The sequence below is a fragment of the Cimex lectularius genome, unplaced genomic scaffold, assembly GCF_000648675.2.
Source record: "Cimex lectularius strain Harlan isolate CLEC.00 unplaced genomic scaffold, Clec_2.1 scaffold326, whole genome shotgun sequence".
Taxonomy (NCBI): Eukaryota; Metazoa; Arthropoda; class Insecta; order Hemiptera; family Cimicidae; genus Cimex; species Cimex lectularius.
The window spans coordinates 82327-154415 of record NW_019392931.1 but is presented as its reverse complement, the minus strand read 5'-3'; positions in this window follow the sequence as shown (position 1 = coordinate 154415).

Genomic DNA, 72089 nt, shown 5'->3' with positions numbered 1-72089 from the left:
TTGAAATCTTCATTGGTTAGTCTGCTAAATTTTTCAATTCACTCTGACAATGGTTCAAACTAGTCAGGTACACAAATCCTTCAAGTGCTAGCCTTATCAAGGTGAATTTAAGATATTTTGATATAACAGTTACGAGCTTTTCGCGTATAACCATTATGTTTTATGTTTAACGTTAGGTTTTTATTTTATTTTTAAAGTTATATTTTACGATGTAACTAAAATTTCTCTTACGGTTAACATAGTGGCCAAATTTGTCACTTGTACTATACCATTCTGAGTTCTTTCAATCACTTCCTGCCCCCTTAGATTCTAGAGTTACATTCGCAAATATGGCCGCCGAGTGAGAAATTTAACAAGTTTTTTTGGATTATAGATTCTGACCGTTTAAAAGGGGCCACGTGGCTTTCCCACGTTGAAAAGTGGAAGCCCCTGAGAAGAATATCTAATGAAGTTTGCTAACGACTTGGCAAGGATTAGAGAGCATGTGAACATTCAGCTTTAATATGACTTGTTATATTTCGAGGCAAGTGCCCTAGCAACATTTTAATGGGACATTACCCTCCGACAACTAATCCAAACTAATCCGCAGTTTATCGGCACATTCTAACTACCAACTCTAATGTCAATGAATTGCCCCCCCTCCTTTCTTAATAATTGCCGCATACCTCGCTCGACAAATTCAAAGCCGTTTTAAGGTTAACCATCGGATAAGATTTTAAAGGAGTTGCCGCCATGCTCCCCTTCAATTACACACCTATTAGCACAATTATTAAAAGAGAGCGAAAATGCGGGCCACCCCGGAAACTTTTGTCTCGTCTTGGATTTTGTAATGGAAATGACATATCGATTTTACTTTTCCCTTAAATAAGCTATCGCCTTGGATTCATTACAAATAAGACCCTTGTTAAAAAAATAAAATAATATANATATTCTGAGAAAATTGTCTTCATGAATTTTAATAAATAAATATCTTACTTTCTCTTGCCTTGTCGCATTATCTAGTTGTTTAATTTAAAGAAATTTGAACATCTACTTACAATACGTTTACCATAAACTCAGAAATTCACTATGTTTGGCATCGTAACTTAAAACTATCTTCACTATTCCAACACCATCCTCTTCCCAAAACCTGGTAAACCAGTTCAAAAAGCCTGATCACATCGTCCTGTTAAATTTCGTTGATTAAAAAAAATGTAAATAAACAATCGTCTTTATCATCCCAGAATTCAAGAAAAAATTAGGTCTGAAGCCATATATAAAAATTAAATTAAAAAGAATAGTTAAGAAAGGAAAGAACTTGAGATTGTATAGTCCAGTTATACAGACTACAATAGATTGTAATATGTTACGAAAAGTTGTATATTGTTTTGTCCAAAGGTTATCCAAACTATATAGATTGTAATATGTTACATTCAAATAAATACAAACATATTTACATTCTATCGTCCAGTGGTGTCATTTAAACATAATATATCTTAACATTCCAAAGTGTTAAGTTTGTAAGCTTTTTAAATTTTACTAAAAAAACAATGTTTAATTATTTTGTTATTATTGATGTAAAATTTGAAAACTTAAATGGTATAAGGGACTTAAGGGTATTTTTTGATTTTGGGTTGTCATTTAATAAACATATAGCTATTGCACAAGTTTAGCTATTAAATGTTGTTAAAAAAGAAGTTAAGTTGTTGTATAATTTTTGGGATGCAATCCTGTGAATAAAATAAATCCAAAAGAAATGTTAGCAGTTTGGGTGCAACATACCCGTGTTTAATTTTTTTGTTACCTTGAGTAAATAGAAAGCAATAGTACATTAATTAACATATTTTTAAAAACAATTGACAATCTATCACATATTTAAAATATACAACTCAAACTTGTAAAAGACAAAAATCTCACATCACTGGCAAACAAAAATTATTCAAATTTGCTACCTTGTACCTCAACATTATCATCAAAAAAAACAAATATAAGAAAATTATTTTTTTAATTTTTTAATAATTATGAATAAGGAAAATTTATTTAAAAAATATATACATAAGAGTAAAAATATATATACATAAGAGTTAATAAAATAATTATAATTGAATTATATCAGTCCTCGTATACCGCCCATAATATAATACACAAGAGAAGTTCATTATGTAAGACTTAAACTTTTTAGCCTTACACCATCTTAACAGAGGTTACACTGACAATAACGTCCTCATAAGGTCTGATTGACAAGCATCTATTAAAGAATTAGAATGTAAAACAATCACATCAAACTTAGTCAGTGAATGCATCCAAATTCTCCAAACCTGGGGAAACACAAAAACCTGAGGATATCTTAGGTCCAGGACACAAAAGATTTTTCGATAACGAAAAGGCCGTCATACTGGCCAGAGGAGGATCATGCAGGATCTGCAAGATCATACATAGACCCGGAACCTATTCTTGGAATAACTAAAATGAACTTAGAATCCGCTATCTAGAAACAGACCGAAGGAAAAGTAGATAAACTTTAGAGGTGCTAGACACAGTATGCTTATGTTAAAACAACCCTCACCAAGACTGGCAATCTGGGCTAAACTTAGAGGAGTGATAGCACTATATACGGGTCACTAGGATCTGGGGACAACACGTACTTAATGTAATTATGTTCAACCGATGACCACATTGGTAGGTTATGCAATAAGTAGGAAGAAACTAATTAGTGAGGTGAAAGATGCTCATTGGTATGTACGTTACATAAACAAAGATCTCGATACTGAAGACACTACGCTTTCAAAGCCAGCCGAACACCGGCTACACCATAACACTAAAGAAGACTAAGCCGTTTGACTTTCTTCTTTAAAAGTTACTAAGTTGACTCAGCTAGATACATAATAAAACTAATGAGAGGTATTTTTTACATTTATGTTGACTGGTCAGGGGAAAATCGGTCAGGGAATGGTCGCATTTCAGTTTTTTAAATGAAATTTCATCCAATTATTTCATTCCCACCATGTCTAAAGTATTTGAAAATTAAACTCAACTAGCCATTTTCCGCCATCATCAGTTTGGCTTTAGTTCTTGCCATTCAACAGTCCAGCGTTTACAGCGATGCGGCACATTTTCAAGCGCTTGAGGCACAAGATTCTCCTGTACAAATTATATCGTCCAAATATTCCCTACTCAGTTCTATTATCTTATTTATGACAACTGTTCTGTTGGTAAAAATATCAGATTTCGTCGACTTCTCCGACCGCGGGAGTATTGCAGGTGTGCATGTTTGGACCAATCCGATTTATCTTTATATACTTTCACCATTGCACAGCAGTATTCTCCAACGATCTGCAGAGACACGTGTAACAGATTGATGTAGACAATTGAAAATGAAAATATTAATAAATTAATTAAGATTAATGAATGTCGTTAATAAATGAAAACAATCCATGTCATGCATGACCAAAATCCGAATGTTTCGTTCCCTTGGGCTCCATCTAGATTATGGACAATCAACAAGGTATAACCATATACCATTGACGACAAGACATAAACAGACACTAAACTCTACTTCCAAATTTATGGATCGACAATTCAAGCTATCGACTAAAAACTAACTTAAAATCAATAATATTTCAACCTATTAGAATTGAATTGGCAAACCCCTAAATTTTCCAATATGCAACGTCTCGAATCCTTTCAATCTAATGTCCTTAGATCCATTATAAAATATCCTTATTATGTGTCCATTATTGCTGTCCGAAATTACCTTAAAATCTCATTTGTCCAAAAATTAATTTTTCTGAAGTTCCACAAAAACTAGAGAAGAAAATTTTCCTATCACACCAATAACCAATACGCCTTGTCCAGCAGTTCCCGTCACTGCAATCTCATATAGAGTTTCAAGTGGAAATAGCCTTTCGACCTTGTTTCTTATGAATATGTCGTAAAGTTTAATTAGTGAAGTGAAGTGCAATTGGAGAATATTATATTGATTCTTCCCTCAATGCGACCATGTAAATATTTCGATTTTGAAATCCTGGTGATGGAGTAGGGACATATTCCCTGAAATCTTCACGTAGGACTGGGTGATATTTTTTCTTCTAAATTAGTCTTATATCTTTTGAATACAAAATGCCAATTATACATTGATAAACTGTATTGTAAGAATTCATCGAAACGGGTGAGGTTTTTGTGAGGAGCACACAGAAACTTCCTTCATCGTATATTTCAAGCGGCAGGTCTTTCCCTGAATCCCGGCGTTATTTTAAAGATTAGCAAGGGTAAATCCCCAAAGAGTACAAAACTTGATGCACAAGGAAATACCTGAAGATAAGGGAAATGGTGGTTGAGGGGGTGGCTCTTTGGACGAGGGGGTAGGAATCGCGGCGAAGGAGTGAGGGGAGTCTTTCTGCGGCTGTTGATAATATAAGGAAAATAAACTGGAACGATTATTATGAACGGTGGCTTAGGAATTGCAAATGGAAATCAACAATGCAAATGTTTGCCAATGGGAGTGCTCGTGTAGGGCCGAGGTAATTTGCAATCTTAAGAAGACGGATAAATGGACTCCAAAATACGAATGGGCGTCTTGAAGTATTGGAGGGAAGTATTCGGATCTTTAATCAGATTATCCCCAGGCCAAGTTGGGGCATAAATGAATACATCAATGAATTATTTCTCACCGTTCCTCCCTCTGTAATTAGTTCTTTCAGATACAAATTACCGACTTGTTTTTCTGAGTTTTCACGGAGTTTAAAAACATTTTTCTTCGGGCTGGAAGGGGGGCTAAAATATATAATAATTTCATCAGACGAGAGATTCAATGCTACTTTTAGAGTTTAACTCGGTCCAACTTTTTTTTCTTCTTTAATGTTGAAATAATTACATTTTCAATTCCCTTTCAATACAGCCCCCTTCCCAAACCCCGCTTCTTAATTCTCTCATGATTTACTTTAGAGAAGGTTTTTTTCACTGTTAATAATTAAGTAATATGTTAAACAAATAACTGGTAAATCCACTCTGTATAAACAAATTAAATACTGAAATTTTCATTACATTCTTTTTTTATTTAACGTTTCTAAAACAATACATTTTTAACAATTTTATAATACTGAAATAACTATATTATTTAATATCATTTATTACTTCATGAATTTGACAAAACATAAACATTTTTCATAATCACGTCATTGTTTAGAAATAATATATTTGCCCAACATTGAGGAAATTATCATTAATATTTTTTTATTATTACGTTTCACGGAGAGACATAGAAACAATTGAGTTGGCTTTATGGAATTTGTTTTACAAGGATAAAGGGTGGAGAATTAACCCATTATACTAGAATTATACTACTACCACACTATTTAATTTACTCACGAGGAGGGTGTATTACCTTAGGCTGTATGTCGTCCTTATGATCAAGTGTTCTGGATGCCTAGGTACTCAGGACATCATAGTCACTAATTAAAAATTGAAGGAACTGCCTCCAACTGACTCTGTATTAACACCCTATGTAAACCCGCGTTTTTCGTCTACCTCGTTCTGGTTAGCCTCGGACGTTAGTCATTCGTCCAGCGAGTCTCAACACGATCAGACTTTGTAATCTCCTCTTGCACATCAAATTAAAAAGATCTTCGTTTTTAAACGGACTTTACTATTTTGAACTTCTGAACCACTGACACCCACCAAGGAATGGAAAATCCTGACACATTCACACTTAAATTCCTGGCCGGTGATTTTTGGATTGATTGATGATATAGTTAATATACCGGTTTATATAGTTATTGATCACTATCTCTAATATACAGGGTGAATTGCTACTCGTGCTACAAACTTCTCCAGTAGATTCTTCACCCTAAAATGAACAAAAAAGTTCATATTGTCCATGGTCCGATTCTCAACCATTTCAGAGTAATTTCGCTTTTTATCGATTTTGAAAGATATCACGTCCTGGCGTCGGAAAATCGTGATATCTTTTAATCTAAACATTTCTCTTAAAATCTATAAGCACCGTTGAAATCCCCGTTAATTTTTAGAGAGAATCAAAATCATAATTCCATTGAAATTTTTTAATTTAATTTAATGCCCATTTAGTATGTAATGCTTAAGAAGTTTACAAACAGCTAGAAGGTCAAGGAAGAAAGACCCAAACGTTTTGCCACCTTCATCTTCTTATTGAAAAATTAACGGGGATTTCAACGGTGCTTATAGATTTTAAGAGAAATGTTTAGATTAAAAGATATCACGATTTTCCGACGCCAGGACGTGATATCTTTCAAAATCGATAAAAAGCGAAATTACTCTGAAATGGTTGAGAATCGGACCATGGTCAATATGAACTTTTTTGTTCATTTTAGGGTCAAGAATCTACTGGTGAAGTTTGTAGCACGAGTAGCAAGTCACTCTCAAACATTAGCAATCCTTGAACCACCATTTTTTCTCTTTTTGTCATCAACATCTTGGTCTCACAACCACTAAATAAGAAAATGACGAGTGCGTTGGAAGCGTTATTAAATCAGGTAGTTTTCCTCAAATTTGCTGCCTTCTGAGACTAAAATTAGAAACTCTGGATTACTTTATACACTTTCCGATTTACACAATTTTCCACTCTTTTTGTAGTTCTGGCTGAAATAAAACACAAAAAATTAGCCCAAACATTTTGCCACCGTCATCTTCTTATTGAAAAATTAACGGGAATTTCAACGGTGCTATTAGATTTTCAGAGAAATGTTTAGATTAAAAGATATCACGATTTTCCGACGCCAGGACGTGATATCTTTCAAAATCGATAAAAAGCGAAATTACTCTGAAATGGTTGAGAATCGGACCATGGACAATATGAACTTTTTTGTTCATTTTAGGGTGAAGAATCTACTGGAGAAGTTTGTAGCACGAGTAGCAATTCACCCTGTATATATATATAAGTTACATACGAGTATAATTATTTTATTAAATAAAAAAGATGATGACAATGCTAGGATGCATGTGTTGCTCCTAGAATTGTCATCAGTTCTCTCTCCCACTCCAGAGATTTTATAAGCATTTTTATTAACCAACAACGTAGTCTTAAGTTACAATTTTTCCAAGTTTTTTAATTATTTCCCAAAGGCCTATCGGAGAAATTTGATTTAGGATAGTAAATTAAGAAACTGAATGTATATAGTACATCACAAATAGAGTAAAATGCAACCAACCGAACTGTTCTATCTCAATCCGGTCGGAAGTTGTGAATTTTTACGTGTTTTTTAAAAAATCTTAACTTAAGCCAAAAATTGCCATTTTTTCAAAAAGTAGAGCATCTGTTCCGATTTTTAAGCGCGTTTTTTAATTCTGCGTTAAATTTATTATAATCAGGAGTTACTTTTGATCTTATTAGACGCCGATGTGTGCTTATTAGTTTAACCTAATGAAGAATTAAAAAAAAAAAGAGAGAAACTTTTGATAAACTAAATATAACTGCTTTTCAACAAGCATATTTGTAGGGGTGTCGAACATCATAAAAAATTTTTCATTTAATATGCTTTTTAATGGAGTACTCAAAGTTCCAAAAACGCCAATCCTTCAACGGTATCATCAACAATGCTAATTAAAATGTTTGAAATGTATGTATGGTATGTACTATAACCCAATTTTTTCAGGTTTATGCTATATATATATATATATATACATATATCAGGTCATGATTTCTACAGTTCTTTTAAGTTGAACGTGCTGTTACCCCGTCTCTTTTCAAACAATCTTGCCTAACCCCGTCCCCCTTTCCACGACGGGGTTATTACATATTTCAATGCATATGTAATTTCTGGTTAATATTAATTTATTCAGGTCCGCTCTGAGAAGAATATAACGAGAATTTACAAACGCAATAGCGTATAGTTTGTCCCCCCCCCCAAATTGAAGCGCAATTATTGAGTTCGCCAAAGTCACGAGAGTGTGGAATAGCGTATTTACAAATATTCCAGAGCTATCGGAGTGTTGGAGTGGAAAGGTTAAGCCTTAAATGATTAATGATTCTCGAAGGAGAACCAAGTAGAAATGTTTTTGTTACACAAATGTTAAATTCTTCAATCGGTTTATTCCTCTTGGCGATTTTCATTTTCGTAGAAATCAACAAAAAATAGTTTCATAGCTCTAGCATTTTAATAAAATTAGAAAATCCATTATAAATTAATCAGTATTGTTGCATATCCATTACAGTTCGTGGTCCGATTGACGAATTAACTTTTTTCAATTAACTAATATTGAAAGGTATTGGTTGAGATAAAAAATAAATTCGAGAGGTAAAGTTGAGATGGGAAGTTAGTGTCCGAGCGGATCGAAGTCACGATAGCTCAAGTGGTAGAGTAGCGGCGCGGCGTAGATAGCTGAAGGTCGTCGGTTCGAGTCCCGCTCGTGACACTGACTTTTTTATCTCAACCAATACCTTTCATAAATATTAATTGATTGTTGCATATAATGAAAAATTGGGGGTATTGATTCTTGTTGGCACACCTGCAAGCGCTTCTTTCATCTCAGAAGCCTCCGATCCCTGGTTTACTGCAAAAAATCTCTTCTAAGGTATGATTATAAAATAAGATAATAGGCCTGGTGTAAAAATAGTTTTAATTTGTATAGTAGGCCCCTGCATTGTCGAAGGCCATTCCAGTCGCTTACAGTTTTTGCTCGAGACATGAAGTTATAAAATCTGTAACTTTGTGAAGTTAATGAGTAGAGGAATGACGGGTGCGAACACGAAATTGATAGTCTGGTAAGGTGTTTTAAGTAGCAATAGAGGTAATCATTTAATAAATTATCCCATATAGTTAAAAAATTAAAAATCCACTGCAACTCAGCCTTTGACTCTGATTTATCCAGCTTACAACCTCTAATAAAACACGCTGGACAACCACTAGAAGCATATTCCATATTTTTTTCTTCGTCGAGACGATGATTCATGGGCCAAGACTGGCCAAGCAAAACTTGATACATTTGCTCGACATTTCCTTGAAACCCTCACTCCTCATACAGAGTATGACAATGTTCCAATCCAAACATACATTATTGAATACCTTATGTCTTCTCTCCCTATGTCCATCCCTCCGAAAGCCGCCATCCCAGAGATCACATATACCCTGTCTCGCTTCCTGAACCACAAAGCTCCTGGTTTTCACCTAATTCCTTCCTAAATTCTCCGAAAACTCCCTCAAAAAGCTATTGTATTCCTCACATACCTTTACAATTGTATTCCACTGCACATTTTCTCTTATTCTGGAAATATTCGAACATCATCCTTTTCCCGAAACCTGGCAAACCAGTCCATAATGCCCTATTATATCGCCCAATTATCTTAGTTCTCATCATGTTCAAATTATTTGAAAAAAAAAGAATCATAAAAATACTGTTGCCAAAACTAAACTTTTTTAACTTTCTAGCAGACCGTTAGTTTGACTTCCGACCCTATCACTCCACAGTTCAGAAAGTGTTTCGCGTTGTAGATGATATATCCTCCTTTCTTGGGTGCAAGGAATATTGTATGGGAACCTTTCTTGACGTGACACAAGCCTTTGACCGTGTGTGTCTCAAGGGTTTCTGTATAAATTAAAGTGTGCCCTACCAAATACCCTCTACTTAATCTTCCGCTCTTATTTAACATAGCGTTTATTTCGAGTCCGACAAGGATCAGATTACTCCGAATACTCTCTGGCCGCGGGAGTACCAAAGGGCAGTGTGCTCGGACCAATCATCTATATCTTTTATACTGCAGATGCTCCTACTAAATTGACCACACTTTTTGCATTTTTTGCCGATAAACAGCTGTACTATCCTCTAACCCCTATCCTGCGGTTGCTTCGGAAAATCTGCAGAGACATATTACATGTGTAGCAGATTGGTGTGGACGATGGAAGATGAAGATTAATGAAAGCAATAGCGTCCATTTCACATTTAAACTCCGAAGCAAATCTCTTCTCACAATATAATACAACAATGTTAATATCCCTGAATCCGTCTACTCAAGCCTAACGTAGAATCAGCACATACCACTGAAACGACAGACCTAACAGACGTTACAGACTACTCTACAAACTTATAGGACAACAATTCAAGCTATCAAAGAAAAACAACTTACAATTTACAAAAAGCTACTACAACTGATTTGGACCTACGGAATAGAAACATGGGAAATCGCTAAACCTTCCAAAATCGAACATCTCCAATACTTTCAATCTACAATCTTTAGATCACTTATAAACGCTCCGTATTATGTCTCCAATGCTACCCACCACAATGGCCTCTCAAAAACTTCCTAAAGTTCACAAAAATCTGCCCTATCACCCCAATAGTCTCGCCTAAACCCTGACCAACATCCCTACATTCCCATACGGCGACTCCAGAAGAAATGGACCTGCGACCTCCTTTCTGAGAAGTAGACAGTGAAGCCTATTTAGTAAGTGGGAGAATAATATTATATATATTTATTAATATATTGTATATATAATTAATAATTGTATATATAATCAAAATTGAAGATTGTAATAAAATATAAAAAATTTAACAAAACTTATCGGAATTATAACTTTTTTGTATCAAAATGTGTCGAGAGACTTTCATAATTTTTCTACTGAAAACCTATTCTAATTTCTCGCTCTGACCGGCCAGCTCGTATGGCTTAAGGGAAAAGTGCGCAAATTTTATTTTATATCAATTTAGGTAACGCAATTTGGTCGTTGCTGATCATTTTTTTCTAGCTTGGTTGGTCTGTCGGGTTTTCGCGATCTTCAGCGTTGCAATGATCCTTTTGGCCTCTCATATAATCCATTATCGTTCAATTATCGTTAAATACTCAGAGCCAGCACACCAAGCCAGCAGGGACAGGCGGACCCAGCTAATAATCAGTACAGAACAAATTACAGGTTCGTCAAGTCACAAAGCAGGAGAAAATCTCATAATTAAAATTATTCATCTATATGTTATCATGTGATAACTACTTTTATCTGATCAATATTTTTTTAATATACTGTCCACTTTTAAATTGTATTTTACGATATTTAACAGAGTTTTCAAGAAAACGCTTTTTTTCGTTTTTCTAAATTTCTGCCGGATTCCATCGTTTTATGTCCTACTTAATCAAGGAAAACATGCGATCGGTGTATACGACCAAATAAAAATTTCGCGATGCAAAATGTGTAAAATATGATTTATGTTTTACATCTGTCGGAAGAAGAGGTAGGAAAGTAGGAAGACGTGCTTAGGGCAAATCTCATACAGAAACACGCCCTTGGGCTCAACTCTAATTTGATTTCAGTTCAGGAGGAAATATATACGTGATTGATCATTATAACTTTGTGTTGGAGGAAACGATATATCTTAGAATAGGAAGAGCGCGCCTTAGGAACCTAATCAAACTTCTGAAGGAACAATGTATACTCAGTGTATTGAAACCGAAAATTGCTGTTTGATCTGGATGGAGAGTCGGGGATGAGACAACTGACGTATTATCAGGTGCTACCAGTTGCTCCCTTCTCTTATAATTAACTTCTTTTGAATTGGCCTTTATAGCCTCCCTCCCATAAAAAGCTTTTCTGCCTTGTAATCACTGCTCCAGAGCGGATTCCTCTCCTATCCCTTCTTTATGAAATATTATATAGCTTCATATAATTATTGATAATTATCCAAATTTGCAGAAACTCACTTTTATTGTATATTTTTATATAAAAAATTATTTATAATAATAGGGGCCGTGGAAGAACGAATTTTCGTCAAAAGAAATTTTGTTGCTTCGGACTGGTGGAGAATCGTCTTCCGGTCCATCAATTTGGTTTGTACTAAATTGTAAGTTCACAAAATACTATGTAAATATGGGAAAAAACAAAACAACCTGATTATAAAATAAATTTTTCTGAAAGAATATGTTTTGCAACAAAGTGAAGAACGTGTAATATTTAATGGACTTTCATTTTATGTTTTGTTTACATTATACTGCATCATTTATGTGATCAGGGCAATTTAAATTGTGAAATTTCTCTGTGCGGTCTGCGGAGTGATGAACCTCTAATTTTGTAGTTACAGACAATTTTATTCTGCCTATCTCGCTGGGTGTACGTGATGACTCTCTCTCTCTCTCTCTCTCTCTCTCTCTCTCTCTCTCTCTCTCTCTCTCTCTCTCTCTCTCTGTCTCTCTCCCTATCTCGCTCTCTCGGCAGACCAGCCGAGCTAGACCAAAATAACCAGTAACGACCAAATTGTATTACCTAAAGTGGTAAACACCACTATTTTTCAAACAATTTTATTTTGCTAAATGATTTTTGAATATTTTGAACCTAAACTGTTTGATACATTTGGTTGGTTTATTTTTTCTCATTATTTCATTATGAAAACCATGAAAAAGAACCGAGAAAAAAAAAAGCTTTATCAAAAACCGCTATTTTTATCCACACACTTCTTCTTGTTTTCTTCTCAGAGGAATTAAAATTTTTCATGTTTGTCTGTTTTAAAAGTGTAAGTAAACAGCACAAAATAATTTTAGGTTTGGCTAGCTTTATCAGTTTCTGACGATAAAAGGACAAATGTCTAAAAAAGTATTTTTTTTTATGTGTTGGGGTTTAAAAAAAATTCAAAGAAAAACTCCAAAACACGCTATGAACACTATAAATTCTTTAAACATGTCATGTTTTCGTAATATGAAAACCTTCAAGAAATTTGAAACATAAGTATATTAATAAGCCACCTTTGATGGGTGAAAAATTACATTATAAAAATTTAATGGTTAATTAATCTCTATTTTTCATTGGATTTGTTTGTAATAAATTTACATAGAACACATTCCTTTAAGTTTCAGGGGAGGTGGCGGGGCACTATTACATCCTGTTACCAAAAGTGATCAATTTGATCGCTAGTCTAAATATAGAAGATTAATCTCTAAACCGTTATTTCATATATTTGCTTTGTTGTATACGTTTTAATAAAGTTGTATGATATTTACTGGAATAGAAAAGAATCATATGATGTGTCAAATGGATAAGAAATCAGTCTAACTTTAAATACTATATTTAAAAAAACATCATGTTTTTTGTTCCTTTTAACTAGGAACCTGTACTTCTCATCTGTTCGTTGTAAAGGAATGTGTGTCAATATGTCAACACTCTCCCTCTCATTCTTCTACCACAACCGTTCACTCGCTCTACGTTTCTCATTCTCACCCCCTTTCGATCGTTTTTCCTGGCTAATCACATTCACGTGCCTTATTCATTGAAACATTTGCGAAATTTATTATAGTTACAAATCTTTTATTATAGTTATTATATTCTTCCCACAAATATAATGAAAGCAGAACAGCATATTACATTAATATGTAAATGTCTCTCTGCCCTGCGCCTTACTCCCTTTCCCTTTCTCTCTTTATCTTTTTAACTCTTTCATTTTTTCTTTCTTTCTCTCTCTCTCTCTCTCTCTCTCTCTCTCTCTCTCTCTCTCTCTCTCTCTTTCTCTATGTTTCTTTTTATCTATTTAAAAATATTATTTTGCTTTAGGTCGATTTGGATTAAAGTCAACAAGAAATATAAATTCTTAAATGATAATCTTGGAATCGATTATTCGTATCGATTTCCGAGGAAGGGTGATTGATGATGAGTGACCCAATTCTGAGCAGCATCCTAGCCCCTTAATCCTCCTAGGAGTATAACGGTTTAATACAGGAGTATTGTATAGATCGGATACGTTCATTATAGAGGTGCGGAAGGGGCTACAAAGTATATTTACTGGCGAATTGCCTGGGTGCAGAGCATGTGAGAGCCACCCTTTAATTAATGAATTAATTGAACGGATACAAATAGTCATAAAGGGTGGCTAAGATACGCTGAAACATTTACTAATTAACTCACGGTATATAAGGAGAGGTTCTCCCCTGGGGAGGGGGTGTCTCCCTCTTCTCCCTAATTCTAGCTCGGAATAACTTACCCCATAGATTTTTATTCCCTCATCTTCGGAGGGTCCCGAATTAAAACTTTTTCGGAGCATTTATATTTTTTTACGACCGACGAGGGCGATAACTTTTCAAATGTGTTCTTTCCTAATGATAATCATATTTAAGGGATATTAACCCCGGCAATATGCTCGAATTGCATTGGATCAGCCGAGGAGGAATCGTAACTTTTATTAACTGGGAAGAGGGGTCGAAAAGTTTGGACAGCTAACGATTCGGTGACAGTTAATGGTCACCGTCACAATGGCCAGTCGTTCGCTCGTTCGTTTATAAACTTTTATATTCGTCCCGTTTGTCAAACTTTATAATTGCTCCCACATCGCTTTTTTCCGGCCTCAGGAATCAATCAAATTTACGTATAACTAATGGCGTTCCCGAATCCTGAGAATGCTTTCACCCCGAAGGAAACTCTGGCGCTCTAGTTAACGTGCACTACGGTTTGTTAACTCTACAGAAAATGGAAACGATTAAAACCAACTAAGCGTTCAAGAAGATTAAATTAAACGTTACATTGTTAACTGAAATATCAAAGTGTATCTAAAAGAAACCACCTTTATCTTAACGGAATGTCCACTAATTTTCCACACAAATTTCACGTCGAACCTGCTATGCAATTTAACAATTTCGATTAAATGTTTTATACACTTGCCCTCAATACAAAGCACTATATTTTTTTGGTTAAAATGATTATTCGAAAATTAGATTGTGAACTTTTTTATGGCCTTTTGATTTTCCTTGTTAACCAGAAAACTTCACGATGCTTTTGGGGAAAGGGAAGTGTAAAAAACATTTCTATGGAAGACGGTAGGAATCGAACCCATGACATTCTAACAGATGAGCGTATGGCATGCAACTACTCAGCTACCACGACGATAAATTTTGAAAATATTTTATTAAAAAATTTGAATTTAGTCATTATCTTTTCGCCAATAATATTATTTCTATCCTACGATAATACCGAAATGGATACACCGAGCTCATACTGCTACCATGACAAAAAGACAAAAGTATATTAGTCTCTCTGTTTTCGTTTTTTAATTTTTTTTTAAATTTATTTTATTTATTTATTATTTTATTTTTTTATTATTATTTTTTTTAGAAACTTGAAAGAGGTTGTTTATTATGAGTTCATTCCAGACGTACTAACCGAGGTACAGTCCTATCTAACAAACTGCCGCATTTCAAGTACAAAATACCGGCAAAGGAATAAAGTGGGTTGAAACTGGAGGATTTCAGACAGATCACACCATTAAAATGACTGGAATTGATTTAATTCTGAACAAACTTTTAATGGAACAAAACTAAATATTTAAAAAAAAAATAGAAGCAATTTTTAATTTTTTATATATTTCAGAACTTTAACTAGGTGATGTTTGAATATTCGGTTGTCCTTGATCATGGTCGGGCTGTGGGCAGGAAGTATAAGGCAGAATTGAGCAGGCTGTGCTTTTATGCTTTGTAATAATAGCTTTTCAAAAGAAATCAAATAGAGAATCTTCTAGTTAATTATATAATGCATCCCCACATATACAGAAGTAACTTGGACAACATGTAGCAAATTATTTTTGAGAATTCGGCCAGTAGAAATAAACTTTTAGTGCCTTAAAAAGTCAAGGGTCGACCGAATAACATATGAAGAAATCAGGAAGGACACGGAAATATACAAATTAACTTGATCATTAGGAAAAATTAAGGTAGGTGTCCAAAGTGAGTCCCTTCCTAAGGTCCTAGGAGCAGGTAAAGAGGGCCGAACAGTGCTAAAATGGGAGGCGGAACTTGAGGAAGAAAGGGAAGAAACAGTCAGGAAAACGATTGAAAAGACCAAAAATTATGGCGCGAATTGCCATGATAAAAACTAGATAGGTAAAGTAAGAAAAACTGATAAGTCCAAGTGCGTTTATTTATTCCACCCACTTCTGCATTCCCAGTGTTTGACCTGTGTGGTTTATGTGAGTCGTGTCCTTTCTGCTCATTATTCTTGTGAAAAAATAATGGGGTGCTTTGGAACCGTGTCGTTTTTATAGATTTTTCGTTTGGTTATTGTATGCGTTGTTTTGTCATGTTTTATGTTGTAAAAATTTGTTTATTGTTCATTGCATGTTATTTTCAATGTGAAAACATATCGCATCGTTTGAAATATTCCGGGTTTACGTAGTTTTTTTTTAAATCAGTGCAAAGAAGGGGAAGAAAAAGGGTATTTTGAGTGTAAAATACAGCAGTGTAAAAATATCAGCTGAGATAAAGCTCATAACGCTAAGGCAGGGCTTGATAAGTTTTTTATATATTTTTTAAGGAAAAGGAGGGGTTGATACAAGCCGTAGGGATGATTAAGTCGGAGAGATCGAAGTAACAATTAAACCGCGCCGGCACCAGGGGGAGGTGTTGATATTGAAAAAGGTTGTGCCTCTTTTACCTCCAAGGGGTCGTTTGTGAAAATTAAATAGGAAAATTAATTGGTAGGAGATTCGAGGCGATGGTATGGTGATTGGGCGGCGACCACTAATGAAGTCAGTATAATAAGATGAGGTAGCCTTAGGTGACGCTGTTAATAACTAACCATCTCCTGCCCTAACTCCATCATCCCGAGCGACCCTTCCTGATTTAACCTCAACTTTTATCCATCGCCTTGGTTTAAGATTGATTCAAACATTAAAAACTTTTTCTCGAAACATCCCTTTAGAGAAAATTAACGCATCCTTAAAAGACACATTTCATCAAACAGGTTGTTTTATATATATTTGATCCTTTAAAATCCATATATAGTTTTTGTTAAATTCTCGTTAAATTAGTTGTATTGTTATGTGCAGTTCGTACATTACTACGTTTTTTTGTAATAATTCTATCACTTTTAAACATTTTACAGCATAAAAATGCCCTCTCATGCGTAAACTAACGCCCAAAAATAATGAAGTGTGATAACTGTAATATTAACAGAAGACATCAAAAATGGTAAATAGGCACACTCAGAACAAGAAAATTAAGCTCATGCAGTAGTACACTTGTGAATATGAAATATCTTTTTTTATTTTTTAACCTAAAAAAATTCTAATGTACCAATTTCAAGATATACAATGCAAAAATAATTTAATAATAGCCAATTATAATAAATATTTTGAGAATAGCTTACAAGTAAAATGAAGCAAACAGACAAGATTTACAATTATCTCCAAGGAGATTAACCACATAAAGTTTAATTAAATTCACTCGTGATTCCTCTGCTCATGAGGGACGATATTAGATCTATGGATAAAGTACTTACTTGGAATAGGTGTAATCCTCATTATAGATTGAATAATGAACCCAATATGTTGACACACATTTTGATACACATATTGAATGGTTATTTATGTGTATTTTCGTCAAGTAGTTTAATTATGATACAATTTAACTTTTTTTTTAACAGTAACCAGGACTGATGATATTTTTGTTTATTTTTTTAACACTTCATATTTCTTTGAGCAGTATTAGATAATATATAACAGAAGGTTTTCTAAAATAGCACAGGCGTTTTTGAGGGCACTTTTGCCACTCAATACGTTAAAAAATATAACTATATCAAAAATACGATTTAAAAAAAAAAACACGTTAAATCAGGTACTCTAAGAAAAACAAATCGCCAGTATTTTTAAGTAAAAAAGCCATTTTTTGTGTTAGTTTTAGTCGTTTGTTTTTACTAATTAATCCATGTAGAAATAATTTTCTCATAGGGTTATTTAAAATATAAAATTAATGAAAATTTTACTATTTTAACAAACGTGTATGAAAGAACATACTGTCGGACAAAGGCATGCTTCCAGCTAGACCCTCAAACTCTTCTTCAATCAACAAAGGATAATTTTATAAAAATTATGAGCTTACTGCATAGCAAATGAAGACTTCGAACAGGTTTTTTTTTTTTTTTTGGTGGGGGGTTATGGTGACTGCCGACGTTGGAGTCTTATCACATATCAGCTTGCAATGTACTGGGATGGTCGAGGTACTCGATATTCCACCATCGGCCCACTTACTATTTCGTACAAACTGTACAGCTACACAATATTTACAAATTAAAGATGGTGAAACACCTCTGTTTCCCTTAAAAATTGGAGCAAGGGACCCAATAACCTAGTCTCTTGTCCAATGGCTGTCTTTATATCGGTGCCATGCCTACTCGCTAAAGGCTGGCACTACTCGTGTGTGACACAGCTGAACTACCTTTCTCTACAAGGAGGACACCTGCGCGGGGTTTTCCTCAAAAGTAGGTGTCCGTATGTAAATTGGGTATTGATTATCTTCAAACGTGTGAGCACGATTCTTTCCTTGCGTTTCCGACGATGTTCTTGGCATGCAAGAGCTTTTCGGACGATCCGGCCCTCGAACAATTACTATTATATATATTATGCAGGGTGGGCGTCCAAGACCCGAGGAACAATTACTATTAATAAAATAAAATACTTGTAGCGCTATACGGCATGGCAATAAACCGTCTGCCGGATTTTCAGATTATTTTAACTACCTATTTTTAAAAGAAATGCATATTTGATTTTAAAGCAATGGTAAATTTGATCTTCTTCATATAATTTTTAATTCTTTCGATCTCATTGTTCTGCTGAGGCAACATCAAATTTAAATCAATCTAGGGATCTTCCCAGCCGCATCGTTTTTAAATGAGCGTTTAACCTGTAGGGACTTACTTTTGGAAATATTATCATTTCAAAAAAGCTTATTAAATTTCTTCATATTCGTTTTTCACTAATTTTTCCACCTCTTCGGACCCGCTCTAAAACGATCTCTGATGAGACAATTATTATTTAGATTTTTTCCATGTCGAACTCCTAAAATCAACCTTACTTTCGTCATTACCAAACATTAAAGTATTATGAAATGGCGATTTGGCGAATATAAAAGTTACTGGGAAGAAATAACAGCTTTTTAAAAATACGCCCTCAAGCAACCGCTTAGTACAACGTTTCAGTTCTCATAATTTTTCATTTGAATTTTAATATTTTATTGTGTTTTTCTCTAGTTTTAGTAAAATGTTGTTATAAAGGTACAGTTATGGACGTTAAACAATATTATTTGTGAGATTTTCTTCTTGGTCTACCTTGGGATGATCTGTAATTTGGTTATTACCGATCCTTTTGTCCTGCCTATCTTGGTCTACCAGACAAAGCCGGTGAAATGACAAAATGCGTTTGACAAACTAACCATATGGATAGGCAGAAACAGAATGACCGGTAATGACCAAATTACAATATTTGTTTGATTAAAAGTTCTCATATCTATTGGTATGTGCAATACAAGAGTTCATAGCTTCTGAAAAAATAGCTTATAATACAGCACGTGGATTTATATTGAAAAAATCTTGCTCTCTGCTGTACGACGATAAATTCTAAATTACGGAAATCCAGTTAAGTGAGGTAGTTAGAACTGCACAGCATGACGTAAAATTCTCGCACAAGGTTTAAGTTACTTAAAATAAGTCTTGGAAAAGCATGTTTTATAGAGTGGAAGTCTGATTTGACGTTCAAAAATCTACTGGTTTTGTACAAAACATTGCATTTTGTAAGAGGTTCCACCAAGCCATCCAAAATCTTGGATATCGAATCCTTCCAATCAAAATCTCAAGCAAATTATCCTTATTACGTCACTGATCTCACTATCCGTTACGATCATTTTGTCAAACAAATAATCCGTCCCCATTTCTAAATGTTGCAGACCAATCTCTCGATCAATTTTAAATAAATTCAGCCCAAGCCCTTTCTGCACATTACCATTATACTCAATGGTATGTATTTTCGTCAAGTTGTTTAATTCATTTGTACTAAATAAATTTGTGGAAAATGTAACTAAAGTTAACGTTTCTAATTAAAACAAACAGGGCGAGATGAGATTTTTATTTATTTTGTTACACTTCGATATCTCTGATTTTTATTTGTATAAGCTCAAATCTGCATGCGTATGTGCATACATACTCGCGTGTACACACCTGAGACTATCATTTTGTATACTACAATAAAATACCAGTAAGTCTCGAGAATCTCGAGTGATGGCAGCCTGGAGACAGACCTCGGTTTTATCCGTCCAGCCAGCGAGGTTGAGCTCTAGAGGCTAACAACATCTAAGCCATTTCAGCTCCCAACTCAATTAGTTCCTAAAACCAAACCCATTCTCTCACTCACTCTTAAATACCTTTTTCTTATTTACGTATCATTCATTCAGTTAGAGTGGCGGTATACTCGCATCACCCTTTACACCTATTATATAAATGATTGAGAATCGATGGGGTATATTTCATTCACGCAAATAAATACATAAACTCTCACACACGTTAGGGACAGAAAACTATAAGTATTATACATAATAGAACCACTGTGTTTCCTCCAAAAAAACGGAACAGGGGACCAAGATACTCACTGCTCTGCTCAAGTATGTTGATCATATCGGGTGGCATTCCTACACGCTCTCTATACGGTGCCAAGGCATTGCACCATTCAACTAGATGGTACACATCGAGTGACCTTTCTCTACAACTATTCTTACTCGGGTGAAAATGACCCCTCTTCTACGAGTCAGATCCTCCGAGGACCACCCATCGACAGTATTCTTAAAGCGTGAGAGCTTCTCTGACGAACCGGTCACCTACGTTGCGACTTTCTTTTAATCATGGTTTTTAATATATTTTTAGCGTCAGAAAGCCGGTCCGCAGTAGTTGAGTGCGGAGGTTTTAATGCTTCGTCCTTCTTTACTTTCCTAAATAAACAAACCGATACAAGGGAGCTAGATGATGTATTGGAGCTATGTACTAAGCCCCATTGAATGTAGTAAGACGTAAAACCTGGTTGGAAAGTATCTCTCTCATTGGAACGGTGATAATCGACACCCATCAATCGAAGCCCTTATACAAAACTCTCCATATTCTCCCCTACAGGGAAACGTTCGCTCAATACCATTTGAAGTTCCTATATTAATGCGTCTTAAAGAACTCTGCTTTGAAAAGGAGATAATTGCCACCAAATAATGGCATGAACTCGTGGCCATTGCAAAGCTATACTCCCAACATAATCACCCCGTATGAGGATTTAAACGCAAGCCGGAATTTGTTAAAAGCTCTTACGAGAGGGACTATGCTCTTCTGCCACGGTTTTATATACAGGACAGTTTTAGCGTGTTAACTGCAACCAAAAACAGCTCTTACATGCAGGAAAATTGTATCAATTAAGGAATTATTAGTAAACGCGCACAATGGAGGTACCAATGTACTTACAGTACATAGTAACAACAAATACCTCATCCTACGATCTCCAAATGATCATTAATGAACGGTCACTAACTACTACACAAAATAGAACTAAGTTGATCTCCTAGCCAAAGAAACTGCCTGCAATAGAACCCCAAAAATATAATCGCTGAAACTGACATTATAGCCCATCTGAACAAAATAGAAAGGGTAAAATAGCAGCAAGAGTATCACATAACCATAAAAACAAAATGGAACTTAATGCAATGATACAACCAAAAATGGCGGCGAAACCCTGAATTTCCGAATTTGGCCCAAGAATACTCTTCACCTCAATATGCCGTCTGAATCTAAATCGTAACAACATTCCATACCATCTACACAAAATACGGACTAGAGAAAATCCAACATGGGAGAGTGCAGAGAGAAGTACCTGATCCTGACCACCATCCTGCCCCTTGTCAACGGAGATGTTCTATTCACAAAATTATTACAAAACAAAATAACACTGCCCATTAGAACCGATTTCATCTTAAGCAAAGTAGACAACAAATAAATACTATAGACCTAATACATTTATATTACATCATAAAAGTTAGATATTTAAAACATATGCCCACAACAGAAAATAAAAATTTACATCAAAATAAAACAACAAATGCTTAGTTTTTTAGGTTACTAGTTCTATAACTTATAAAATAATTAGATAATCTATCTCCTGCCTGCCATTGTGGTGGTGATCGGGTGGGGCGGGTTATCATCGAATTCGGACTGAATGAGTATACTTTTCTATTTAGAATGGAATTCGTTTTTACCAACGCCCTGAAAGTGTGCTCTGAACATTAATTTAAGATTTATAAACAAATAGCTTGGTAGGTGATCCCCTAGGCGTAAATTGTCGTTGGCAGCCCTTCCACCTTCCAATTCTCCATTCCACAATCCCAAATCATGGCTAATGAACGGACCTCAATTCATAAAATTGAAAAGCTCAGCAAAAAGCTAAATGTAATAATTAAGAATAAACTTGAAGTCAAGTGAAGAGGTCGAAGTTTTAATCATAAGCGGTAACTTAAGTTTACATGCAACTTTTTATTAGTTTTCGTGGTCCGCTTGATCAAATAAATTCTTTTCAATTAATTAAGGTTTTGGTTGAGATAAAAGTGTCACAAGCGGGATTCGAACCCCACGACCTTCGGCTCACTAAAGCTATCAGTACCCATTTTATTTGTCACCGAGAATCAAATAGATTACACGACATTTGAAAAATCGCAAAAAGGAAGGAAAATTCAAAAGGTGGGATTGAGATGGAAGTTAGTGTCCGAATGGATCGAAGTCACGATAGCTTGGTAGAGCAGCGGCGTATTTAGCCGAAACGTCGTGGGTTCGAATCCCGCTCGCGACACTGACTTTTTTATGTCAACCAAAACCTTAATTAATTGAAAAGAATTTAAATTCAACGTTTTTAATCACTTATCTTTTCTTTGGTGATTGATCAGCCTTCTCAGTTTAAATATTTTTTTTTCTTTCCAAAAGGTAGATCGGGGATGAGGCCAGGATTTTAAAAATTGTATATTTCAAAATTTACTTATGTTAATTTGTTAATACAGAGTCCTGATGAAGGCGATATATTCTGCCGAAAGCTCGACAAGAAAATAAATGTTGTTTCTGTCTTCCTNATATATATATTATTGGGGCGTTTTTAGGAGAAACACATGAAATGTTATTTTTTGTCTAGTTTCTCAGCCATTTTCCATTTTTCTCAGCCGTGTTATACATTAAATAATAGAGGTTTTTCTAAAATAGCACGGACGTTTTCGAGGAGACTTTCGCCACTAAATACTTCGAGAAAATTCATAGTTCACTTCATAAATATTTTATTATAAATAATATATTACCAGCGTTGCTGACGTGTTCTCCAGCTGAAGTGCTAGTCAAGATGTCAATGTTGTGTCAAGGATAAAAAATATTACGCAAGAATCTATAATTTGTATTGATCTGGCAGAAAACCCAATTGTTTTTTTCGAACAACCGACGTATATTAGAGATGTTTGATTACTAGCTTAGATTGATTGCTGAACTCGAGGTGGAAAATATAAGTTGATTTTTTTTTTTTTTTTAAATATAACATCCGGGTTATTTTTTTCTCTCGAAGATTTATATACAGTACGCGAGTGGATTAGCGGCTGAGAGCATGTCCTGTCGTAAATGTGTAAGCCGACTTGGGGTTGCTGAACAACCAAGATCTTGTCAAGTATTAGTCTCACTGTAGAGAAGGCTGGATACAATTGGAAGGGGTCCGCATGTCCTAATATAATCAACCCCTCACACGACTCTTCCATTACTTTTTTCGCCGGTGCATTAAAAAGAAGCCTAATTACTCTTGAACAGAGCCGGAGATAAATAAATCTTAAAATTAACTTAACACTTCTAATTGTACCTTTCGGGGTCCGGGACCCTTTAATATAAACACAATTGAGATATACTGCACTCGCTAAACTCGCTCGTAAATTAAGACACCACGCACCGGCGCCAACAATTAAAACAAATGACATTTCTTAATTACTTATTATGACGTGGCTAATGGCGGTCTAACTGACGTGGTTCCTACCCCATCAACCACCACTTCTATATCTTTCTTCCTCCTCCCACACCTTATCACACTCAACTTCATCAAACATCCATCTTGACCCAACCCTTTTTACATTTGACAATAATTATAGCCTAATTAGATTTCGCGCCCTTAACTTTTCCCTTCTTACTTCTCAACGAAGAATAATACTTTAATCCCTGGCTACGTTGGGATGGGAGAAAATAAAAAATGAAATGTCCTTTTTTTAATAAAATAGAATTCTAACGATTGCATAATAATGTAACAATAATCGACACCTATGCCATTAATTTGATCGATATTCGGTAATAAAATGTACAGCGAACACAATTGAAAAATCTACCAATCAAATGAAAGGCAAATTAAACCACAAGAAAATAAAAATAGAATAAACTCAAAAATCATTTTAGATGTAGAACAAATGTGTAGGAAAAACAATGAATAAATAAAGTGAAGTTACCAGAAAAGGACATAAAAACAAAACCACCACGAACACTCAAAAACCCAGACCAGTGAAACTGACTCAATAACCGCATGGCTCACACAACAAAACAAAAAATTAAGAATTAAATAATGACTTAAAGAAGACAAAATTAATTCAACACAAATTAAGTCATAAACACACCGCCCAATAACAGCCCACATAAATAATGTCCACACGTTAATCCCAAAGAATTTCCGAATCTATTAACAGGTTCCTCGCTTTTAAATGTTTCTGTACTCTCACTTAAAATATTTCAATTTAGAACTATTCTGCATCATCTACGCACTTTGTCACACTAATTGCTTGCATAAAACCAGCACATGAAGCTGTAATTTTTTAATTTTTATTATTATTAGTGATTTTAAGCGTTAGGCGTAATCAAATTCATGAAACACGTTAACTCTCTCTTATTTTGCCTTTTATTGATAAAAGATAATTGGTAATAAATATATTTTTGATATCTATCGTCGTATAGTGAATGAAATTATTGTATCAACACAATTCCAACAATAATTGGGAACCTTCTTGGACATTGAAGGAGCATTTGACAACACTCCTTTTGAAGCAATGGTTACATCACTCAAGCAGCGAGGAACAGACGAAACCTGATGTAGATGGATAGAATCATTGCTAAAAAGCAGGAAAGTGCAGGCCTCCATGTTCCACAAAAAAGTAGAAGCATTGTCGGCGAGGGGTGCCCGCAAGGAGGAATACTCTCGCCTCTGTTGTGGAATGTGGTAGTGGACGACCTCATACGCAAACTAAATGAAAGTGGAATTTACACCCAAGGCTATGCAGATGACATTGTCATACTAGTCAGGGGAAAATTCACCCAAAGAGCACTAAAACTGGTGGAACAATTTAAAACGGGGACTTAAAGTAAACCCCTCAAAAACCACCTTAATTGCTTTCACCAAGAAAAGAAATATAGAAATACAAGGATTACGCTTCTATAACGAAATGCTGCTCTTAAAAGGTCAAATATCTAGGAATAATCTTTGATAAGAAATTAACCTGGAATCCTCACTTGCAACATACTATAGCAAAAGGTAAAATATCGCTAATGACCACAAGAAGGACCTTAGGCAAATCTTGGAGACTAAAACCGAAAATGGCCTATGGGCTATACACGGCAGTAATAAGACCCAGAATAACCTATGGATCACTAATCTGGTGGAACAAAGCTCAACAAAAAATAGCTACCCAAACATTAGGCAGCATACAAAGACTAGCAAACCTATGTATCACAGGGGCGATGAGAACAACCCCTACAAACGCATTAGAAAATTTGCTAAACCTACCTCCACTGGAAATATTTATACAAGGAGACGCTAGGAAAAGCTCATTTAGGCTCCCGAAACAATTAAATTGGAAAGGAACTAAACAATTCGGGAATACAACCATAATCAACAAAATCAGACACCCATTATTAGAAATGGGGACTGATTACACGCTCCCGGAAACAATCTTCACAACTTCTTATAAAGTCTCAACGGACTACAAAGGAGAGGAAGAACACAGGAGAGCATCAGATAGAATGATATGGTACACAGATGGCTCCAAAACAAACGAAGGAACCGGATCAGGCGTTTTCTGTACAAGCCCAAAACATGAGCAATCAAACTCATCAGGGAAGTACACTTCGGTCTTTCAAGCGGAAATACATGCCATCAATGCTTGTGCCCTGGAAAATCTTAAAAGAGGTCACACTGACAAAAAAATCCTCATAAGATCAGACAGCCAAGCAGCTATTAAAGCATTAGCATGTAAAAGAATCACATCAAAACTAGTCAGTGAAGGCATTCAAAATCTCCAGAACCTGGGGAAACACAACAACCTGATGATATCTTGGGGGCCAGGGCACAGCGGAATTTTGGGTAACGAGAAAGCAGACAGACAGGCCAGAGGAGGATCTGCAAGACCATACATAGGCTCCGAAACTATCCTTGGGATAACAAAAATAAATATAAAATCCTCCATCGCAGAATGGATCCAAGCAAAACAAAAGGAAAAATGGATAAGCTCTAGCAGTGCTAGACATAGTAAACGTATGATGAAACAACCCTCACCGAGACTGGCAAAAACACTGCTACAATTGGAGAGGGCCAGACTCAGAGGAGTGGTAGGACTACTAACCGGTCACTGGTATCTGAGAAAACATCTACACAACATGGGTATATACAGCGATGACCCCGTTTGCAGATTATGTAATGAGGAGGAGGAAACAGCCACTCATATAATCTTCGAATACGAAGCAACAGCTCAATGGAGGTTTAACCTAACGTACGGAAAAGACTTAGGGAATCAAATTGCAGCAGCAACAGTCAATGATCTGATACTTCTAAGAAGAAGGATTGAGTCTATTGACTGAACTAAGGAACTAGGAAGGTACAATAAGCCAGAAGGCTGCAGTGCCTGGGGAATACAAACCCCGCTTCCTAGCATCCTTTGCACCATACCATACCATACCAACCATCAACATATCTTCAAAGGTCTACATATTAATTATTTAGCCAAAATACCAATGGAAACATGGAGGCACATGCATGTGCCGTTGAAAATTTCCTAGTACGACTTTCAAATCCGGCAGTGATATTATTTTCGTCCAATAACTGATTTACTTTTCATCTTTCTTTAGTGTTCCCCTTCACGAGCATTAATTATTTTAGATGATGGGTAAAATTTTAATGACATCCGAATTGCTCAGTGACAATGGACAAAAACTTGCGAATAAATTCGTGACGAAGACGAGGTTGACTTATATCAATTGCCGTATTAACATTTTAGCTCTACGTTAAAATAAATGTCATTTTTAAAGCCAATACGTCGACTGGCCATGATATATATTTAATAGGCAATGTTCCATAATGCAGTATATAGTCACAGGTTTACTGTGTCAGAGTCGTCTGTAGTGTTCATGGGTCGATATAGTATATTTGATTAAAATTTAGACTATCGTAGAAACTCTATGAAAAAATATATTAGTGATATTCTTTCTTCTTTACTTTAGGGATCGATGCTGCTTGCCTAAATGCTGGCCATTAAAGTTACACTGAAAATACCTGTACAAGTGTACATTTCTTTATTTTCTCAGTTTACTTTAGCTGCAAACTACGTTTATGAAAAATATGACGAAGGCGTAAGTTGAAAAATGAAGTTAACATTCATTTTAACGGTAAACAAACAGGTATACAAAAAAAAATTTCAATAAGATCTTCCAGACTGGCCACTAGAATCAGCGGGTTAAGACATGATGTGTGTTCAAAAAGAAAAAAACGACGATCACCGGCAATAAAGTAAAGAGATTTGACCCGTCAAGACAGACCAAAATGAATTGACCAAACTACAGATCACGCCACTTAAGAAGAAAATCTGCGACAAAATCTTTCACAGAGGGTTTTGTGTTCAATATCTAAATCAGATCTAATATATTTATCAACCTGAAGTATATTGTGACAGGGATGATGGCGGATTATTAAGTAACACACTGTAATAATATGGATGATATATTATTTTTATTATAAATTCTATATTTAATGAACTATTTGCTGTATATTATTTTAGAAATTTATCCTTTATCCTGTAAAAAAGTTAAATTTGTGATTAGTGCAGTGATATTCAGGCTGTGGGCCTACATAAACACATGCAATGATATTTCATATTACCTAAGAAAAATATGAAGAAGGCGTAAGATGAAAGAATTAACATTCTTGCAATCATATCTTCAATTTGTTTGTTTGTTATATGTATGCCCGTTAAAAGAAGGATGGTAGAGAAAGGAAAGAGGAGTCGAGGGAGAGGTGGAGGATTTACAATAGGAAGACTGTCCCAAAAGCTATTACCAAAGTCGGAGATGTGTAAAATAGGCTACGGTTGGGGTGGCTTGACCCAGCCTTGGTTTATTAGGAAGGCAGAGGGGCATTCCCATTACACCTTAGCTACTCCTCAACCTAACAGGTCCCTTACGACTAATTTGCTCTCCTCCCTTAACCGAGGTCCTCTTTTCCAATCAAAAATAGAAAATTAACAAAAACGTTTGCAAATCCCCAGAGTTGGTCGGCGGGTGGAAAGGAGCGCGGAGGCGATTTTGCGATGCCGCTGATACACAGCCCGTGATTTACAACCGCCATTTACAAAGTGAAAGGAAACTTTTACGTTATACGGTTGAAAATATACATCCGTGTAAAATCAGAAGGGAAAAGCCCGTAGGTTTAATAAAAGGCGATTTGTGTCCCGAGCTCTCGCGCCAAACAAAATATTCCCTTCAAGTTAGAATGATGATGACCGTGTATTTGTCAACGAAATTGCGACTCAGGCCCAATCCAGATTCCGCACATCACGAACTCGTTAGCGGGGCGATACCGCTCTCGATATATCATCGTGTCCGGCCACGCCCACGGGCAATTTTACAAATTCTTAGCGGTTAAACACCCACTCAAGCCACTCTGCGAGTATCTCTTTTCCTAAATGCTAACGGTTATCAGTTCCTCCTGAAAAAATATGATCGACAACTTCACTATATATTCATATTCGCGCTGAGGGAAATTGATACCTACCAGACATAAATCTATACCGACTCGCTCAGCCCGGTCTGAGCTGTGCAAAGCAAATTCTCCGTGGGCCCATAATTGGAAAAAATTATGAAAGCTTAAAGACATTAAAAGAGAAAGAGTAGGAGGTAATCTTCTTATGGATTCCGGGTCACGTCCGCCTAAAAGGACATGAAGAGGATAACAAAACGGCAAAAGAAGTAGCAACAGTTCCGCATGACCCGTACACCCAGGCACCCAGCTAGTCCAGCGAACGTTAAAAGCGCATTGAAAGGATCAAGCTGCAATGACTGACAAGTTCGCCCGAATTCCATGACACTATCAAAAATATGAGGCCTGAGCGTCTTTAAAGCCTTTCAGAAATAATCATCCCTAGTGCTATAAAAGCTCTTGGCCAATCTATAGTTGACACAGTACCTTACCGGTTTATATGCTTTCGTAGGGTTATTTTTTAGATTTAAGCGAGCTTAGATGAATTTTAATTTCGGGCTTGTTACCCCCTTAAACCTACTTTTTTTTGATTTGTTAAACTGTACATGTAACTTTATTTAATAAAATGTTCACAAGGGGTAAACAGCAAGGAGCTCTGACCCTTCTTCCTTTTTAGTGCAAAACTTAAGAACAGTAACATACCGTAAATTGGATATCATTGGGGTTAAGTAGCAGATGTCCGCCGATAAGGGGCTTTCCTGAAGTGCAGGGGAAGTGAATCGGATAGAAAAACATCTGTAATTAGTACAAGGTTTCTGGATCACCAAAATAATGACAGAGCATAGAAGTTTTAATACCCACCTCCACATGTTCCAGGCAGCCAACAGTTACTGTTTACCAATTGCAGTATCGACGACAGTGCACACCACTGATTTATAATCCGTCCCCTCTTTGAAATTGCACCAGAATCTTTAAAGTTCTCCTTCGACCCCAACTGGCCACCGAGCCTAAACCAATTGGGCAAAGAAAAAATCACTTATTGTGCGTCCAATTCTGTTAGTCAAGCTTTAGTTTGACATAATATCTGGCCAGTTTATGTTTAAATTAACTTATTATATGTTACGATTTTGGAAAAACAATGTTTGAAATGGTTAATAGGAAGGAGAAGACCCTGGGACCTTCTTTTCTAGAGCATGAATTTAAAGTAAGCATGAAAACTAGGAACATCCCCTACTTGTATCCTTGTACTAATTACAGATGTTTTTCTATCCGATTCACTTCCCCTGCATTTCAGGAAAGCCTTAATGTGATTGGGATTAAGTTGCAGATGTCCGCCGATATAGGGCCTCCATTCGATATAATGGCAATGTATAACTGGATTATCCAAAGAATAACAGGCCAAGGAAATTTTAGTATCCATCTGCTCCTGTTTCACAGTGCTATCATCCACTTTGACCTGACTGGACATGCCAATCAGAATGATAAACTATCCCCCTCTTTTCGCGTGGAGAGGACGTCTAAAGCCTTTAAGAAACAATCACCCCTGATGCTCAAAACGAAAAGGCTGTTGAACTAACGTCAAAATTTGAGGTGAACTTTTTTTTTAAATTAGGAAATAACAAATAGACATGGATGGAAGTTTATCTTCCAAGTGACAACCAGCGCATAAAAAATGATATCAAATACTCTACCCCCGCGGAAACAATCGTCTCTGCCACAAGACATTTTCTGCCTGTTGCTAAGTTAATCTAAATGACTTCTCGTTTTAGGTATATGTTATAGGAATATGTTATTAGTAATGCACTTAAATCTGGAAAATGGTATACAAATACGATATGGACGACTAGACGGGTTAATTATAGTTTTTTTAACAATTTTCTTAAAAAATGAATATCGCACAAAACGATCCAAATGGTTACCTAACATTAAACATAGGTACATATAACGGATATTGAAAAGAAAACTGTCACTGATATATTAACGTACAATGGTGTTCTAAAATGTTTAATTTGTTTAATACTTGATTTAGATTTTATTATATAAAAAAAGTACAATACGAAAATGTACGGTTAATAAAATAATTACGAATTTAGATTGTTTCAAAATTAACGAAGAACCACTGTTCTTGGATAACAACAATGTTGAATTGTGCCTTCCCTTATAATAAAAATATGTCAGAAAACGTAAAGGAATCTATTATGAAATACAATTCAAATGTTAAAATAACGTTTAGAAATTTCGCTAATTTAAAGGCAATATTCTTTCCAAACTAAACTTGAACTTATAAAACCAATGTAAAAAAACTTTTGGGCTGAACTTCAAAACCGTCAGGAGTGGAATTGAACTGATTGACCAGGCAATGGGATATTCGGAAAGGCTTGTATGTTATTTATTTTATCAAGTTCCAGCTACGACTAAAACAAAAGGGATTTTGAGCTCTCCGTGTAAGGCGAAGTTTGATTGACAGGAACAATTTTTATGAGGACTTTTGCGTAACATTTGGGATGTCTGGAAGTTAGATTGCTTGGTTGTTTCTATAATTATCATAAAATACAATATTTTATGGTGTACCTCCTTTCGTTTAAGTTTTTGTACGGAAAAAGCAGAAATATTTCAATAAGAAGTGTGCATTCTACTATTATCACGTTGAACGAACAAATTTAATTTATTCTCTCGAATAAATAAACGGTAAAAAGATAATTAAGATCGCTAAGATGTTTAGCGGTATGTGAAGTTGAATGGATGTTTGAGAGGGGCGATAGATTTCTCTTGGGGGCTGTAAGGAGTATTGTAAAGTAATGCCAAGGTGTTACCTTTGTGCCAATTAGAACTTTGGAAGAGGCTGGGCTCGAGTGATGAGGCAACCTACCACTGCGGTTGCCTTATAAATATAACTTACTAGGCTCCTGATTCGGCTAAATGGTCGGCGCAACAACCAACTCATATTAAACAGGCAAACTTTTTGAGCCTAATAAAACGTTATTAGTGTATCTCATAGTGGTGGGGTGTTAGTACGTCACTCCCAGTTTACGAGCAATGTCTAATGCAGAGGAATGACAAAATCTACTTCAAGTTAAAACACAAGTTGGTCTCCGTCGGAGAAATCATAATTAGAAGAGATAGAACTTGTTTTATCATAGAACCTAAGTAAAGGGCTGCCTTCCATCCACAACGCCGGCTACTCATACCTCATACATTATATACACCCGGCTAATTAATTCGCCTTTAAGAGCTGGATAAAACGTACATATTTTGGACCACCACATTTCTAGAAATGCAAACTATATGTCTTTGTTACACTTTAAAGAAAATCCATCCTCGGAATTATAATATAATTAATTTAATAATCTTATTTTGATATAAGTAATGGTGAATGCTCGGGGGGTTTAACTTCTGCTTCCCATATATTTTTTATTGTGGCATTTCGGTGAAAAACCCAGAAACCCTATGATGGGTAAAATAATTTGAAGCTTGAGTGGCGAGAGGGGACTGATGAGAGGTAGGATTGGGCAGGAAGGGAAAAAACATAGGGCTTTCTCTCGCTCTGTACTCATGCTGTAAGGACACATATATTTACTTCTAATTACTGCACAGTAAGAAAATATGACTTGGTTTCATATTCATTAAGTATTTTTGCACTGGTTAATAGTTTAATTATTTGGTTATTGAAGGGTAATTTATTGATTTTTTTAATCTATTTGTTTATTAATCTTCATTTAGGAAGTTATATTATTTTATTTTTGTGTGTTTATTTTTTGTATAAGCTGTAAAAACTAATTTCTGGCATTGAATTATATTTATTTTTAATTTTATTTGTATATGTGGTCGACCACCCATTGGTCTAATAACACGTAACCTTGCAATAATATGTAAACTTTTATTTTGTGTCTAATTTCTAATGAGTTTTGATGAAACCCTCTAGGATGGAGGTACATATACTAATGGGGGCCTAATTTTTGAAATTGCAAGATACTCACTAATATATGTTTTTAGATAGGTTTTGTGAAGCAGAGTTCAGCAGAGCAAATGATTTTTAATTGGGAGTAACTGTTATCATTTATTCTCACCAAAAAACTATTTTCTAACATCGTTAAAAAACGAAATCTTCTACAGGTGAAAGTATTTCTCTTTTTTCTTCAAAAAAAGATTTTTGACTTTGAAGTATTTCAAAACAAGTTTATATTAAAAGTGTCAAAATTCGGCACATAAAGAGGCAAGTAACAAGTAACTAAATAAGTAAGTAATAATTTAAAATTTTAACGGATGCCAAATTAACGGTAGATCTTTATATATAATTATTCCCGTCAGTCGGTTCCCCCGGTAGAATTTGAGATAAAGAGTAGGCGGCGCGTGCTCCCAAGATTTGCTGCAGTGTCCTCACTCCAGTAATTAGCTCATATTTACTGCCTCAGTTCATCGCTTACTTTCCTACATTAGTCAGAGGATTAATGCCGTCAAGGAAGCCAGTGTTTATTTTTGCAACACATGCTCGAAATGGGGGAAACTTCTGCCAAACGGTTGCTCAGACGGGCACTTTATTTTTCGCCAGAGGCACGACCCTGCCCGATGCGCTTGGCTGGAATTTTGACAAATTAGCACCACCCAGGGGAAAAGGGAGTCTGCCGGATAGAACGACCCTGACATCGATGTAAACCCAATACGACACGTTGCAATGCCATCTTTTTAATACAAGTCTTACTTGTCAGAATTACTGGGCGTAGCTCATTTTTAGTTACTACGAAGAAGTCGCGACGACATCTCAGTCCCTATGGCTTAATAAGGGTCGTTTCTATCGGCTATTTGGTAGGGTTCGGTATAATTTTTTGTACGAAAAGTATTTTGAGGTCATAGTTAAAGGTGATTAAGACTTAGTAAAGAACATTGACTTTGATTCTGAAGATTTTGGATGGGAAGGAGTGTAATTCTTTGGATGATAGAAAATTTAGAGGTGCACAATCGTCTGTATGTCCAATTTGGTTTGGTTTGCTTTATGGTAGATTTGCCTGAAGTATATTTTGGAGTAACGCTGCTCTTTTTAACTTCTGTAGTTTCAGTTTCGTCTGGTGCTTCCAGGTTATTCTTGAATCTAGATAGGACCCAAGGTAGCGGAATCAGTGGTTATGAGCAGGGCGATTATACGGCCAAATGTGGAGCCAGTATGAATATCGTAGGGTGCAGGGATATGGCCAAGCTTTTTTTCACAAAAATGGATTCATAATGAGTTTAAATCTATTGATGGATCAACACCTTCAAGATGAACACGCAAAAAAAATTCATAGATGGACCAAAGGCCCAGTTACTCCCAGTGCAGTAGTCGGAGTAGGCAAATCCATGGTGGACTGTGATGTTTGTTAAGAAGGAAAGAAGGATTAGGTAGAGGGTGTTTAGATTGATACGATTAAGTTTCTACAGTAGGTCTTTGTATCCACACACTGTCAAATACTTATTACAGATCAAGATGAAAAGAAATATCTGCCAGTATTCGTGATTAAATATCTTTAAATTGGAGGACATGCAGTAGCAAACTGCATCCAGATGAAAGAATTAGTAGTAAAAAAGTCTGCCAAGAGAGTACTAACAATTTTTAAATGTGTTTCCTACAGATTTTTAAAAAAAATACTGAATTAGGGTCAATTCTAAACCCAGAAACAAACTGCAATCTTAGTAAATTTTTCTCCACTTATCAGAAGGACGTAAAAGGCCCAAGCGGTCGTGAAATGTTTCGTTCGTAGTTTCAGTTGAATGACCAGGTGTGTTCTAAATATTAAAGAAGGGGAACAAAAATAGGCGTCGGAACTAAAGTGGGAATCGATAGAGTAATTAGTATGGAAGGGTAGTGCTAAGGAAAGTAAAGGGTTCAGAGGGACTGAAGGGAGAAAATGGCTGAGAGGGAAGCTGTGGCTTATCCTTGCCTATTATTAGCAATTAGTAAGTAAACTGCACTTTGCATATGAAATCAGGCGGAGGAGGGAGAGAGATTAGGACGGGAAGGGGAAGGGGTCCCAGTTAGAAGCAAAGAGAGCCAAGGAAAATGATAAACTTGGGAGCCATTGATAAAATACATTAATACAAATGGGAGTCGCCTATACAGGGTGGAATGGAAGTATGAAAAAATAAAGAACCCCTCTCTTTTCTAAATAATTCTGGCCCCCAATGTATATCTTTTATGATTATGAATCCCAATGAACAAGGTCCCCGGCTACAGTTAACAAACTTTGTCGCCTCTTTATATTTAATGCTGTCGGCAACTCTGGCGCGCGTCATTAGCGGCCAATGACGTTCAGGGTATTGTGTGAAAAAATCCCCGATCCGGTAAATCACAGCCGAAGGAGGACTCAGCCTCAGAAGATGCCCGCTTAAAAGCTATATGATGTGGGGCTCCTACAACTGGGAAGACCTTCCACTGTACATCAACAAATATTTTATTAAGCCCTTCTTCACATTTACAGGTACCGTATTTAAACTCGCCTGACTGAGGGCAAATAGGGTAAATAAATGGAGTGCAGTGGCGCTACAGGCAATAATAAAGTAAGCCACAGTAGAGTATATAAATTTTTATTAAATTTTTTCTAGTTAATAATAAGTATAATATGAAAAATTACTTATCAACTGTACTAAAAAAATGATTTTAATGGAAAACCGACAAAATGTTTGTTTATTTACATTTTTCTTAAATCGGGTAAAGGATTGCAGTGATGTCGCACCCGCGGGGAAAGGCGTAGGCGGAGGAAGTCGAGAAGGGAGCCGTGCCACCCAATCTACTGTGATTAGCCTGAATGACTAATGAAGCGTATCGAAGTCTGCGTGCTCTGGGAGACTAATCTAATTAAATAAGATATGTTTGCGGTATGTGAGCGACATGCTTGATCTGCCACGTGCCACCTATTGTAAATCGCCGGCATGTAACAGCTCTAGGCGAAGATCGACGTGCTTAAAATAAAAAAAAAATGGATTTGTAGTTTTCTGCCGAGTGGAGTAATCGAAATAAAACTCTGATTCTCGCAAGTCCACTGACTGGACAATGTCCCCCTGAGAAAGGATATTTGTACCGAATAAGAGTATTGGGAGAAGAAACAAACATAAACAGAAAGATACAAAGAAGAAAGTTGTGATAATTTAACTGCCAATGACAGACTCTAGAGCTGTTAGCAGTTAGTGGTCAGACCTCAGTAGAGCTATCGAAAACTATACCTTAACAGCCTTGAAGTCAAAAGTCAAAGTTTTTACAAAGTAGCAGGACAACAGGAATACCGTTAATGGACTCCTCATCCAGGGCAACAACGGAAAGTTGGACCTCTCGTTTGATAAGAATTACTTTATTTTGTAAAAGCTCGAGACAAGGATTGATGTCTTCAAATAAAAATAAATAAAAAATAAAAAACTAGTGTTTGATATTTTTTTGCATAGTGGAGTGATCGAAATAAAACTCAGATTCTTGTATGTCTCCTGACTAGACACAGCCGCTTGAGAAGATGCGAGTACTTGCAGGAGAAACAAACAAAAACAGAAAGAAGATCCAATGATGTTGGAAGTCTAAAGTTATACTTGTCCATCGAGCCCATTGAAATTAAACTCCAGAGCTATCGAAAGTCTTTTCAAAAGTGGGACTTGGCTACATGCATAACTGGGCAAGGCCAAAAAAAGTTTTTTCAACCCTTAAGACACGAAAAAGCTTTATACAGGGTCAGGTGGTTCATATGCATGCTAATAAATTAAAGAAGAATACGTCCCCACGGCCCAATAGGAAATGGGACGTTATGCTCTTCTGTATAACAAGAAGAAATAAATACTTTACCTTTTACAGGAAGGGGTCTGGATTCTTGAAATGTACTTTATATAAACATCTCGAGCGTCGTTAATTGGCTACTAGATGTATTTTTATTTATTTTAATATGTGCCTGAGAAATAAATAGTTGTAATTCACGTTAAGAAGATAGTCATACCCTTTGACAATCAGGCAGCGGTCGACTCTTTAGCCTTTCGCGATGTGAAATCAAACTATGGCCACAACTTCTATCAACTATCTTTCGGACAGTTGTTCGAACCAACGATTGAACCACTCCTTAAAATGGCTGTCGAAAACCGTTCGCGTGTCTCTTTTGTCTCCTGTGTCTTTTGACCTGACCGTTTTTTGAGTTTCTGGGCAATTAGAAGTTAGGACACATGCACAAAGAGAAAGACGAGGTACAAACCAAAGGTGAAGCCAGGTATGAACACCCCCGAACCCTACTGTCTAAAGTTAATCACAAAAAAGGATCCTTAATCATGCAGATGCAAAACTTATAGACGGATAGATGGCAAGAAGCCTAAAAACAGCTCGGATGGTGGCAGTTCTATTCTGAAGGAATTGTCACCTAAGAAGGTAGATTATAAGTCCATTAAGATACACGGAAAATATTGGAACAGAAGCAGATGTATAATCTGCAATGTAGTGGATAAAAACACGATCTATTTCCTAACATACTGCACAAAAACACTTTTAGGCAGCAGGTGGAGGAAGCAATGTCCGTGGAGATGAGACAAGTAATTAAATCTATCAATAATTAAGACTCACCGTTGTGCTATATTTATAAAAAGAGGGTTAAATGGGGTTTAAAGAAAAAGGGGTACACCAATAAACAATGAATACAATTTAAAAAACCTTGTTATATCAGTTTTAAACTTAGCGAAATTCTAACATTAATAAAAAAATTCATTATTTCTGCTTTCTATCTAAGTTCTTAACTTTTTCATTTCAATAAAGACCTTAGATAAAAAGTAAAATTAATTGTAATGGAAGCAAATGGGTTTTAGTTTAAAAGTGTAATTAAACGACGGGCATCCTGAATTATAGGAAACAACGCTGACGCGGATAGTTCGGATCTCTCGGACTCCGTGGGAACAGGAGGACCAGATAAAACATTGTCTGACTCGGTTTCGCAGTCTGTGTGGAAGTTTGAAAGTCGCCGGAGATAGAATAGGGGTGCTAAACCCGGAAGGAAATTCCTGGTAGTTCTTTTTGGATCAGCGCGTGCGGATCGGTGAAAGGTGAGTGATGGGCTCTTACATTTGTGCGGCGGGGCTCGCGAAACTCCACGGATACCCGGCAACCCAGCGGATTAATAAAAATATTGAATAACATTTTAATTAGTTAAAAGTGTGGTAAACCAAATAGAAGCCGTTACTTATAAGTTGATATCTGATCTTATCATTCTGTTTTGAAAAGTTCATTGTTTGATTTTTTTAATAAAAGTTCTTGGTATTTTTCATTGGAAATCATGGCTCACTTCCCCGAGATGGTAATGGTATAGAGGGATAAAGGTGTGCATTGAAGCGTGGTTAAACCATCTACTGTTAAACGACCAGAACATCTTCTCAGAGGTTCCTTCTGTTCCAAACATTCCGTTTATGCCGTCCGTGGGTTACGCCCGGTTTTTACGAGGAGGCTGCCTCTGTTCGCATAACGCAACTAATGCTTTTCCCCTCGTAAATTTCCAGAGGGGAAATATTGATGTCGCATTGAAGACTCCTCGGGGTGGCCGTATTTTGTGGCGATCCATTAATCCTTGTTTCCCTGTTTTCGGAGTCACGTTTCACTATTGAACGAACCGTTTGGCAATCTTTCAACAAATCGGATATTATCTGGGATCGCATTGATAAAAACAATGTCTAATCGATAATATAATATACATAAAAATATAAAAGAGTGAAAAACGTAGTTCTATGACAATCAGAAGCATCCATCTGTGAAGACATAACACAATACTGTTTCATCCCCATCATCTACTACAATACTGTTTTCTATCATCTAACTACCCTAAACTTATACCAAATTGTAAATTGTTTTCACTATGTTATCTATTTGTTTTATTTATTCATAACACTTGACACATTGAAACTTAGTTGAACTGTGTTAAATTGTATATTTATTTAAATTGTGCAAATATTATAAAATAATACATAACACAAGAGTAAATAAAAAATTTCAGGATGAGTATATGTTTTCTAAAATGGTTATCATAATAGAATTTATATTATAGACTTATATAGTAGATGTAAGAAACGAAGCAGGGCGATAATTTATGTAAGGATGTAAGGATAATGTCAATTGAACGCTTGGAAGTTTTACCATAAATACAATAATTATCTTTCCCAATATTTTTCTTCTCTCTCTACCGTCCTCACTCACTCTCTCCCTCCCTCAATCTCACACTCTCTCTCTCCCTCTCTTTCTCTTCTTATTTTTGTTTTTCAATTTAAATTTAATAGTTTTTTCTGTACCAAATACTTCTTGATAAATACAAAATACAATACAAATATTCTCTAATTCACTAGGCAAATGGTTATTATATAGTTATATATTTTTTTTACTTTTCTTTGTTTTCTTTTATGTACTTACTTTATAGTACGACTTTAGTTATTGTAAATTGACATCGTACATTGTTTATAATAATATTAAGTTAGGCACTAGAGAACTGATTAAAGGCCATTGCAGCATAATGTACATTACATTCGACGACTTCGGACCTCCTTAAGTTAGGCAAGAAATATTATATATTAAACAGTACATGTTAATTCACTCTCTCTCTCTCTCTCTCTCTCTCTCTCTCTCTCTCTCNCTTTAGCCAATGATTATTCGGAGATCGTGAGATGCAATCTGATGTGGGATCTCACGATCTCCGAATAATTATATATATTTATATAACTTCTCTATTTTTATCTAGCTCTATCATTATCTTTCATACACACTATCTCTCCCTCACTCTCTATCTTTTCTTTTCCTCACGATAAACATTTTTTCCGAGACCTTCTCGTCAAAGACTAGTTCTTGAGAAAATGTGGGAACGCAACAAAGGTTGTTGAGTCCTTTCAAGATATTTGTTCAGTGTGAACATATTTATTTTAAATATCTCGTTATTTACACAAATACACACAAATAGTGTGCAGAAAGCAATAAACATATGTTTTTAAATATATGCAAGATGTAACAATGTAAATTGTTATTGCAAGTGTATCTATCTATGTAGTAAGCTTTCTTTGTAGTTCACGCAGCAGAGGACAGAATTATACATTTTTAACGAATCCGTATACAATCACTAATAAACTGCATCATTTTACGGCGATGAAATACGCCAAAAAATGAATCGGACATGGTTTCACAATACTGTATTGTTTTATGTGATAACAACTAATATTAGTTTTGGGGTCCGAAAAGGCCGGTGTGCGGTGTAAGATGAGTTAATTAACTAACTAAACCTTCAATGTTGGCATGGAGGATGGCTATTTACAAATATAGAATTACGCCGATGAGGGAGATTGATAATGAACTCTCCTTGCACCGGTTCGGCCAGGTAGTTGTTGTTGTTGACCCAGAATGTGATTGTTATTGTTCTATTAGATTAGATTGTTTGTTGATCGTACGACAGGCTGTCGTACCTTAGTACAGCGAGGTTTCGCTTATATTGCGAAACCCATTGTATATAGTATTGTAACCGTATTGTGTAAACTGCGCCCTCCGCACTATTTCAGTTGAAGCGCAACTTGCTCTACGACTTGAGGCCAAGCGTTAATTAATTGGGGCGAATCTAGTTAACCGCTGTTATTATTGCATAATTGGTGTAGGCACGTGTGAGATTCCGAACGAAATATGAAAGAGCCGACTTGAGTCTTTGAGAAAAATTGCCTTACCTTATCGATATTTTTTCATTTCCTGTACAAAATTCACACCAGTTTGAAAAGAGAAATTAATTTTAAGTCGAGGTCTTTTTGTAAACAGTTATGATATTAACCTTTTTTTCAGCCAGGCCGAAAAAAAGGTCGGAACAAAATCATTTCAATCATGATTCTTAATTACTAAAAATTATAAGTGTTATAATAAATTTCCTGCTTTATTTTTACATTAAAGTTTTGGGCGTTCGGGAATTTCTTCCCAACATCAGCATATACATTTTTTTAAACGTAAGTGTAACAAAAGATCTTAATATTTCATTATAAACCTTTCTTTTAACCTGAGCTACGTTTCAATTTTTATTTTTTTTTTTTTTTTTTTTTTTTNCCCCGGCCCGCTCGAGCGATACCCCACGCGCCCCACAAACTGTGTGGCCTCGAGAGGGCCCGCCGCGATGCCCAGCACGGTAACCATCCAGTCGCCAGCTGGCAGTACTAGGCATCACGCCATTATACACGAGGTGATAGGACAGCCTCCCCGGTGGCTATTCCGGGGTTCGGGTCCCTGTACTACCTCGCGGCCCGGGAGTGCCGTAACCCAGTTTTCCTCCTGTACCCTCACAGCTGCAAGACCCATGGACACTCAAGCAGACCGGGAGACCGACACCTCCAGATGAGGACTGTGTGTTGTTGGTGTGGTGTGATGTGCACGGTGATTTGCGTTTGTTATCTTCGGGTTCCGAGGCCCTTGGCCGCGTGCATCGGCCTGTGTGTTGGTGGTGAAATGCTGACGGAAGACCGAACACCGTCCAAGTCTCCCGCCCTCACTCCACCAAGTGTTAGGTGTGGCGGAGTTATGTCCGTACTGGGTCGCCAATCCCAGGACGTGAGACTTTGAGTTCGTCTCAAGAACCTTCCTAGGGACGGTAGCCCTAAGGTGTATATAATGAAAATGTACTTGTGTCAGTGTAGGTGTATGGGTGTGTTATGTATGTGGACGCAGTTTACCCTCATGCCCGGGAGGATTCAATTTTTATTATTTATAGTTTCTTTTAGATGATATATGGCCTTTTAGCATCTGTAGTTTAAGTTTATTTATAAACAATTTTGTATGTAATCATTAAAAAAAAAGGAAAGTTTACATCCTAGCTGGGTTGTCTGCGACCCGCTCCGGTCTGCTTGTGGCTTCCTCCTCTCTGCCTGCAAAGGTGTAGGCTTTTTACAAAGTCTCAGGGCAACCATGACCCTTGGTGGTTCTTGCCTTCAAAATTAAAAAAGAGAGAAAAAAAGGCAAATGTAAGTCCACTTGCAGACAAGCCGCGTGGTCAAGTTGGAAGGTTACTTTTTCTCCTTTTTTTTCTTTTTTTTAATGCGGCTATGTTAAACGATTTTTCATTTAGGAACCTAATTTTCTGGGGTATTTGTACAATTTTTTATAATACGCATTTTTTAAAATCATTTAAATTTATGATCGGTTTTTTTAGCTTATTCATTTTTTTATTTTTTAAAAGAAAGAAGTTTTTTACGGTCTTGTTTGTTTTAACTTTTTACCAAAATTTGAACTAAAAAAAGTGAACTATTGGCTTTTTATTTTATTTTTGTTTAAGTATATTTTAACTAGTTTTTAAATATCAGAATACAATATTATTACACACATAATTTTAAGAGTTTCCGCCATGATTTAAATATTGTTTTTTAATGTTTTTTTAATTAGGTTTTTAACTATTCGAAAACAATAAGGTTATTTGGATGTAACTAGTTTTTTGTTTAAGATTTTTTCACTGATTTTTGTAATATATATGCATTCTAAGGTTTGTCTTTTAAAATTTTTTTTTTCAAAATCTAAAATATGTGATGATATTTATTTTTATATCATTTCTATTTACTTGGTTTTCCATGTTTTTGGTTTGTCCTATATAAATTTTATTACATTTATTACAATCAATTGAGTAAATTACATAATTTTTAATTACCTTGTTTATATCTTTAATTAGGGGTTTAAATAAAGCTCTGACTCCAAACATTCACTCATAAACTAATTTATCCTACTGCCGTCCTTCTTAATTTGGAACGCCAAATGTATGCAAGAATCCCATTTTAAATTACGTATAAAATTTATTCCTATTTTTTATTAGAATTTTGAATTTTTGTTCCATAATTTAAACATTTCCCATAGGCTTGTATGGCTAATACTAATAATAATAATAATGGAGTCAGACTAGCAACAGTCTCAGCATGAGTATAGGCTCATCCTTATCGTTTTATTCTTCCATTCAAATATGATAGATAAACTAATGCTACTTAACAATAATAAGAAACAAAAATCTTTTTTTGAGGACCTAACTATCTTATTTAAATTGCGATTTTGGGACATTGCAGTTTATTACCCAGCAATTTGTATTTTCTTCCATTTCATTTTTCCGCTTCGACAGCCTCAAAAATTTCTGAAAAAAGAAAGAAATCTTGCACGCACAACTCTCATTCAAACATTAGCAGGCAAACATTCAATGGTATAACAATTTGTGAAAAGGCCTAAATCTCATTATAAATGCCAATAAATTTGAGAAAGCTGAAAAGTGCTCTTCGAAAGGAACAATGGGGACCCAGTAACTCCTGGAAATCACTCGAAAGGTTGATCCTTTGCCTAAAGGGCCGCAAAGTGCGGCAGTCGACGAAAATATGTTTTACTGTCAGAATTATACGTTCTTCACTTTGCATACATCGAGGACAAGTTGGAAGATTGTTGCCTATTAAAAGCCTTTTATGGATTAGCCTGATGCGACCTATTCACAATCTAGAGAAAATCACAAGTTCTTTTCTCTTAAGTTCTTCAGTTGGCCATTTACATATGTACAACTGGCTTAATTTCTTTCATACCTACTTTATTGTTTTTAACATTTATTCTTTTGTACTTTTCCTTTTTGAGCTATGTCCAATATTATTATTATTTTTGAGGGCATTTTATTTTTGTATTATTATTCATTTTATCTACACTTCGAACATTATATACTATACATTTTTTATAATATTAATAGAGAATTCGTGTATTATGAATATTTTTAACAAAGTTATTTTTATGTAGTTCCAATCTTCTGCGTCAGAGAGTCTAAAATCTCTATTTATTAATTTTTTAAACATGATTTGAGAGTGAATTTAATAATCTACCTAAGAATATTTCAGTGTTATTAGTTTATTATTACATTTTAATTATAGGTATATGTAGATAGTTTACTCTACTTTTTATTTCTAAAATAATTTCTATATTTTCATTTTATGTGATTAACGATTTTAAAAAATGGTTTTGTTTCATGCTTTTTTTAATACAAAACATCATCAATATACTTAACAAGAACGAATCGTTTTATGTTTGTTGTGGAAAAAATTTTACTAAGGATATACAACTAGACATACACTAACTAGTCTAATTGAAGGTTAGTGTATGAGAATACTCAGTATTCTGCCATCGACGCTTGTACCACAATTTCACGCTTGTACATAAATACCCTAGGAATAGACAACAGAAAGAACATCTGTCAAAAAATATACTTTGACAGAATTATTTGTATATAATGTTTATATATATGGTTATATATATTTTATAAATATATACAAAAATTCCCAATGTTTTGTTGTCCTAGTCGAACATAATTCTCTTCGTAAATCTTTACTTGTTCGAAATAAAATCTAGGAATAACGATAACTGATAAATAAGGAATACAATTGAAAAATATCAAACGGGTATCTTGTATAATTTTGTAAAAAATTGTTTGAATGAGGCAAGTTGCACCGGGGGTACGGATTCGAAAGAAAAACTTTAAGAAGCAGTTGGTTGAACCTTAAAACCATTGTATATTTTTATCGTGTTAAATCTCCTATTTTTTTATTTTATTTAATTTTTTAAGGTAATTATTTTGTATATTTTTGTATCTTTTTTATGTTTATTATTTTTTACTTTATATTTTGTTTAACTGACAGTTGTTTCAGAGTGTGATACGGCCACGAGTTGTCCGACATCAGAACCAAAGCCGGCGCCACAGAAGGGAGTGCATTCTTGTTCACATCCTGTAAATCATTCTGACGTAACTACACACCCAATACAACATATCACCATCTTCCTGGACAGTACCAATTGGAATTTCGATTTTGAAGGTCTAACATCCAAGAACATCTTGAGCTAATAAAAGACTGGTGCAAAAATTTGAGGACAAGACTGAATGTATAAAAATGTACTCAGTGTACGTTCACACTGAAAAGAACAGTCTTGCCCTCTACTGTAAATTAACCACAACTTCCATTGAAGTCAAATACTTAGAACTATACCTAGACAGCAGTCTGACGTGGAATCCTCAAATAAACTTAAGAGAATCAAATAAGGCATTAGCCTAACATAAGACTTGGGCCACTACGAAGACTTTAAGGACCAAAATCTGTCTTGGTGGTCAAAACTAAACTATCGTATACAAGAATTTACTGCGACCCCTTAGGACAAACGGAATCGAACTGTGGGGTTTTTCCTTGCCGACAAACATCCAGACCATCCAATTCTTCCAATCAAAAGTCCTCAGATAAATTGTCAAATCTCCTTAATACGTCACTAACCTCGCTCTCTACAACGACCTCTACATTCATTTTGTCAATGAATTGATCTATTCCCGATTCAAACAGTTTCACAGTAACCTCTCATCCTAAGCCTACTGCTCGAGCTGTCTACACATTCCCATTCCGAGAACCCGCACGTCGCCTAATCCACGAGGCCTCGAGACCTCCATGCACCTTAATCCCTCATACTAAATGCAGCATATTATGATCACATTTTTAATATGTACTAATATATACAAGCTACAATTAAAATATTATTTTTAAAACATTAACGATGTCTGTAATTTTCTATTTCACGTGTTTCTAGTGCTCATTGTTATCAGTAACAAATATTCTGATGATCTGGCATGTCTCAAGCATTACCCAACCGGAGTGTTGGCACTTCAGAGTTAGAATCCGTCAAATCTGTTCAGTCGCCGAGGTTGGGCTTCACGGGCTATCATCAGCTAGGCCGTTTCAGCCCCCAATGTAATGCTATTCACCCAGTTAGGATGTTACAGTGATGTAGTTAAACCTATTATGTAAAAAACTAATGAAGGATCGACGATGTGCTCTTCCGTTCAACTCCGCCATCGGCCCTTTCACATAACACATTCACGGTAAGAAATACATTCACTCTCAACACACGCTAAATTCAATAAAACAATCCTGTTTCCTCCAAGAGGCGCTGGTACTCGCCATCGTGCTCAACACATTTCTCATGTCAGGTGGCATTCCTACACGCTCTCTATATACAGCTAAGGAGTTGCATCCTAAAATTAAATGGGACACATTGAGTAACCTTTACCTACATGCAGTACACCCACGTGGGTTCTGATGATCCATTTCCATCATTAATTCGAAAATTATATAATTTGAGGTGTGAACATTTTTCAATACTTCATTAACCTAATCATAGGTTTTTTGATTATTTTGGCAATAACTGTAGATATTTCGCTTCCTTGATTCTGGATGCACCGAAAATTTTGCGATATGTAGGAAGATAGCGCAGTTTTTATAGCTGATTACGCAATTCCATTTGAAAAAAAAAATAGGGGCAAGGGTTATATCTTTACCCCCTTAGGTTTACCCTGTTCAATAAAGTTACGTCATGTCCTCGAAAAGTTGGTTTTAAGACAATACAAATTTCTGACGTCGTTAAATCTTTTTTGCTGAAGAAAAATTACAATAAGGATGAAGGGTTACAAGTTACAAGTTACATTTTATTGTTATGATAAGGAGGCGTTTTCTTCTTCGGTTGAAGGGAGTGGCGCGAAAGGGTTTCTCCAGCGATACAGAACGGGTTGTCGGCTCATAAAAAAGCGCCTCGAGTCAAGGATCAGGTTAGCAATTGTCCGCAACCATCTCGGTGTGATGATGAATATTACAGCTAATTAAAGAGCCTCTGGGCTGTAGCATTGTTTCCTCGGAAAATAAATAAAAACAAAGGCTCTTCTAAGCCGACACCACTTGTCTACCCAGCAGGCACCATGACAGTTATTACTTATTTTGCCGTAAGTGTTGCTGAAGCTCTTATGGTTTGTGTAAAAAATCCCGACCGAACGCTACCCCTTTCACCCAAACTCGTAGGCAAAAATGCGGCTGATAGAAACTTTTGACGCCGACCTAATTACATATTCAAAGATGTGATTAATGGTATCTACGTTGGACCGTAGACTGTTAACTTTTGCCTCACAGAAAAAGCCTAACATAGCCTCTATTGTACGTGAATATTAACTTCGTTTTGCCTTCGTACTTCTGTAATAGGCAAATATCAACTCTGGGCTTTTAATTACGTAACATTTGCATTACCGCTTATTTCAAATAAACAATTGGTGAACGTATATTAAAAACATATTTACTCGTGTAAAGCGAGAAGTATGGCCCGAGTTGTCCACATGTTGTCGACGAGGCCCCTCCGGATGCAGCCTACTTCTTAATGGAGCCGTCAGCTAGGAGAAAAGAATGATCAATCACAGGTCACATTGTTTCGCAGTCTTTAAACTATCAGCTTAGGAAATACGCTGACGATCCCGGACTTAATACAAAGAACATTTTGGAAGAAGTGAAAATATATATAATGCATCGATGTTGCTTTATAATTGAAATAATTTTATATATATATATACTTAATGACAAAAAACTTTATTTATATGTGCATTTTCCATATTAACTAGGTATAAAGATTAATAATTGGCTTAAAACGTAAAAACAACATTAATAACTTGTTTTTTACCTTTATTGTGTTCGTAATGAGCGTACTAGCTAGGGAGCGGGGTTTGTGCTTTGCCAACTACTTCCCTAGTTGAGTGAAATCGACTTAAACCATTTTCTAGAAGTATTAGGTCATTGACTATTGCAGCTACAATTTCATTTCATAGGTTTTTTCTGTATGCTAAGTTAAATCTCCATTGAGCCGTTGCTTCTCATTCGAAGAGGATGTGGTTGGCTGTTTCCTCCTCCTCATTGCATAACCTGCAGATGGGATCATGGTTTATTGTGGGTCCTTTAAGGAATGAGTATATTCCGTCTTTTAAGGTTTGATTAACCCCCTTGAGGCCGGTGATCTGCCTCAAAATCAAAGGAATTTTGATTTGAAATTAATTATGAACACAATTGCAGAGGGACACCTCTATTTTGTTTCTTTTAATGAATCAAGATACGTTATATAAAAAATATAAAAACACAAAACATGAACCTTTGCTTACAAACTAACAATATAAGAATAATTAGATACTATGGGAATAATATGGGCCTGAGGGGAAAAATTAAAATAATCAACCTTGATAACCAAAAATGGAACATACCAAACAAAAAACCATAAATGAAAATGGGACACACAACAGAAATAATTTATATTAATAAAAATCAAAGTGGATTCAAATCTGATTTGACTGGCTTTCAGCTGGATTTTTTTCTTATTGTTTTTCTTCCAATGCCTAGGCTAGACTGAACTATCCGTTCTCGCTTTCCTGCCTCTAGCATGGAGGGGAGAGCCTGGACATAATTTGTTGTTATAGGTTATACATGCACTTGTAGATGCGTTATTAAAAGCAAAACTAGGTATTAAATTGTTAGTCAAATTTTAATCAATCACTAAATGATTTTCCTGTTTTTTGGTGAATTTTCTTTCAAGCCATCATAATTAAATAATTTTTATTAAAACCCATCAATATCTGATCTCGCTTAAATTAGTTTACATTAAAACTGTTGTAATTAATATAACGATAAAAATACATATAGTTTTTATTAATGTTCTCCCTAGTTTTCTTAAGAATTACTTAACATAGAAAAAAAGTTTAAACATGGTTTTTTTAGCATAGACCTAGTACATTTGGTTAGTTGTGGGTAGAGGGAACACAAAGGTAACTCTATTGCTCTCTGAGTCTCTCAAAACGCATTTTCCTACTCAATACACCAACAAACGTCTTTATTTCTAACAAAATTCTGTTTCACAAGATAAAATTCGGTCGGGCAAAGGAGGTAATATTATTAAGAGCAAAACCAGGTAATAAATTGAAAGTTAAATTTTAATGTATCACTAAATGATTTTCCAGTGTTTTGGTGAATTTTCATTGAACCCTCATAATTAAATTAAAATTCATCAATATATGATCTGGTATAATTTCGTTTACATTAAAATAAGTGTTGTAATGAATATTTTTTTATTATTATACTTTTTTTACAACTGAGTTCATTCGATGGAACAAGTAATACAAATAGTATATGCATAGTAGCAATAAAATGGAAACGTAAACAGCAACCATCCAGTGATGGAAGCCGTTAGAACATCAACATGATGATGGGGATGTGCTCCATCCTACGAGACCGACATCAAGGAGTGAAGTTGTCGCGGCGCCACCGATGTTTCAGTGTCCTGTGAGGATTGTCAAGTAATGTGGTGTAAGACAGTTTTTGACGAAAGGGTTCGGATGGTGGGATAGTTTGGAGTGGAATCTTTTATAGTGTAAGATGAGTAACTAGAGGAACATTTAGATCGGTTGGTTGGTGTGATTAGAAACATTCAATGAAGTATTGACTATTATTCTGAGGATTTTAGATTGGTGGGATTGGATTCGGTTAAGTTTGGAACGCTTAGCATCTCGTACGCAAGAGTGAGGGTGATATGGAATGAACATAAGGATAAAAATTGATATACATTTAAATAACAAAAGACGGTTTTTTTTCTTTGAGTCTATTTTTTTAAATTGATGTGAGTATTCATAGACCAACAGTCATTAATCGTTTGATCAGTGAATATCCATTTCACAGAACTGCACAATATCTAAGCCAATTATGAATGCTTCTTTCCAACCTTTTAGTGTTATATTAAAGTTGTTTCTACTAGATACATTGTTGCTCTTTAGTTTTTATAGGGGGGGCCTTTTCATCTGTTATCATTAATAGAAAATCAATCGATGAGCTAGAATGCGTAACGAAAAAAGGGAGAATCGTTCAACGAGTCCGCGGGTGGTATGAAAGATAGAAGGAAAGAATAATTGCATCATTGCGAACAATTCAAATGTGTTCCGAATGGTTTCTTCTTGATGATTCAAAACGACGTTCGCGATGATAAAGGTGGTGCCATTACAGGGCAGAGGCGGCCCTCACCGCTCATAGATCAAATTGACGTCGAGTAAAAGGGTTCCGATGTTAAGAAATATTCGGATATTGTATGTTTAAGAGGGGGGGAGGGTCACAATTAACATGGGAGCCCTTTCCAGCGTGTCAACAGTATTGATCCCAATAGATAGTCATTAATGGAAGAGGTTTCCCTTCCTTTCCCAAATATCCGTTCTATAGTAATTAGTCATATTCCTCACCCTGAATCCCTTTGATTCGAACACCTTGAGTCGAATGATGTTTTCCCATTGTAAAACGACACATCCAAAAAAACATGTGCAAAGTTAATCAAACATATGTCCTTTAACTGTCGGTTAATTGTGATTGATCCTGCCCCTGTATCGATGTATCGCGTAATTCCATATTTCGTACTATGAAGGGGAGGTTTTTGGTGATTCTAGGTCGAAAAATATTATACACGTGTCTGAGTGTTCTTGCTGATAGGCCCTCTATGATCCGAGAAATATTAAGTAATTTACACAGAGGATTTTGGATGGTTTTTTACGATGTTTCGGTGATCCTGTATCATTTTCAATACACGTCTTTTATTTTTAACATTGCAATTTTTTAAATTTTCATTTTTTATTGAAAGATGTTCGCCTAAAAAATTCTTAACTCCCATGGATTTTATATAAATTCGACGTTATTAAAACTAATAAAAAACTTTATCGTCCTTCTTTTAGTTTATATCAGTTTTCAATATTATGTCAATATAAATGAGAAATAGAATAATAAAATAAACAAAAACACCTCAACTGTTTTTTTTAATATCTCCAGTTTTTACGTATCTGCAGTGGCAAGGCTTAGACTATTGCGTTAAGTTTAAATATTTGAAAGTTCTGCAAAATTTTCTGTAGGTAGTGTAGTTATTTCAACGTTATCATCGCTTTTGGGATCTTTGAAGAAAACAAATGAAAAATCGGAGACAATTTGAAGGTAAACATTTTAAAGAAAAAATAAATTTTGTAGATTTTCTCAAAAATATGTATTAGGGGGTTTTGGGTAAGCAAAAAATCATAATAACCATATCCTTTATCTTATTTTTTTTTTTTTTGCTTAAAAAGTTTTAAACTACTTTGCTACGTTGCTTGGTTTTTACGATGCCTATTATATATTGGCTATCCAATATTTTGTTTTAGTGAACAAAATCCTGCTTATTATTTTATTATAGTACCTAGGTACAAAAAGAAAAAAAAAGATATATAACAAGCTTGAAATGTACGCACAAAAAGAACAAAAAAAATCAGAAAATTATATGAAAGAAAGTATTTAAATTGATTATGAATTTTTTTCTCGGCTCTTATGAGAAAGGACTCTCGGACGCGTGTCTGATATTTTTAGACCTACTATCACAAAAAAATTATTTGATCACCCCCATAACGACAAAACAAAAGGATATTTGTAAGATCGATAATAAATAAAATAAGTAGGTACGTTCGAATTGATTCCCTTGATCAACATGGTGAAATCCTCCTATAACCCCTATCTTATTGTTCAATAACTACAATTATTTGGAAATATTCATAAACTCCCAAGAAGACTGATAAAAATTCAATGTTAATATAAAATTAACTTTCAAATTTTTTGTTTGCTCAATTTTACGCTAGGTACTATCGACAGTTGGTCTCATCACTACTTAACACTTTCGGGGATTTTTTTGCGCCACACGAACTTTAAAACTACAATACAACAAGTAGGTTCAAATTATCAATTTTATAAAAAAGCAAGAGAAACCGTAATAAGAGCTTTTGAGACACGCAAGAGCATTTAACTCGGAGTCGGTTCTAATCAGCTTTCTGCCATCACTCAGCTCAGCTCAATATTCAAATTATAATAATTCTTTCCTTCTGTTTTTATTCCAGTGCGGCGATAAAATGTTATCACATTCACAAAGTTATCTGCCTCAGGAGTGAAGACAACTATAATATCTTAAGGAAATTAAAATTGGTGAATAACTTATTTTAAGCTATTTGCTTTATGTTTAACCATATCCACTATTTTTACAAATTAATAATTTATAAGTATCTTTGATGAAATTTGAATATAAAGCGCAATAACAAAAAATTCTATTTTCTATTTCAAAGGAGTATAAATGATTTTATTTATTTATCAGTTATGTGATATTATATGATAGTGAATTAATTTGAATGTTTCTGTTGGATTTGAGGTCCTCCTTTTAACTACAGGCATCTTTTAATATTAACTTTTACATGAAAACTGTATCCAAAATATTTTCAGTTTTTGCATCATTTGTAAATTTATTTCTATAGGAATGAAGGAGGTGAGTACTATATTCATAGCCATATGAGGATTTGCCATTGTTATAGGAGGGAAAATAAAACTCGGTTATTCAGAAAAGTAGAAGAAACGTTCAGCTTTTAATGACACCACACCTGAAAAATACAATATTTTTGTTACCCTGTTTATTTATACAACATAAGTTTCCTAACAAAACAGCTTGTAACAGTATAATATATTATTACATTGCAATTACAAGGGAAATAATATTACGTTATTTTGGAGGGTATATAAACACCCACAAATATATACGCAGGGTGTCACGTTTATGACCTCTCAATCATAAATATCTCTTCTTGGGAACAAATAAGACTATGTCCGAAGAAAAAGAGTTTTCTTTTTCACGTAATTTATAAAAATATGTTAATTGTGTGCCTAAATATTTTAAATTTGAACATTTTTTAAATTACTTGGCTTTATTTATCATTACTTATATGTATCGAAATACAAAATCACATCTGACGGAATTGATTTGTATGCAAAAAAGCTGATAATTTTGTATTTAGATTTTTTTTACGATGCTTACGAACTGACGAAGTTATTGCTCGTAGACACAAGAGGAAATATATTTGGTTTATTTTTATCAATTTCATGGTACACAATTAGCACATTAATAAACCATTTGTAAAAAGAAAAATAATGTAATTTTAACATTTTTTTGTATTTCTTCTCCGTGAAGTGATATTTAAAACTGGCGCGCCTGAAATGGCAGCCTGTCTACTAAACCCACATGACTCGTGATTGTTGCAGAAGTATTTGTCTTGCGCCGTTAAACCGAACAACGTTGCATTAATTAATCATTGTTTATATTATAAATAACCACAAAAGTGTTTAAAGCAAAACAAGAAGAAAAAGGAGTAATAGTAATGACAACACTAATGTTTCCATCTAGACTTACAGAGATTTTTTATAGCATTTATTTGTTATTTACAACTACAAATATTGTATTAATTAAATATTTTATCCGTATGGTGATTATGTCATTTGAGTCATTTGTTGGAGAAGTTGTCTAGTGACAACACTCCTTCACACTGAAATCTTTGTCATTATCCGCTCACTGAGAATAGAATAAATAGATTAGAGACGTTGAAAATTAGAATCCTTGGTTGAGCCTCACATTTCATCACCGTCCGTACGGAGAGGTCTTATTGTTGTACTTCCTTGTAAATGAAAAGATTTTTTGCAATGTCTAGTTTGGATAGTGAGTCAAATGATCTATTTAGTAATTTATAACATCGGTTTGTTTCTTGTATTTTCAATCCTGTGTGGCGATTCCAATTCAGCCGTTTATTCAAGAAAAGTTCGAAACAACAAGGTCAGGGGGATGCTAAAACAAAGGCAATGGTGTTATATTTAGGACTTACATGGTGAAAAAAAAAAAATTTTAATTTTTTCTATTTCCATCTAATCCTTGCATTGACTAGAAACGCGTCCAGGTCGTTTATTTTTGTTTGAAATTTGCTGTTCTTTTATTACAATTCCCATTATTTAGTTACTGAAATAGCCGCAAACTACCATCGATGAAACGATAATCCTGCTAAGCTGATTTCTTAAGCTAGGGTAGGACATTTGACTGAAAAATAGAGATCTGGGGATAAGAAAAATACCACAATATTCATATCAATATTCGACAAATGCATAACAACAAAAAGAGAAAACCATGCTGGCAAGAAGTGGTTGTAATATTAATTCTTCATATAACATTCTGATGAAATTCAATTTTATTTATCTACTATCCTAGAAAACAATTTACAAAGGATACAACTCAATACAGTAAAATAAAATATATTTTCCCGAAATGTTTGCTAGATTGAGAAATGAAAATATCATTTCGATTTTAGGAGAAAGAGTGACAGCCCATGCGCTAAACAAGACTTGTGAGTGTTGCAGAAGTGTAAACGATGCGCTGTTAGAGCATTTTTACTAGAAACGTTTCACCAATTCATCAACCAAATAAATAACAAATGTATTAGTTCATAACATTAAAAGTAATCAAAAATTTTTGAAAAAGAACAAGAAAAACTCTTAAACTTTTAATACAAAAACAGGCCACGTGGTTCATAAGGTATACTTAATGTGTGATAATCGCTTTGGAAGATTTACAACCTTCTATGTTTTATTTAATTCTTGCATTGGCTAGAAATGTTTCCAGGTGACTTTTTTTTAAAAGATGCTTTTTTTAAATATGCCGTTGAAGTTAGTCGCCAATCGACAATTATCCAGAACGGCTGGTATATCGCGGTTGAAAATCTAAAGGTTGCTAAAGAAAAACGCAAAAGACCCCATTTTTCAGATGGGTACTCAGGATGCCAGAGTCAAATCTACACTGGTTTATTTTAAGATGAAGCTATTTTTCATAATGAGTAACACACAAAGACAAGGACTGACAACTTGGCAAAAACCGGTTTTACCAACTTAATTGTAATGATTGCGATATTCAATATATAGAATAAAGCTGTAGAGAAATTAAAACGAGAGCGAAAGAACACTTATCTAAATCGAACAAATTTTCGGAATTTACGGAAGATCTAAAAAAATACAATTTAAATTTAAATACAACAGTGTTGCACAGTTTCAACAAAGGGAGGGAAATAGCTTCTTTTTTTACTAGGGTTTGCAACAGCAGAGGTCTCAGGGTACCTGTGACTTTAAAAAAAAAGCCCATTTGTAAGTATGTCGGGTTCGAATACAGGGCCGTTGGATTCGAACCCGGGACTTTTACCTTAGTGATGAGCGCCGTGTCAACGCCTAAACCGTTGCGGCTACCGAAGCCCCAGGGAAATAGCTTGGTTTGAGAAATTAGAAATTAAAAAAATGTAAAATTGAACATAGAAATGTGTGGTGATTAGTGACCGTTAGTCGAAGATTATTCGGAAATAGTGAGATGCGGTCTGGTGTGATGTAGGTTTCAGAAAAACATTTTTTTTATCGTGCCAACGTTTCGATTTTTATTGAGATCATCTTCAGGGCCTGCGATTTACAAACATTTACATTGTAAAAATTCACTTTTTTCCACATCCTACATGTATTTGTTAAATTTAAACAATGTTTGTAAATCCCAGGCCCTGAAGATGATCTCAATAAAGATCGAAACGTTAGCACGATAAAGAAAATGTTTTTCTGAAACCTACATCACACCAGACCGCATCTCACGATTTCCGAATTATTGAACATAGAGATAAATGCATTAGGAATATAATAGATTTTGATTTATCTCCTATTTGAAATATGTGCCTAAATAATATTAGACGTACAAATTAATCAAATTAATTAATTCCATTTTTATTTAATTTTATCATTAATTTACTAATCTATTATTAATGTATAATTTTAATTTTAATTTTTTATTAATAAATAAAAACACAAATTAGTCACTAATTTTTAATTATTTTCTTACAGTATTTAATAATATAATATTAAGTTGTGATATAATTCCCGCTTTTTGCACGTTCATAATTAATCGGCATTAAAAACCAGCTTCTCATTGGAATGGCGGGGGTTCGACGGGTTCACTCTAACAATTCATACCGAGAGACATAGTTATAAATTTCTTCAACCTAATGATGAGCTATGAGTTTGAAATCTTTTTAGATCGAACAACATATTCACTCCACCATTTATCATTTCTACAAAAATTAATTTAAACAAATATTCTAAAAATACTTGAAAGGTTTGGTAAATATCAACGGCAATTAACCTATAACTTATGTTATCTACATAGTTTAACTTTTCTATATATATTTTTGGAACTTTTGGAATTTTTATGCATTGGAAAAAGCAATGACTTACAATTAGTAAGTCAATGTGTTCTCAATAAGCTTTTACTATGAGAACTTTAGTATTATTCCAGAAAGAGATAATTATTCCATTAAAATTCTTCTGGTTATGAAACCACAGAAGAATACTCCAACAGCATGGAAAGCTCACACCTTTTCTTTTCATTTTGTTGAATAGTTTTTTCTTAAAATAAGTATTCTACTTTCAATTGGCTAAAAAGAACAAAAGATTTCTTATATTCTGGAATAATTGTGGAGTTGTTGATTGTAAACTTTGTATAAAATTTTTGCTTCAATTACGATTTTATACGATCTACTTATTAAAGCCTAATAAAATAATTTTATCCGTTAAGTAATTAAGTAAATTACATTATCAACCTGTGAATGAGCTGTAAGCTTCAAATCCGGATTGTTGAAAACAACTAACTGTGAGCTGGAAATAACTTTTTAAAAAGAATGTTAACAGAGGTGCAGTGAGATCATAAACATCAGCAATCGGTAAGTTTACAGAGTGGAAATACAGGTCAAACAATCCGTCCCGACTTCTTGGTTAATACTACTAACGGCCATGTTTATGCAAAACGTTTGAGGGAAAATAACTGAAAATTATTTCTTTTGTTTTTTTTTTTGTGTAACTAAATGTGAATGTTAAAAACATATTGATTGTTTACCAAATAAATTAAGAGTTGGCTATAAAAAAATGTTATTTTGAAAAAACAAACAATAACCATGCAAAAAATGTCAAACATATATTTGTATGTGTGTGTGTAAAAGTATAGGAGGCAATAAATAAATTTTAGAAAGGAAGGCCAATATAAAAATGGTTTATCTTATTTATTGCCCCGAGTGGTTTTCCCAGTAAAGAAACATATGGTTAAGTTGGCCCGTGAAGAGGGACAGAGAACAAACACATGGGATTGGAGAAAAAGGAGACAAGCAATAAAAAATCATTTAGGAGTAACCAGTACAAATACGGCGGTCAGAAGTGGACATTGTAAATATATGGCTCGAGGCAATCACAATCCTAGCTCAGCGGACCGTGCTCAATCTAACTGCCTTTTCTCTGTCTTTTTTTCTTTTTTATTTTACTCTCCACGCTCGGTTGCCGCAGGCATAACTCGGAATTTAAAGTCTAATAACTAGAAGCGGGCCTGGATCAAAGATCCAATAACAACCTTCCCTTCGCAAATCCCCCTTTTCTACTTTTACTGGAAATCTGCCGTTTTCCCTAAAATCCGTGGTTTTAACCTGCCTTCCTTGTCAACCTTCCCCCTTTATCATAATCCTTTCCAATCCCTTTATTTTCTGTCCAAATATGTCTTTTATAACGTTTCACAAGAATATTTAACCCTCAAAAGCTGGTTCGACACGGCATATAGATATACGACAATCACATGACCCAATATTTCACAATTCCGTCTCCCACTCTGTAATATTGATTCTTTGATATTGTTTCATTACTTTGCATGTTTTATGTTCAATATTGTCTTCCGGATGAAGAATTGTTTGGTCGTTTCTGGACATAATGGTCAGTCCACCTCAAATTGTCTCTCCAGGTGATAAATGTGAAGGACATAAAATATTAAAAATTAATGGTTATACAAAACAAGTAATATATAGTCTACCTAAACATTAATATTATATCCATTATATTTAGTGGTCTCCTGACTAAATTACTTCTTTCAATTAATCAATCTTTTTTGTAAGGTTTCAGTTGAATGAAAAAGATAGTGCGACGAGCAGGATTCGAACCACTCAAGTGGTAGAGCAGCTGCGTATTTAGCCGAAGGTCGTGGGTTTGAATCCCGCTCGTGGCACTAGCTTTTTTCACTTCAACCAAAACCTTATCAAAGAGATTAATTAATTGAAATTAATAGTATACTGATTACACATTTGTTTAAGCAATATTTTTGGATTTATTCTGATAGGGGTTGAGGACGTTTTGTTAGAAAGCAAATAATTATTTCCTCTTGCTCGAGTTTTGACGTACTCTACGGTTTTCATCAGGAACCTTAATTTATTAAGCATATTAGTTTGAAATGTAACAACAATTAAACTAATTGAGTACATAAGTACATGTAGGATTAAATTCTAAAATTAATAGGGCCTCCGACTCGTATTTTCTACGCTATTCGCTCTGGGTTCAAATCCTGTCATACACATTACAATTTTAATTGTGAATAATGTGAAAAAATATTGTACAATGATCAATCCTAAACCCTTATAATAAATATTAAATTATAAAAACACAATTGGTTGACATTTGAAGTATATTTACTTAACAAATAATAAAATTATGAGATTGAAGAAAACATTTCACGATTGACTACTGAATTTGCAAAACGCGTACCGGTAAAATGGAGGTGTCCAATCATAAATTTAGCAATGATCAAGAGCAAAAAATGTTTTTATGAAAACTAAAGTGCTTTTTTGATCGATCACATGTCTAAAAGAAAAATAATCCTCCTTAGCCCCCTCCACATTTTTGTCTTCATATTAAAGAAACAACTTTTATTAGCGATATGTAGGGAGCCCTTATTGTAAAATACAGTCTGGGCCGCCCTGGGTGTTTTTCTTCCAAAGGGCGTAACTCGCAGTCAATTAGGAAAGAAAACGCTGAAAACAAATAAAGAGATCAAAGTATGTAAGCATCAGTGTTGTTTATACCGGAGTAGTACGAGGACTGAAATATAATCATAGGGAGTGGTATGACATAGTCGAAAGAAAGGCATACATTTTAATAGATTTGTTTTTCTACGACCGCCAGAGGCAAATTAAATATTGCCCGGAAGTAAAGGCTGTGGCGCAGAGGGTGGCGACGAGGATTCTTAAAAGATTATTTCATATTTTTCGAGGCCAGGGCATAAATCTGCGAGAGAAATAATTAAAGGGGGCCCCAGCGTAAATATCTATTAGCGTATTGTTCCGAGATTTGTTAAAACGATGGGATGATTTATGAATCGATGCCTCAGTGAGCTGTTAAAAAACGTTTAAGGAGGATCATAAAGAAAGAGGAAGTTAATATATTTAAAAGAGAGGGGTAACGGATAAAAGGGGGACGGAGACCGATTCTTATAAACCATTGGTTTTGTTTTCACATAACCGAGCGGTTTGGAAATCTTCCGAAACATTTAGCATATTTCCCGGAAAAAGGAGGGGAATCGGGGGGCTTAGGCCCCTTCCACGATGACGTCAGCTTGTGTTTTACATCTCTAATCGAGCCCTTCTGATATCCGACATGTCAATTGTCCCGGCACGAAGAGCGAAAGGCATTGTACAATACCTTAATAGAAACGTTGCCCCCACATTCGCGTGTTATTCTTCCCATTCTAATTCTTTTGACAGGAAAATGAGGCAAGTATTGAAACAAGTGTACTCGCTTGTTAAATGACGTTTCAACCGTCTCACATAATGTCAAACATTGATTTAAGCCCCTTTCCCTTTACTTACTATTACTTTTGTCAAGCATCACAAATATGTTAAAACCAATCTGGTCTTAAGCTGAATATTAACAAAAGAAAGGTATAGTGTAATTCATATTAGTATTAATTAAGGTTTTTAGTTGAGATAAGTTGGGGTTGAGATGGGAAGTTAGTGTCCGAGTGGATCGAGGGCACGATAGCACAAGTGGTAGAGGAGCGGCGTATCTAGCCGAGGATCGTGGGTTCGAATCCCGCTCGTGCCATTGACTTTTTTATCTCAACTAAAAACCTTAATTAATTGTAATATATTAATTGGTCAAGCGGACCACGAAATTAGTGAATTACTGATTTAAAATGAAGTATACTTCATTAAAGCTCTCCGTGGCCATTTCATTTGTCGTCGAGAATCCAATCCGATTACACGACATTTGAAAAATGGCAAAAAGGAGGGAAAATTCATAAGGTGCGGTTGAGATGGGAAGTTAGTGTCCGAGTGGATCGAGGTCAGGATAGCTCAAGTGGTAGAGCAGCGGCGTATCTAGCCGAAGATCATGGGTTCGAATCCTGCTCGTGCCACTGACTTTTTTATGTCAACTAAAAACCTTAATTAATTGAAATATATATATATTGGTCAAGCGGACCACGAAATTAGTGAATTTAAATTCATATTAGTGTTCTTAGGGTAAGCTTGACAACACATGCGTTTTGTAGGTATTTGGATCCAGATGGCAAAATCGCTATACAAATAATGTAGCGATATTATTAATCTATTAGTAGGTATCTATTTTGTCTAGTATTTTTAGAGTATATAGGAGGAAGACATGAGTAAAAAGTACTAATATAAAAAAAATTATTTTTGTAAGATGTTAGTATGATACACCATATTTGAGGGGTTGATAGGTGCAAGTATCAAGTAAACAAGTACCAGTATTGAGCGCAATCCCGCCAATACTCCCGATAGTATAATGAAGTAGACATTGGTATTTAGTAGGATGTAGGCATATCGTTTTACCAGTTTGGTAGGGGTTGATAAAAGAAGGTATTTTGTAAAACACAGTACTGGTATTGAATGGCGTATTCACAATCCTTACTGGTAGTTATGTAGTAGTAGGTATCATATTTTATCAGTGTTTCGAAGAGAGGAAAATATTGAGTAAAAAATTACTTACAAGCACTCTGGATCGAGGTGTGGTCTTGAAGAAGAAAGACCTATTTTAAGGTCATCATCAGGACCTGTATCAATTTCACATTATGAAATACATATTTCTACAATTTATTTAAAAATTAATATAACTTCAAGACCGTACCATGATTCAGAATTTTCGTTAGTGAAAACGTGGTCGATACTTCTAATACTGAAAAAAAACTAGCGTAGAACGACGTGATCCCAATACCGATACTAATAAAGTATCAATACTGTTATTTATGAGGTAGTTGGTATCATATTTTACTACTATTTGAAGTTGATAGAGGAAAGTGTTGAGTAAAAACGTAATAGTATCGAATGGCCAATTCCAAATACCAGTGAAGTATCGTTACTGTTAGTTGGTAGCTAGTTGGTATTTATTTTATTTTCTTAGTAAATGAGGGTGTTGGATACTAGGCCCCGCGCTCTCCAGGCAAATGAGGGTGTTAATAGGATAAAAGTTATTTTTTGGCATGTAAGTACCTTTTTTGCACAAGTATGTAAAGGGTAGAGGAAAGTGTTGAGAAAATATCGGATGGCGAATACCCAATTCAAGTAAAATAGCGATATTGTTATTTTATTGACACCTCATTTTTCCAATATTTTAAGAGCTGGTAAAGGAAAAGGTAAAATAGTACTAGCATCGAATGGCGGGATCCCAGACGATATACTTGATCCCATATCGACACTGTTTTAAATTAGGTTGAAAGTATTTAACTTATTTTCCAGTATTTGAGGGAATGAAAGGGGGAAGGCATGAGTAAAAAAGTATTACCATTGATTTAGAAGTTAGAGGTATTTTATTTTATAAGCATTTGAAAGGTTGATAAGTGATGGCAGTGAATAAAAAATTACTAGCATTAATACTGTTATTTACTAGATAGTAGTTATCTTATTTTACTAGTATTTGAGGGGGTTGATAGAGGAAGGTATTGAGTAAAAAAGGTAAGAAAGTAATAGTATCGAATAGCCAATTCCCAATACAAGCGAAGTATCGTTACTGTTATTTAGTAGTAAGTTGATATTTATCATACTTTCCTAGTGTATGAGGGGGTTAAAAGGGGAAAGTATATAGAAAAAATTTACTAATATTGAACCTTGTGATCCCAGTAACACTAGTATTCTGATACTAATTATACTGATACTATTATTTATGATAAAGTTGGTTGCTTATTGTACATGCTAGTATTTGAGGGTTGATAAGGGAAAAATATTGAGTAAAAAATACTACTATCAACGCCCAATACCTGATGGTTGATAGAGGAAGGTGTTGAGTAAAAAAGGACCATTATCGAATAGCTTTAACCAAATGCCAATTATTTATATATATACTGTTTTTAGTAGATTAAAGGTATTTATCTTATTCTTTAGGAATTTAGGAATTGACAAGACAAACTTTTATTACATTGCAAAATTTTAGTTTTCACAGATTTTATTTTTATTTAGGCAACTATTTATCTGTAACATATGTCCTTTGTTTGATCACCCTTCATTTCTACAATTTGTTCTACTCTTCAGCAGGAATTAGAAATGCATCAATGGAATATTTAAAAGAAAGCTTAATTTGAACGTTGTGCAAATATAACAAACGAGCATTAATCAAGATGTTGACAGCAGTGTGATCGAAATTGATCACCCCTGGCCCGCCCGTTCATGCTGTTGTTCTGTTGTCAAACACGTTAACCATAAACGAATCCATTTACTTACCCGATCCAAGTCACAAAAATACAAATGATATACATTCACTCAAACTCACCTTTAATCGACTTGTTTTCCCATGGTCACCATCAAATGCTATTAGGATGCCATTTTCACTGAAAAATAAACAATGAATTATATGTTCATCGACCAATTCAATGATGTCGCTACCAACACGTGTTTTTCACGTTAGCTGGGTCAGAAATCATAATTATTAATTTGAAAAAAAAATTACTGTAAACTGGCGGTAACACCCAACGGATTAGAATGTTACCTGTATGACGGAAAATCCAATGTTAGTAGAAATTAGTAATAGAAAAAATTAGTAGTAGAAATTATAATATTATAGTTTAGCGTTTTCATTGTTTATGAATAAAAAGCCTCAAAAGTATTTCACTGTTGAACCACTTCAGGTCTTAATTTCTTCCTCGTTTTCATACACAAAAACCCAAAGAAGTCTAAAAAAAGGATGATGATCTAAAAAAATGAAAATTGGTAGATACTACGGAAGTAATATAAGTACTGCTGGATTTTTAAACACTAGGAACGTTATGTGGTCTTCTCTGTGATTACCTGTCATTTTAAGGGAATTTTACGCTGAACGAAGTGGCTTTTTTTAAATGTTTTCGTAGCTTCAGTCATTCATCAGTGAATTCAAATATTTTGATACATCTCAACTTTTTCACTTTTTAAGAAAACTTCAAATCGAGCTGTGGAGCCAGGAAATCGTCCTGGAGCTACGCCCTTAAGCAATCGATAGGAAATTTTAATAAGCTTTCAACTGGTCACTTGCCCGATTTTTCATTCATTTTCAAGTTATTTGCTATGTTTGGGCAAAAGACGTGGTTTTTTCGTGCTCGTGGAAAAAACCGATCGCTTTCTCTCTTCCGATTTTACCACACATATAATTACTGTTTCAATACGTTATTCGAAACCAAACTGGCACACAACACCTGTGAAATGGGAAGTAAAAGTTGAATTTGCGTGATGAGGTAAACAAGTGGTCATCGACAGCAGAAGCATTCCGCATCCCAAAAGTTCAAAGTAAAAAATGTGTGAATTGTCGCGTCCCTGGTTTCTTTTGAAAAAGTCCTCAGAACAAAAGTTGTACAGTATAAAAATTTGCGAAAACATGACTGTTCAAAATTTATGCATTCTTCAAAATCGAGAATGTGACCAATTGAAAGCATATTAAAATTTCCTACCGATTGCTAAAGGGCGTCGCTCCAGAACGATTTCCTGGTCCCACAGATGAATTTGAAATTGTTTAGCAAAAAAGTTTGTAAAAAAATGGGACCTAGCGTAGGTCTGTGACTTAAAAGACTGAGAAAATATGTATTTCCAAGGTTGGTAATTTTTTTGTAAACCAAGTGGTCGGTGGTCTTTTTTTGACGCTAAATACAATTTTTTTGAAAATTTTAGATTATTTATGTGATTTTATTTATCTGTAAATTGATTGTAATGTCGTAACATAGATTTTTTCCCATAGAAAAAATATTCTTTTCTGAGTAACATTTTCTTTTCTCCCATTCAATTTTCGAAAGGAATACTTGGAAATGTAACTTAGAATATTAGGATTCGATTAAGGTGGAACGAAACGATGAAGTAAAAAACAAAGGCGTCTAAGGAGTAGGCGGAGGGTCCGTAGGAGAAATTGTAATATTCCGTCCGAGGCCGAAGTGAAAAGGGTATTATATTTGTTGAAGGTTAGGAGTCATTGAAAGTGAAATATAACAGAGTGGAATATCAATATCGGTAGAGAGGGAGAATGGATGGCATTACAATTCTAACTTAGTTGGGAGCGGCTTGTGTTCTCTAGCCCATATTGACGGTAATTCAATTGCCTCGGTCTCTATTAAAAGGCAGAAGGAAACACGATATTTCTGGGTGATTTGAATAAGCTTTCAGAAAGGGGAAGGGCGCTTCGGGAGCGGGGGCGTTGAAAGGGTTGGCCGGATTAAAGATTCAAATATCGGTAGAGGAGGGAGGAGAGTATCAGGAGCCGGAGCGGTAAAAGTCAATAGAAGGAAGGAATGACACTTTGCTTAATGGCTAGCCTTCGTTCTAAATATTCCAGGACACACACTCGGACGCACGTACTCTCTGACTCTCCTCCCTTATCAAATTTTTACCCCTTTCTCTAAACCTCCCTTACGTGTGGGGGATTGGCTAATTTTAATACGGGCTACCCTTCTCTTTTGAATATTAACTTGAGGGTGGACATAAAGGAAAGTGTCACAGCCCTGTCCTAGCCAGTCTCCCTTTAATCTTTCCTCACCTTTCTGTAGGGGCCTCATCTCTTTGTTCTCTACCTCTAATATATTTCATTTACACCACAAAACCATTATTAATAAATTAACTTTAATACTGAGGATACGGTAAAGCCGCCGTCCATTCCAGACAGATGCGTACTCTGGAAATGTGAAAGTCAAGGAGCGGACAGAATCGCTGTCCTCCTAACTTAATACTTAACTGTTATATGACCCTCCCCCCACCTGAATTACTCCAACTGTCCCATACACACTTCCCTTATAATTAAAATAATACCCGGCCATATACACAAAGTGATAATGTGTTTAACCCTTTCGCAATATGTTTACCCAGCACACAAGCTCACTTATTAATGTTTTAATATTATTCCTTACTAACCAGAGAATCCAATTTCACTTCAGTTTTACATCCAAGTTAAATTTCTATAAAGCCGCACGTATGAGGACATAATATATCAAAACAACAACTACAGAGGTACAAATTGAATGACTGAAATATAGACGAAACACTATATTTGGAACCAATAAATTTCAACAAATAAAACAATTGGATAAGAAAATCAAGCTTTATAGTAAGTGAATTAAAGTCATAAACAGTTTATTTATGGAAGTGTAAATGGTAAACAATTTTTTTTGATATCTTGGATTTTTTCTTGTGCATAAAATACATACAGTCTTCTTTATTTTTATTTTTTTATTGTATATGATGTGCAAGGATGAGGCCAAATAGAAAGAAAACGATGCTTTTCTACCGTCCCATTTTCTTCGTCGAGCAAACGAGGAAGATATCACCTTCATCAGAACTAGGACGTCATCATTATTAAATTAAATACACTGACGGACAAAATGAACGCACCACCCTTAAATTTTAATGTATTTAGGGTTATTCATATTTCGCATACAAAAAATAGGTTTGGTTCTAAAAATAAGACAGTTAAGAAGGAAATGTTTATTACTTAATTTTATGAAAAATTAAGTAAAGAACATAAAAAGCAGAAAATTCAAAAACATAAGATTGTTAACGAAGCCTTTACTGTTCCCTTCAATACCGAGAATTTCAGTATTTCCACCTCTGACACGAAGCCTGTCCGATAAACGCCTTTGCATCCCTTGGAACAGATTTCTGATAAAATCCTAAGGAATTATTTCCCATTCATCAAGAACAGCTGTTTCCACGTCTTCCAAGGGGTTATGACCTAGGTTTCACCGTCGTACTCCGCGCTGACAGTATCTTTCCCTTCTAATATGTTATGACCCTGTCATACTCACTGAAATTCATGACTGGAGCCATTGATAAAAGTGTTAAGAATAACAACAATATCAATGAAATCAAAGCAGGAAGTAAACACACATCAAAGCATTATTTGATATTTATTTTGACTACGATAGCTTCTATTTACCTGAAACTCATCTAGAAAGGTAAAGTAGTGCTTAATTGTAAACTAAATAAATTAAATGCTGTTTTTGTCCATCATATATTTTTTACATCGACCATTATTTTTTTAATTTTTATTATTTTTTTTTACACCGACGGAAGCGTTGCCAAAAGGATCTGGTTGTCTGTCCATTGAAGGTGGTTCAAATGAGGGGTGGAACGGGTGGTGGCCGTCGTGTTTGCTCTCAACCCCCATTTAACCCCCCTCCATCAAGGTCGCGACTTTCAAGGCCGCACCACCCTTTAATTCAACGGCATTCCACTTGTTCAGATCACCACAGTGATGTATGATAATACAAAAATGAAAATTTTACAAAATTTGTAAACCTTTTTATTTTTGCCGGAGTATTACCTATAAAAAGTGTTGAAAATAATTTAAAATACTGTATTGCACTTGCAGTGTAATAAACTGTTTTTATTCAACTTGGAATGCCCCGTGATCTTGAAAAATGTGTCTGGAGTTGCGGGTTTTTTTTTCTGTAATTAGGGCCAATAATGTGCTAACTCTCGCATGGGGGATTTGGCACTTGGGACAGAAGTGTTACGTGCAGGCGCCACTCGTTGCCAGTATGAGTAGGTACCCTAGTGTGGCTTTGCAGTTGGAAAAACCGCAAGCAGTATCCTACCCTAAAGAGCAACTAGTCTGGCGATGGAACTTGATTAACTGCCTAAAGCTGACAAGTGAGCTCTAACAAAAGTAAAGGTCCAAAATTAGGGCCAATAATGTTCTAAGTCTCGCATGGGGAATTTGGCACTTCGGACAGAAGGGTTATGTGAAGGCGCCACTCTTTGCCAGTATGAGTAGGCCCAGAACCTGTGGTGTGTTGATCTATATGTACTCAACTATCTCTATTCGTTTACGCCCATGATTATTTAAATTCCAAATTTCTACTATGGAAATGACCCATATTAAATAAAAAGGTCGATAATCGTTTTATTTCGCTTTTAAGCGATACACGAGTAAAAAAATGGTTATGGGAAGAATGAAAAGAAGACTGTCACCTGGTATTGGAAAGTCGCTTATTAAATTCTTAATAGTTAAATGATAAGTGTTGTTAAAAAATCGGATTAGAAGAGTTGAAGTGTTAAGATTAGCTTAGTTACTTGAGTAAGTGATGTTGTATTTGCGGTGTAGGTATGAAGATGGGCCCCCTTCTTCAACCCCTCCCCAGACCTCCAGTTTAGGGATTGAAGCCTCTAACCCGCCCACCCCTTATACTACTCGGCTTCCCCTTTTCATACGAAATTCCCTATAATTCCTTTTGTCTTTAGAGCTCCCCCTTTCCTGGCTAATCCCCGTCCGTATATGTCACATCCGTTATCTTTGTTTCAACCCTTTTTATGCGTTGGAATAATCAAAAACCTGTGGTGATATTTTTTGTCTGCATATCAGGGGTAGGGAGCGGCCCCTACAGATATTTTATGTTCTCTATCTCTGTCTCCCGCTCTCCTTCCTTCGCCGCTATTATTTATGTTTTTACCGAGGCTCCGGCAGCATTGTCTTTCCCCCCTATAACCTGCTGAATTTATCTCGACTCATTAATAATTTTTGAGCCCAATATCTTCTTGTCCGTCCCTTTCCCAGGATTATATTGTACCACAGACTCCTTTCATTTCACCACAGATTAGGTTTTCCACCCTTCGGCCATATTTTTATGTTTTTTTCTCGCCCCAACCGACCTATAAGGTAATATTTACGCGAAGCAATACCCCAGTACCGACATTTTATCTTACGTCTTACTATCACTTCTTCGTTCTGAGTTTTTGTCTCGAAGTGGGTATTCTGATGGAAAAAAATCAACCAAAAAAATATTTCAAACAATTTTTATGTCTGTTATTTTTCAATTTGATTATTAACACTATTGTTAATCAGGTTCGGTTTAAAATGCATAAGACATATGTCACAGTTATTCAGCCGGAGATTGTGGCTATTGAACACTGTGCGAAAGTTGGGTCAATTTCTTGACTCTTCCAACAGTAAATACAGATGGTATTTCCCTAATGAGACCTCCTCCTTTACTTTTGAAAGATACTCATTCCTTTTGGTTCTTAAATAGGCAGAATATATCGACGACAATCGGGTGCGGATTTGTTCTGACTTTAGGGGTGCATTAACCAACGTCACAATCCGAAACTTACTAAATCTTACGATACAGAATTGACAATTAAAATTATTAACAAATTAAAATAAATCAGGGATAGAGGTAAGCAAATTATATTCCCATGGGTAAGAGGGCAATGTCCATTGATAGGAAACGAGAAAGCTGATGAGCTGGTCAAGGCAGCTACACACAAACCAATAATATATAGAAAATTTAAAATATCCCATTACGATGCCACCAATGTAATTAATAAAAGATCAATTGAAGCGTGGAAGATTAGATACAGATCTTTAAGCACTGGGCTAGTCGTATAAATCTGTCTTCCCTGAGGTCAGTTGTCAACTTTGGTTCACCAGAGAAGCGCTTGAGCGGTTCAGCACTATCACAATTGGCAGGCTATGTTCAAATCATTGTACCTGCATACCTACACATGATTGGACAGGAAGACAATGACCTGTGTACGGTGTGCAACCAAGTTGAAAACGCGGAACATAACGTATGGTACCGCAAAAATTTGAGAAAGAAAGGCTCTTTTTCGTACGATAGACCAATGCAAAATTGGAAAGCCTTATAATTCCAAATTTCTAATATGTACTGAAAATTTCAGCGTTTATCGGGCTTTGGTCGATTTTGTTAAACGAATTGGTTGTAATTTGTGACTGCTACAAATGCGCAATAAAAAATTATGAACATGGATGTACCCTACCTACTTAGACAACCAGAGGGCAAAGGCAAGTTCGGAACCGGTTTGGTTTTCAGCACGGTTCTATCGGAAAGGGGACAATATTAAAATTGCTCACGTTTGGGTACTAGGGCATACAGGGCAAAGGGGCAACGAGGATGCCGATAAATTGACCAAAGGAGTTTCAGTCAGGATCCCTATCGGCCCTGAACCCTTTATGATAGAACATACCAAATTTGCCAAAACGCGTAGATCCAGCAGACATTCGTAGAATTAAGACATTAAAAAAATTGCATACAAGAATTGGAGAAAATAACGGCGGAACTATTAAGCCAAGGTCGTGGACTGGACTCTGCAGACTCCTAAGATCATATAGATATAGAAGCTGCAGAGCATGTCCTCTTTTGGTGTGGCTAAGATGCAGGCTAAAACTACTACGGTCCGAAAAAGAAAATCCAGAAAAGTACATACGGGTGCCCTTTGGAAAACTTTGGTATCTTGTAAAAAGTCTTAAGTTTAACGAAGTGTACTAGACAAGAATGGACATTTTATAATAAACAATTATTGGTCGCAGTGGGCAAGATCTAAAGGGTCTCACTCCTTTGACCTACTGACTATATTCTCCTCAGCTGGAAAGACTACCACCAACTACCAGAATTTTTCGTTGAGATTTTTATCTCGGACTGCCACGATTTAACCAGTATCAAATGTTCTTTCTTGCCCCAAAGGTGCTAACAAAATTGATAAATTGTGTTTTCATTTACCTTGGTAAATTCGCTTAGCCGATGGAAATCGTAAACGACAATCCCTCCCAGTGAAAGCTTTATTTTCTTTTCTATCCTTAAATGGTTAATGTAGGCTCATTTGTTTTTCCCCATGTGCACTCGGGAAACTGTATACTTATCCGCTTGTCACCCCTGCCCTCAGTAATCCTCTAAGAAGTGGATCGTAAAAAGAAAAACTGCACGTGTTTGTACAGTTATGTCATCTATTATATATATATCAATATACTTTTATTTGTATTAATATCCTAAAAGTTTTTCTTCCACAGCCTTTAATCAGCGCTCACTTTAAAAAAAAATCTCTTGAAAAATTTCAATACAATTTCTCATCAGCAGTAGCCTCTTCGTCTCAAAATTGCACTAGTACATGACTGGCTTATTTGTAAGAACTATTTTCTTTGTCCCGTAAGGATCTGCTTCTTACTACTACTAGCAACAAAGCAAAATGCCTGTCCTTAGAGTTAAAACTTCTCGAGTCAAAATGAAATAATCCAACGTGTATTAAAACCGTGTAACACGTTGAAACTTCTCGTTGATCAAATTAATTTTATCAGGTGATAAATTTTCATAGTCGATCGGAGGAAATTTACTGGAAGTGTTGAGCCGGGCGAAGAAAGACAGGAGAAAACCCCGAATTGACGTGACGTGTTGAGGGCTAAGAAGCCTCACACCATGACTTTGTTAAGTGTCTGAAAGTTTTTTGAAAATATATCATGTCATTTTTAGTTTTATTATATTAAAATATTAACTGTATTTGGACTATTTAATATATAAAAACTTGATGTAACCTTATAAACCTGTTTGTAACATTGATTCGATCAAAATTTTCTGATCAAAGGGACCAGATTACATCGCAACAAATTGAATTTTTTTTAGTTTAAATATAATAATATAACAATTAATAATACGTTGCTACACTACATTGTATCTCATCAAATCAAAAACGACCAAAATTTACGACCAAAAAAAGGTACTCTGTGTTTAATGTTTTTTTTATTTTTGGTCAGAAGTAAAAACTGTTGTTTAAAAAATTGTCAAAATATTAACGGTTTCACGTACAATGTTTTCTCTTGAGATTCCAGCAGTCTGCCGTCATATAAATAGCGAAAGTACTTTTTCTCTATCATTTTGATTTCTTGGTGCAAAGCCTTGTAAGTGGAAGCTATCACCATGTTCTTCACTGTAACCCTAAGACTTTCACTAAAGTAAATCTGTAGATTTTTAGATTTCTGTTTGGAAACCGGAAATCGGGCAATTTCTTTAGGACAATTCAAATCGCTGATTGTTTAATCGTATTTCTGTTTGTTTAGAAACCTGTGGTGTTTCTTTTGGTACATTTGGTGAACACTAGCACCACTCTGACGTAAAAATGGTGTAGAACTTTAAACAGGCATAACTTTGTTAATTTTCAATCAATATTCTTAATTGTTTTTACATTTTTTAATAAACTCTAGAAAAAAAATTGAAATATGTAAGTATGATTTTGGTAATACCCTGTACAAAACTTACAGTATTGATCACGTGTTCAATTTCTAAGCCAAAAATTAATGGAGTTACCATTTAAAAGGTTGTTTTGGCTAGTCTAGATTTTTACAAATAGGGTATGCCATTGCATATACAAAATCACATCTAGAATTGATCTTTTCTAGATTGTTAAGACACTAATGCTTAGTACTAAGAGTATTTCAATGGTTTTAATTATTCTGCCAAATTTATCTGGACGCAACGGATACAGCTACTGCCAAATGGACTTTTTTCAAAAACACTGACAACCCGGTGATCCTTATGAACTCTGCTGTTGAGAACCCCCGTAAAAAAACGTGATATCCATTGTTTTAGTAGCACAGTTTGCTATTAAATAAATGCTTAATTTTACATAAATGGCATTATATGACTTAAAAAATTAAGTACTTTCTTCTTTAAATTACAGTAACAATGGTAGGGTGTTAAAGCTTTACACAAAATTTTACGATGTTTTTACTTATAGTTAATTAATAGTTTAGCTATACAATTTTTCGTCAATTTAACCATTTTCAACTTCAAATTGACCTTTTTAATTTCAAAGTTACATTTATTAATTTCAAATTAACTTTTAAAATAAAAAAAACTTAAATTTCAAATTAGCATTCGTCAAAGCTTTAAAAGCATAGGAGATAGTACAAAAAATAAGTGTGTAAAGTAAAATTCCTGTATATTTTAGCTAATATGAAATAATTGAATAATATTCTACTGGATAAATGAGTGGTGATTAGTAACGTTAATCGATAATTATTATACTGTATAATTAATTAATATAGTATAATAATATAGTATATAATATTAATATAGTATACAATAATTATTATTAGTATAATTTAAATTGGCCTTAGGATTTCATTTGAAAATTAATTACAATTAAAATTTAAAATTAAATAAAATTAAATATAAAAACAAATAAACGTTTTTTCTAATAATTGGAGATTTTTTAAATACCCTAAAATAATATATAAAAAATAATTATTTTTTATTTAAAAAATCTTGAATTCATAGAAGTCATTATTTTTACATTTAATTGTAATTGTAATTGGACCCATTTTATATTTTTAAATAATTCAAATTAAAGAAGAATCCTATATATTTAATCTTTTATTTTATATAAATTTATTAATTGAACTTAAGATTCATGTTGTATTTCATATAATAATCGATTTTATATTTTGAANTTAAAATGAAATAATAATACTTCAGTTTTGTACTTAATTTAATCAATATTTTAATTTTCATTTTTTTATATGTCTTCTAGGAACCCAATTATTTAATATTTAAAATAGACATTCTGAAATATATAGAAGTGGAATACACTTTACATGATTATATATCCTACCTGTTCCTG